We start from the raw sequence: 72,089 nt of genomic DNA on the forward strand, positions 1-72,089 counted from the left end.
GACCTACAAGAATCTTTTCAAAAGATTAAGGATGCTATCTCTATCTCACAACAAAGGCAAAAGGCTGCTGCTGACAAGCACAGAAGAGCCCAAGCCTTTAAAGAAAGTGATTGGGTCTTATTAAAGTTTCCCAAGGCTCAATTAAGGCACACGATGGGCAAGAATCCTACGGGACACCAAAAGTACTATGCTAAACTAGCAAAAAGGTACTATGGTCCCTTCCAGATTCTTAAGCCAATCAATGAGATGGCCTATCAACTCAAGTTTCCCAATCATTGGCTCATACACAATGCTTTCCATGTGAGACTATTAAAGCCTTACAAAGGAGAGCCACCTCAAGAATCAACTAGACCCACCGGAGATCGAGGACCAAGAGGAGGTGCTGCAGCCCGAGTCCATTCTCCGACATGAAGACAAGGTACTAAGAGGCGGTAAGACTATCCGACGATATCTTATTAAGTTTAAGAATTATCCTTTTGAAGATGCTAGATGGATGCAAGGCATACAATTAAAGGATAACCTAAACCTTGTCAATGCTTACAATGCTTCCCAAGAGTAAGCAAATGTACAAAATGTTAAAAATGAACAAAGTTTTTGTCTTATAAGACTCTCTTTTTCTTTATTGTGCACAAAAATGAAGTAGTATGCATGCTTAGATCAAGTTTGCGGAGACGACGTCTCCCAAACACCAAGTAGAGCTTGTCACTCTACTATGGAAGATTGATAGGACTAGTGTGCAGACATGCTTGCGGCAACCTCAAGCTCTCAAGCACCAATTAATGGACTAGTCATCCATTGTGGAATGATGTCGTAGGGTAACATAGGGATCCTCTACCCGCTAAGAAAAGGACTCATGAATATGCTTTATCTTCTCTACACCATAGTCGAGGACGACTATGATTTCAAGAGAGAGGTAATGTCATAATAATCAATATCTAATTCTCCTAAATGATTTTCTCACGTTAAACTGATCATTTAATATGGGGAAGTGCCAGGGGAGAAAAAGCTAGATTATTGGTTAAGCTAGCAGGCCGGCCACAATAGGGATCCAAAGGAGGGAAAATAGGGATCCAAAGGGGGGGCCATCTGCAAAAGATCCATGTGCAACAATGGGCTAATAAGACCCTAAGGTTCAGCCCATTAAGACTTCCAAAATGCTAAGGTTCCAAAATTCAAAGGTTGTGTCCAAAGGTCAACCATGGGAGGAATTGGATGCTTTGTGTGTGACCCAAAAAGTCTTTACAAATCCCTACATAGGAGGGGACGAGCCTTGGGAGTAGGGGATGAGAGAGAAAGTCACACACACACACACACACACACACACACACACACACAAGCTCCCTTTACACAAAGGGAATGAGGGACACATGTAAGCTCCCTAGCCCAGATGTCCACAAGGTGTACCCAATTCCTATTGGATGGCCTTGGAGGTGGACCAATGAGAATTAGGCTAGAGTAAATCTAGTTTAATTAATTTAAAAACACTTAATAAAAGAACCAATGAGAATTAAGTCCTCTAGAAGGCTATTGGACAGTCTCCTAAGGGGTCCAATGAGCACTCAACAACCCAATGGCTTGCCTGATTCCTATTGGCCAGGAGGCAAAGGGGTCCAATGAGAGTTTAGTTGAATTATTAAATTACCTAAAGCTCTCACAAAAGGGGAAAGGGGGACACATGTCAAAAGGCTATCACTTATGCTGCTTAATTGTCATTGGCTAGCCCTAGGGAGGTCCAATGAGAGGATAGCAAGAGCAAATAGCAAGATGGGTCGCCCAAGAGAGAGAGGGGGGCTGATTTTTGCAAGGCATTATCACACACACACTCACACAATCTCATGTGTGAAGTAAAGAAGACTCTCTCTCCTTCTCAAGCTTTAATGGAAAGCTTATCACCTACTCCAAGCTTGTGAGAAGGGAGGCCTACACCAACAACTCTTGGCTTTGTGATGCAAATCCAACCAAGAGCCAAGCTTCAATGCATACTCATCTCCTCTACCATGCTAATTACTAAGCTAAGCTATGCTAATATGAGTGATTATGTGAGGAGATGTACATCTTTCTCGTAAGAATACTCCTACTTCCTCTCAATCTACTCTCATACCCTGCTAGCTCTCACCATCTTCGAAGGTGTGTGAGGTCTTGGGTCTGAGACCGGGGATAAGTGATGTTGTGTTTGCTAAGTGTTTTGCTTAGTGCATGAAGCTTTCATCTTCATTGCACTAGCTAGTCTTGAAGGAACACAAAGAATTGTATTGTACAATGTCTCTCTTGATGGGAGAAACCATAATACAAAGCCTTTTGGAGGGGGGACCGGCTCCATGCAAATCCGGTCCTCAACTCTTGTCAATAGCTTAATTTCTCTCTCTTTTGAAAGTATTGTTCATGCTATCTAACTAGGTGTTATGCTTTTTGTTGCTCTCTCCACCCAAGCACTCTTGTAATTCTCATTAGGAATCTATTCTAATGAAATGCCCACTATGTTCATGCTAATTTCCGCTACACACAAGTTTTTAGGCCATTAAATGTTACATATAGTCAAAGATTATGGAAGCCTCTCTTAGCTCTATGATGTGGGTTTGTTGAGGTTGGTTGTTATTATGACACCGAACTTTGTGCTGGGGCAACATTTGCGCATTGAAATTTATTTCATTTAGCTCAGTTAGTACCTTTATGCAATCATAGGATGCAATCAAAGTGCAAATTGCAGATTCTGCCCCCATGGTTGGGTTATCAATTGGTTTTTTCAAAATCTCTTGGAAGCTAGCAAAGAAAGGCATTGTGGTGGAACAAAGTGCAATGTTGCAGGTGCGCAAATGTTAGTAATCATGATTTTGGATGAATCAGATACATTTTAAGATCAACATTCCAGATTGATCGATGTAGTCAAGGATCAAGTCTGAGAGGGTTGTGTTTGGGGGGCGAAGGGCCTAACGTACTCATGATAATTTGGAATTTGTTTTGCAATGTGTTGAAGAACTTCCGACACGATACAATGGTTATATTGATTTTGAGTTCCCCCATGTAGGGACAAGCTAGAAATGGTTGACACGGAATAGTGGAAAGACTGTCATACTTGGGTTGAATACTTTAATTGTAGTAGTGACTATTTTACAAGGATCATCAAATTTAGTAGATGTATGATGCACAAACTTGGAGTGCCCATATAATAAAAAAACATTATTAAAACAATAATTGATGAGTGAATTAACAAATTAACACTTAAAATGAGTGAGAGATTAGCATGTACTTAGTGTGTGAATGGGAACTTAGTGCATTTGTGGTTAGTTGATCAATGAATCACTAAGTTAACACTCAAAATGAGTGAGAGTGCATTCGTGGTTAAATTATTGAAAGTTCTTGCCACATTAGCAAGAGATCAGTAAATGTATATCAAAACTAAACCACTCAAAGGAATCGAACTCATATTGGAGACAACTACCTACAATCGGTAGAGATAAAGCCACGTTAACTCCACCGCCGGAATCGAACTCTCACATTGCCAGACAACTACCTATGATCGGTAAAGGTAAAGCCACGTTTACTCTCCTCTCCTGCGCGGTGATTCGCGATGCTCTCCCTTCGATCGCGCAGCAGGCAGCTATGGAGCGCTTCCAATCTCGCCCTTGCCAGAAATCGGCCCCACCACAAGGTCCTTTCAACTGCGGCTTTCTGCTGATTCTCTTTCCCTGCATTGTTTGTTTTTTTTTGAACGCGCGGTGACGATGCTCTTGTGATGTGGGATGCCGTGGAATAAATTCTGAGTTATGTGGAACCCTTTAAAATAGAAAAAGCGCAATTGAGGACGATTTCTGAGTTTTACAGAAAAGAAATGTCTCTTAAACTGGCTTGTGAGCTAGTGCATCATTACTTGCTAAAGTATCCTGTTTGAAGTATTACCATGTTTTCACCAATCACTAAGAGTGCTCCATTATGATGCTGTTAAGAGACTCACCGAAAGTGAGATTCATTTGCAGGCGACCGAGTCCAGAAGGTTGTTGAGCACATCGTATCCAGTGGTTGATCACACATATGATGCTGTTGTGGTAGGAGCTGGCGGTGCTGGTCTACGGGCAGCCATTGGTCTCTCTGAATATGGTTTTAATACTGCTTGTATCACAAAATTGTTCCCCACGCGGTCTCACACAGTTGCTGCCCAGGTATTCTACAGTGCTTACTATCCCCTGGCTTTGATGGCTCTTCATTGTCAAACTCCTGGACTGTCATATCTTACGTTACTCTTGATGTAGGGTGGCATTAATGCAGCATTGGGAAACATGACAGAGGATGACTGGAGGTGGCACATGTATGACACGGTCAAAGGAAGTGATTGGTTAGGTAAGCTGTGACATTGGATAAGTAAGATCTTGGTGTGTTTGGATGGCCATTTTTATTAACTGGTATACGTATCCAATACCTTTTCAAGCAGTGGTGGTGAAGATGATGCGCTATACTATTTGCAAGGAAGGAACTCAACATTTTAATTATATTGCACTCCCTGCCGAAGATGTAGGTCGTGTTGAGGACATCATCTTCTTGGGACGAGGGGCCTTCATTGCTATTCTCTCATTAGAGGAGCTCGGTTAAGCCCTTGTTGCTAACTGTGCTCTCTATCCTGCTGCATGCATAGCTCTATTGCTAAGCAAAACACGCCTTGGTCTGATGTGGTTGAGAGGATCGGGCTCTCCTTCAGCCTTTGTGGGTGCCTGAACATTGACATACATGGCCTTTGCATTGCTCACATTCCAATCAACGCATCATTGAAGACATTAGTCATCCTAAAGGTGAGTCCACCTATTGTTACCGGACTGTGTGGATCTTGTCTCCAAGCAGTTGACAATGTCCCGCAAGCCTTTGCATAGAAACCACAACGGCATGATCAATTTCCAATGAGCATATATGTCTCTAGTAAGTTTGTTGGTGGTGGCGGGGAGCCATTTTGAGGTTGAGATTTCGGGAGGAAACTCTGAGTTGTGAAAAAGAATTTGGAAATCGGATCCGAAGAGAACTAAGTGTTGGGTTAAAGGCCTAAATAACCCCTTTTTGTACATTTTTATACATATTGAACCTGGACACATTTTTTAAAGGTCACTTATAATAAACATGGGAAAACCCAAAACTCACTTATTGAGTTTTCCCCAAAAACGTGAGCTCTCTCTCTTCCTCTTCGTTCTGCTAGCGCTTCCTCTCTTGTCGGCATTCGCCACCCCTCTTTGCACACACACTGCACATCTTCGCGTGCTCTATCACTTGCACACACCGCCGTGCGCTCATCAATTGGTATCAGAGCCAGATTAGGGTTTCAGAAGCTTTGCGCAGGAGTCTGGACAGCAGGCGAAAGGCTTCTCTCGCGTCAAATTTTCGCTTTCATCGCGAAGCCCCTTGCTTCCGATGTCACCTAGGGTGATTAGGGTTTCCAAAATAGCCTAAAACAGGCTGAAATTAGGTCAAAACAGGTAAAAACCAGAAAATTACAGGTCAAAACAGCAAAACGCAGGTGTTCTAAATCGATTTCCGTGAATGCCCCTTGCTTTTCCCACTCAAAACAGGTTCATTTGATGCAAATTGATGCGCCAAAACAGTAAATTTGCAGAAAATTCAGAATTGGATTGTTCTTATGTACACAAATTGAGGTTTATGTAGGCCTTTTGTGGGTTTATGCAAGTACGCATTGGGGATACATGTTAATTGTTGAAATTTTCAGCACATTGTATGCAACGTGCGGTACATTGTGATCACTGAAAATTTTCAGATTTTGTGTAGACACTTTCTGCCGCATTTTTATCCATGCAAATGGCCTCTACTTCCTCGTCGTCTGATGCCAAGAGCTTGATGGAAATCAAGTGATTTGACGGTACAAGTTTCGACCTATGGCAGGACAGGATGCAGGGGATTTTGTTTCTCAAGGATTGTGAGGACGCCCTTTTGGTTGTAAAGCCTGAGGATATGCCGGATGAGGATTGGGTCAAGCTCAACAAGAGGGCAAAGGCCTATATCAAAATGGCTGTGACCGATGACATTTTGGTGGACATAAAGGGCTTGGACATTGCACATGCAATTTGGCATAAGTTGAAGGCCACTTATGAGAATGTCACCCCTCTAAATCAGGTGCATTTGATGTGCAAATTGGTGAACATGATGCTTGACGAAGCCAAGTCGGCTTCTGAGCACTTAAGTGCTTTCACCAGTGTTATGAGTGAGCTACAGGATACTGGGCTTCAACCTTTTGATGACAAGTTGAAAGCCATATTTTTGTTGATGACTTTGCCAGACTCTTAGGAAACGCTTGTGGTTTCTTTGAGTAATAGTCCCAACCTCACATATGATGGAGTGCGAGGCTCCATCTTAAATGAGGAAATTAGACGCAAGTCTAGTGGTGGGGAAGGTGGCAGTTCTGCTTACAATGCGAGAGGCAAAAGTCAGAAGCAAAGTACAGGTACCAAGACTCAAAACAAGAGCAAAAGCAAGTCTAGGGATAAGGATGTGACTTGTTACCAGTGTGGCAGAAAAGGCCATAAGAAGCCAGATTGCAGGTATTTTAAGAAAGAGCAGGAAAGAAAGAAGGAATCACAGGAGAAGAAGAAGACAAAGGATAAGAAAGGGGAAAAATCAATAGGTACCTACTCCAAGGATTCGGAGACTGTCAATGTATCCTCTAGTGTGGTTATCACAGAGTTATCCGACAGTGAGGAGATCTTGGTTGCAGCTTCATGCCCCTCAAATTTTGTTGTAGCAAATGCAGAAGACATGCTTATCTCACGTAGAGATGTCATTGATGCATTGCTAAGTGCAAATGATGGCCTTACACAGTCTTGGATAGTAGACTCGGGTGCCTCATTTCATGTGACTCCATCTGTGGAGTGTTTTGCTTCTTATCATGCAGACAAGTATGGCAAGGTTTACCTTGGGGATAACCATGCTTGTGACATTGAAGGAATGGACACTGTGCGCTTGGCATTAAACAATGGCCAAGAGTTTATGCTTAAAGATGTAAGGTATGTACCAGGCATCAAGAAGAGTCTATTGTTTGTTGGCCAGATGGATGCACAGGGTTATACAACCATTTTTGCTGGGGGTTCATGGAAGTTGCTTAAGGGATCAATGCTCATTGTCAAGGGATGCAAGAGTGGTACATTGTACTATTTACATGGCAAAGCTTTGCCTGACAAGTTTCTTGCAGTGGCCGAAGTTGCTTCTCATTTGGAGTTGTGGCACAAAAGACTTGGCCATATGAGCCAGAAGGGACTTGATGTGCTCTCCTCTTTGAAGAGGGTTGATGTAAAGGGCGCCAAGTTAGATTTTTGTAATGACGGTTTGTATGGTAAACAAAAGAAGTCTTCTTATTATTCTGGTGTCTGGCGCAAAGCTAATGCTCTTGATTTAATTCACTTCGATGTATGTTCAATGCCTGTTAAGTCTTTTGGTGGTGCATCATACTTTGTTACATTCATTGATGATTGCACTAGGAAAGGCTGGGCATATTTCTTAAAGAATAAGAGTGAGACATTTAATGCATTTAAGAGGTTTCATGCTTTTGTGACCACGCAAAAGAGTAGTAAGCCTAAATGTCTGAGATCTGACAATGGGGGGGAGTACACGTCTGCTGAATTTCAGCGTTATTGCGAAGAATATGGGATTAAAAGGGAGTTGACAGCCCCTTTTAATCCACCTTCTAATGGTGCGGTTGAGAGGTATAACCGTACTTTATGTGAGAGAGTGTGTTGCATGTTGTCCACGGCTAATCTCCCTCATGGGTTTTGGGAAGAGGCTTTGAAAACTGCAGTTCATGTATGCAATCGCTCTCCTAACAGTACGCTAAAAAATGACATACCAGAGGAGGTTTGGTCTGGCAAACCTGCCTCTTATGATCATTTGAGAGTGTTTGGCTGCGAGGCTTTTGTCTATGTTCGTAATGACTTGAGGACAAAGCTAGATGCCAAGTCCATCCAAGGACTCTTCCTAGGTTATGGGGAAGAGGGTGAAATGGGCTACAGGATATGGTTGCCTCAGTTTAAGAGGGTAGTACGCAGCCAAGATGTAGTGTTCAATGAGGCTAAATTGCTGAAAAATGCTACATCTTCTGAAATTGACAAGAAATCAGTCAAATTTCAGCCTTTCTTTTTTTACCCTATTGATGTTGAAAAAGAGCCTCAAGATGCATTACCGCAAGCTGAAATTGATAATCAGCCGGTTAACCTTGAGCCAGAAGAGGTAGGACATGATTTAGATGCTCCAAATGAGGATGGACAGCCACCTGTCACGGCTGAAAATGATTTTCAGCAACATGAGCATGCTGAAAATGAGTTACCTCCTGATGTAGAACCTGTGCCTGAGAATGTAGATCATTGGGTACGCAAGTCTACTCGTGTCAGAAGGTTGATACAGCGCTTTGACCCCTCTTTGCATCATGTTATGTTGACAGATGAGGGAGAGCCTCTTACATATAAAGAGGCAAAATCATGTGAGTTAAGCAGTAAGTGGGAGCTTGCGATGCAAGAGGAAATCAAATCTTTGCATGCAAACAATACTTGGGATCTTGTGCCATTGCCTAAAGGAAGAAAGGCTCTTCCTAACAAATGGGTTTACAAGGTCAAATGTGTTGATGGAAAGCCCAAGTATAAAGCAAGGTTAGTTGCCAAAGGGTATGCACAGAAAGAGGGGATTGACTTTCAAGAGATCTTTTCTCCTGTTGTAAAGCTTACGACATTGCGTGTCCTTTTTGCTCTCGCTGCAGTGCTTGACTTAGAATTGAATCAAATGGATGTAAAAACAGCTTTTCTTCATGGTGACATTGATGAAAATATCTACATGAAGCAACCTGAGAGTTTTGTAGTTCCTGATAGAAAGGAACTTGTATGCAAACTAAGAAGGGCACTGTATGGTTTGAGGCAGTCATCACGTCAGTGGTACAAAAAGTTTGATACTTTTATGCTGTCTCAATGCTTTAAACGTAGCCATTCAGACCATTGTTTGTATACAAAGAAGGATAATGATGGAAGTCCTATAATCCTTGTGCTATATGTAGATGATATGTTGATTACTGGGAAGCATAAGTCTACCATTGATGCTCTTAAACGTCAGCTGAATTCAGCTTTTGCAATGAAGGATTTAGGTGATGCTGAGCACATCTTGGACATGAGAATCAAGAGACATAGAAAGTTGAAATTGCTCTTCTTATCTCAAGAAAAGTACATTGCTAAAGTACTTGACAGGTTTAACATGGCTGAAGCTAAGTCACTTGGAGTACCTTTACCTCCACACACAAAACTTAGCAAAGCCGATTGTCCAAAGGATGACGTGGCAGTGAATGCTATGAAGGGAATCCCTTATGCATCATCTTGTGGTTCTCTTATGTATGCTATGGTTGCCACTCGTCCTGACATTGCCCATGCGGTGGGAGTTGTTAGTAGATACATGTCCAATCCGGCAAAGCACATTGGGAAGCTGTGAAATGCATTCTGAGATACTTGTCAGGTACACAATCTAGGTGTATATGCTATGGCAAAAGTGACCTGAAGTTGCAGGGCTATTGTGATGCAGATAGGGCAGGTGACTTGGATACCAGGAAGTCCACTAGTGGCTATGTGTTTGCTATTGCTGGTGGTGCTGTCTCTTGGTGTTCGCGACTGCAGAAAATTGTGGCATTGAGTACTACTGAGGCTGAATATATTTCAGCCACTGAGGCTTCTAAAGAGGCCATATGGTTGGGCAGACTTGTCAAAGATGCCTGCTAGTACTCCTGTCTTGGGATGTGATAGCCAAAGTGCTGTCTATTTGGCCAAGAATGCCATGTTTCATGCACGGACAAAGCACATTGATGTGCTATACCACTTCATACGACAGGTATTGGAGGATGGTCTAGTCACTTTGACTAAGATTCACACACAGGATAACCCTGCAGATGTTCCCACCAAGAGTTTTGCTAAGGCTCAACATGAGCATTGCATACAGCTGGTGGGAGTTGGTTAACTTAAAGGCGTCATTTATGCCTTTAAGTGGGAGGTTGTTCGGTTAAAGGCCTAAATAACCCCTTTTTGTACATTTTTATACTTTGTCCAGGTTCATATTAAACCTGGACACATTTTTTAAAGGTCACTTATAGTAAAAGTGGGAAAACCCAAAACTCACTTATTGAGTTTTCCCTAGAAACGTGAGCTCTCTCTCTTCCTCTTCGTTCTGCTAGCGCTTCCTCTCCTGCTAGCTTTCGCCACCCCTCTCTGCACACTGCACATCTTCGCGTGTTCTATCACTTGCACACACCGCCGTGCGCTCATCACTAAGTTCAATTTGGAATAAACTTGTAGTAGGAACAACCCCTTAGAGGCTTGTATTAATGGGGCCAAAGAAGTTATGTCATAGACTGCTAACGTGTCAAACCGCTAAAGAACTAGCCAACCTGTAGATCACGGCTGAGGGGCCTAAACCCTAGAAGCAGTAGAAGAAGTAGAAGTTCCCACCAACTTAGAGTTCCTCGCCGAGTGGGCCAAGCATTTGAAAAAAGGTTCTAAATTATAAAAGAAGTTTTACAAACTTATGGATCCCGTCCGACAGGGTCCTAGTGCCTAGGGACATAGTAATAAAAATAAAGCAGCACACACACACACCCTAAAACTCTTGCGTGGAGAACTAATGACGTGGCAGCAACTGTACGGACTTTTTGCAAATCGCGCTGACATGCCATGTGGCAGCAGTACAGATCTCTGCGTTTTGCGTCGCAGGCTGATCACACGGTAGACTGTATGGATTTCAGCGCTGTCAGCTTTTGGACTTAACGCTTTTGGACCAAATGCTTTTTACTTGATGCTTTTCATGTTTATTGCCTTTCAAGGCCAAGGGGCTTCAAATATGTGCTTAGGGCCCATTCTTTGGTAGTTTTTTTGTATGGAAGTGTAGAGCAAAGCGTTTCCTAAATTGTATTGAGTTGAAGCATATAAAGAAATACCTAAAGGGGCGCCAGGGTTTGGGGCAAGTGCTCCTTTGGGGTGAAAGTGTCACAGACTTGGACACCCCAAGTCGGGAATTTGGAACGACACACGAGAGAATCACTTTTAAACACTTCACAAACTTATCACAATTCAATAGAGTCGACACGGCCCGACGTAGTTCCGTACCCCAAATACTACTAGCACATCAGTATCCCTAAAATCAATGACTTTTTTCCATCCGAGTAATGTGTGACAAAGAAGCGGAGTAACTCCCCTCTTGTGTAGTCCCATCTGCACCAGATTCAACCCTATTGATATGCGGGATCTCTCGGAATAGACGGAGCTAGACTGAAAACCTCAAGGTAAAGTTCAATATCTGAGGAGTATCCGCTAGGTCCTCCACCTCCATTGACTTCGTCTCCAATGCGCATAATTCTTGAATTTCACTAAGAACCGTCATATCACGTTGTTTAGGAATGAGTATCTCCTCGCTCTCTTCAACTTCAGGCTCAGGCTCCTTGTCGATTGCCACCTCACCCTTGAAAGGCTTCAAGAGACTTACATGAAACCTAGTATCTAACAACTTCAGTCTCAAGGATACATCATTTATCTTTTCTTGAATCTGGAAAGGGCCATAATATCGCATACTTAGCTTTGGAAAAAACCGCTCCTTCCCCTTTCTTTTCCACAGGTGCGCCTTCTCAAATCGTAAGAGCACCCAATCATCTTCTTTCAATTGCTAGGTTCACGAGGCTCTTGAGAAATCTCAAGCACGGCATAAGAAGGCTGACAAAAGCGGTGTCCAAATTTTTCGTGTATTGATCCGCTTCAAAAATCTTGTTTTGGTGCTCAGAAATGGAGGAACCTTCTTAGCACCCTCAAATAGCGCCTTCCCCGTTGATTAATGAACCGTGTTGTTGTAGGCAGCAGAAGCGTGGTGGGCCCATAACCCACAGGTTCTTAGATCGAAACCTGACTCTGATACTAGTTAACAAACTTGGACACCCCAAGTCGGGAATTTGGCACGACACGAGAGAATCACTCAAAAACACTCTGCAAACTTTATCACAATTTAATAGAGTCGACACGGCCCGTCGTAGTTCCGTGCCCAAAGGTATTGGCCCCAAAGTCTAGCGCCCCTCTTTCGGTATTTGTTTTTATATTAGTGTTTGAGCAAAAGTACAAAGTTTGAGGGTCCTCTCTGCTCAGTGTTCGTCAACAAATCTGAGTGCAAGAGGCCCTCTAGGTACATCTTTATAGGCCCTTGCACTCTCAAAAGCAATACATGAAAAGCTTCAACTCTTAAAAGCTTCCTGGCCCAAAAGCTGGTGCTCCACATTGCCAGCGCAATTCACGGAATCCCGTACGCTGCTATGGCAGCAGTCAGTGTAAAAAGCGGGCTGTTTATTTTATCTGCTAGGTATCTATCCGGGTAGTCATGCCACATCAACACTTTGTGACAGAAACTTCGCCACTCCCCGTCTCGTGTGTCCTGCATCTCTTTCAATTCAATGTTGTTCGAAGTGATTAAAGTTTGTTCAGTTCCTTCTTTTTTGGTGGCAGGTAATGCCTTTCCGTTACAGTGGTATCGGAGCTTCAGGCGTGTCCTTTTTTGAAAGCATACCAGTCCTTCAAGGGCAGACAAAGCAAGACGACGCTTCCGTATTCTATAGATTTTTTTTTTCCGAGAAAAGTCTACAACTTTGTTCATGGGCACGGATTTGACAATTTTATAGCCCGCAACTCTCCGTTTTGCAATTCCCTTAAGTTTTCTTAATCTAGGAGTGCTTTTAGAAGCACCACCACTTGATCATCTTTGTCTATAGCACATTGGATGTAGGTGATTTGTGTGCATATGCTCTTTAGACTGTCGATAATGATGCAATGTCTTCATTAGGCTCCATGCTCAGACTATAGAGTTCCATTTTTAGAGAAATTTTTGGATGTTTGGTTTTTGCTCCAAAAATTTTCTCTTAAGATATTCCAAACATCAAATGTAGTGGTGCAAGAATCCAAGAAGTGCACATAGCTATCATCTATGATCATTGCTAGTCAGCATATTGAAAAGGATGTGGAAGACTTGGTGCATTTGCATGTAGGACAGGTACATAAAAGTTACAATTTGCAAGCCCAGAAAGAGTTGAGGGAAGCTGAGTACTCGTCCAAGCTCCCTTAGTGTCAACTACTATTGCCAGCCCGTAAGAAAAAGCACTTGGCATGTGTATCCTAGTAAAAAAGAACATATTGTTGATCAGTCTTTGTAACAGACTTGGACACTCCAAGTCAAGAATTAACCGCGACAACACCAAATAACCACTTCAAAACAATTCACAGATCACAATAGATTTGCACTGGCCCGACGGAGTTCCGTGCCTAGAGATATTGGCCCCAAAGACTGGCGCCCCTTTCGGTATTTCTTTTTATATTAATCAATCATCAAAGTACAAGAGAGCGGTTAGGGTTTCACTCTCAGACTCTGCGTCCAGATGCTCTGAGAAGTGAGGCCCTCACCACTAATTTAAAGGTTACAAGGGATGCCCAAAAGCAGAGCCCCAAAAGCTTCAAATCAAAAGCAATTGCTCTCTCTCTCTCTCTCACAGAGAGTCAAAACATGAAAGCAAAAGCATTCTCTCTCTCTTTCTCATTTAAGTAGAGAAAAAGCGAAATTTGCGTCGCTCATCATTTTCCAAAAAAAAAAAAAAATTTATTTATTTTTTAATAATCCGCCTCCGCGATTTACAGAAATTAGGGTTTTTGGCAAAAATTAGGGTTTGCAGGAATTTTAGGGTTTCTGGCAGAAATTAGGGTTTCTGCTGTCCGCCACGTCATCACTTTGTGACATACCCCCCTCTTGAAAGCATTGTAATCGACCGCGATTACGCCTGCAAAACCGACAAAAGCCATAAACCGTCTTAGCAGACACTGACTGTTAGTACCTACGTACTAGGAACACACATCTAGCACATGTACAAAATCGACAGTCACATCACACGACATCACAAGACATCACCAGACATCACAGGACATCACATGACGTTCAACATTCATTCGGATCTTAGACCATGATTTATCGGCAATGTAGCTAGCAATCACATCTAGGTCCAATCGGGACCTCATCGATGTCCGATTGACTAACCCCTATTGCAACCATGTCTATTCGAGATCAATCAGACCAAAATGCTGCAGTCATTTCGGCTATCAGTTCCTGCACTCACAAGAAGTCAAGAACAAATCAGTATCATAATCAGGAATTCCATTTCATAAAGTCATCCAGCAGAATAGTGTCAGCTCTCAGTATCCCTGAAGCTCAAAGAGACATCAGTGACTTTAGTATCAAAATCGAGGCATCTGTTGACAAAGGAGTGGAGTGACTCCCCTCTTGTGCATCCCACTGCACCAGATCTCCGGCCAAGCTGAATTCTGGGTTCCGTTTGGAGTAGACTATGCTAAACCAAAACATCGAGGTAAAGTTTCACAATCCGAGGAGTATGTGCTAGGTCCTCCTCCTCCATCCACTTCGCATCAAATGCAGGAAAGTTCTTGAACTTAACCAAGAACCGCCTTCGGACTTTACCTTTCTTCGTATCATTATGTGCCAAAATCTGTTCAGGAACAAGGATCTCCTCGTTTTCTTCCACTTTGGGTTGCTCATCAAGCTCCCCATCATCAGGCACATCACCCTTAACAGGTTTCAAGAGACTCACATGCAATGCATTGTGAATCCTCCAAGTATCTGGCAGTTTCAATCGGAAGGAGACGTCATTTATCTTGTCAGTAATCTGGAAAGGTCCGTAGTATCACATACTAAGCTTCGGAAAAAGCCTCTCCTTTCCCTTTTTCTTTCTTAGGCGTGCCTTCTCAAAAGTAAGAGCACCCAATCATCCTCCTTCAGTTTCCAGTCGCGACGATGGCGATCCGCTGCCTTTTTCTGTCGTTCTTGAGACTCCTGCAAAGTCTCGCGAACCTTGGCAAAAGCCGTATCCAAATCTCGCGAATATTCATCCGCTTCAAATTTCTAATCTTTCGTGCTCAGGAAGGATGGAACCTTCGCAGCAGTTTCAACAATCTCACATGGCGTCTTCCCCGTCGAAGACTGTATCGTGTTATTGTAGGCAAATTCCACCAAAGGTAAGTTCTTTTCCCATTGAGTCTTCTGATGCGAGATACAAGACTTCAATAAATCTAAAATCACTGAATTGGCAATCTCAGATTGCCCGTCAGTCTGCAAGTGGAACGATGACGAGAACTGCAACCGCGTGCCAATGTTCTCCCAAATTGCCTTCCAAAACAAACTCATAAATCTGGGGTCTCTGTCGGAGACAATCGTCTCAGGCGTGCCATGTAATCGGAAAATCATCGTGATCATTCTGTATTCTCGGGAGATAAAAAAAAATGAAATCCATTTCAATATTTTCCCAGGGATGGGTGGGTATGGGTAAAGGCTCTAACAATCCCTGTGCCTTATGCCTGTCAAACTTGACCTTCTGGCATACCAAGCAACTGCGCACAAACTCTTCCACATCCTTCTTCAGTCTCCGCCAAAAGAAATCTCTCTCTACCCCTTTCATGGTGGTAGCAATGCCGCGGTGACCCGTAAAAGGGGGACAGTGGCAATCAGTCATAACCTTTTCCCTCAACGGCTGTGTAACGCACAACAGTCTTTTTCATCAAGTAGCCTTCCCGAAGGGAGTATCCAGCTACTGTCTCCCCATCCCGTATCCGTGTGAAAATATCTGCAAAATCTGTATCTGTGGCATACTGATCGACCATATCCTCGAAGCTCCTATGATGTATCACGGAAATAGCCAGAACCAACGGTTTTCGAGACAAAGCATCTGCCACCACATTCTTCTGTCCCTGCACATGGACAATCTGGAAGTGGAACTGTGACAAGATGTTCACCCACCGCATCTGCTTTTCCGAAAGCTGCTTCTGTGACAAGAAGTAGCGCAAACTCTGATGGTCTGTAAAGACAGTAAAATCCGCTCCGAGTAGGTAATGCCGCCACTGAGTAAGAGCGTGGATAACCGCCAAAAGCTCTTTCCCATAGATCTGTGCTGTCATCTCCGGCCTAGAGAACAAACGGCTCTCGTAAGCTATGACATGGCCTTCTTGCATCAAGACCGTACCCAGACTACGACCACAAGCATCACAATATACTTCAAATGACTTCTGCAAGTCCGACAAAGTCAAAATAGGTCTCGTAGTCAATTTCTCTTTCAATGTCCGAAAGGCAATCACCTCTGTGGGTCCCCACGAAAAAAGTACCCCTTTCTGTGTCAAGGTATGCAAAGGGGAAGCAACCTCTGCAAACTTTCGTATGAACCGCCTGTAGTACGAACACAGTCCCAAGAAGCTTCTAACTTCATGGACATTCCTCAAATCGGGCCAATCACGGATAGTCTCTATCTTGGCCGGGTCCATTTGCACTCCTGCTGTGCTGCTGACACAATGTGTCCCAAAAAGTGTATCTCTGGTAGGAAAAATTCACTTTTCTTAGCATTAATCACTAATGTGTGATCTCGTAATGCCTGAAAGACTTGAAGCAGATGATCTCTGTGTTCTGCCTCATTCTTGGAGAAAACAATGATGTCGTCAAAGAAAGTGCCAACAAATAGCCTGTACTCTCGAATCCTGTCCATCATCCGGTTAAATGTCGCAGGAGCATTGGTTAAGCCAAAAGGCATCACCAAAAACTCAAATAACCCAAAAGTCGTACGAAAAGCTGTCTTGTAGACATCTCCTAGTGCTATCCTGATCTGATGATATCCACTCTTTAAGTCAATCCTGCTAAAGCACGAGGATCCCTGTAACCTGTCGAGTATATCATCGATCCTAGGAATCGGAAATCTGTTCTTGATGGTGATTTCGTTGAGAGTGCTATAATCGATGCACATTCTCCAAGATCCGTCTTTCTTCAAAACCAACAACACTGGAGAGCAATACGGTGAAGTACTAGGCTGGACAAGACCCTTTTCCAAGAGGTCTTTCACTGAGTTCATAATCTTTTCATTCTGTACTCGGCTCACACGATAAGGTGGCCGATTCGGTGGCGTGCTTCTAGATATCAGATCAATGGTATGATCTTCAGGCCCTCTCAAAAGCAATCGGCATGAGCGTGGAGAAAAAAAATCTTGGCGTTCTTTTCTTCAGGTCAAAACATATTCAACCTTTTTCTTGCCCTTTCCAAAGCGTTGCTTCTTGCTTCGCTTTTTACCTTTTCTGTCTTCTTCGCTCGAATCCGAGGAGCTAGAAGAACTGTCAGAAGAAGAAGAAGAAGAACTGGGTAGGTCTTCAAACTTGACGCCCTTCTTCAATTTCTTTGCCTTGTCAAATGTCGACCGACGACCCAAATATCCCGGGAAGTCAGTGCCTTTCTTCTGCTTTTTGCCGTGCTTTTTGCCTTTCTTTTGCACGTCGAAAAGCTGAGCAATCCGTGCATCAACCACGTTCTCCAGTTCCTTCTCCGTATATTCCTTGGAGGCAGAAGGTTTCTTGAGAGTGGGTTTTGGGAGTGGTTGTGGTTCTCTGCCACTCCATCTGTACCTCTTCCAAAGAGGTCTGGTTCATATATTTTGCCATCTTCGGGTCCTTGGCAAAATTGAGCATCATCTTTGTTGCATCGCCGATCAACAGGCGGCGCTCTATCTCTCGCCGCTCCGCCTAAGTAGGCCAAGGCGGGCCATACTCTCTGAAACCGGCCTGTTCAATCCAAAAAGGGCGGTAGACTTTACTTTAAACCTTGATTTAGCTTTCACCCATTATTAGTCGTCTATTTTACCTGTACTTTCAAGACACAACAAAGGGGAGAGGGATACAGGCTGCTAGATTGCACCTGTATGAGTAGACAGACACCAGATTGGCCCCTAACTTAGGCGCCCCTTTCGGTATTTCTTTATTGTTCAAAAGAGGGAATAAACGCTGTGGTTCCTACAAGCTGCCCCGCACAAACTCGGCTGAATTTCCACTGTTCCAGCCCGATTTCGGCAGCATAACTGTACTAGAACCTTTCACGGTCAGTATTCCCACGCATTGACTGACTTTCCCGACGCATACGGGCACTTTGCAAAACCTGGCGAGAATCTGCAGCACGCTGAATTCTCTGTTTTCAGCCCTGAAAATACGCCAGATCGCCTGTACAGCGGTCCCCTTGCGTCCCCGAACCTCTTGGGGGTATTAGGGTCCGTTTAGGGCCAAAACCCTAAACCTGCAAAAATACACAGCAGGCTGTAATTCACTGTTTCGGGCTCCGTTTCGCGTGCCGGTCGCATCCCTAGCAAGTCCTCGAGCTCCCGCACCTGTAGGGCTACTTGCCCTTTGAATCGGACGAGATTTCTGGCGTGAAACCTCTCCGAATTCACCTGTACCTGCGGGGGGATTAGCCGCTAGCTAATCCAGTACCTGTGCAAGAGGCTCTTGCCTCGGCAATCGCGCATGAACCCACACAATTGTACATTGGTCAAATGAAGAGCCCACTAGAGGGGCATAACATACTGCCAAAGGGGAGAGAGAGGGCAGTGCGTAGCGTGCAGGGCATCACTCCTGGCACCGCACTGTGCATAAGAGGGAAAGCAAGCACTCCATAGCTCTTAACCTGTGACAGAGACTTGCAAAATGAGCCTCCCAGCTATAAATCACGTTTTTGCCTTCTCTATAAGTAGTAAACTGGCCTCAGAGTGCCAAGTGTCACTCATTTGTGCATTTTCCCGCTTTAGACCCTCGGGTCTAAAAATATCTCACCTGCAGCCTCTGTTGACTTGGCCACAGAGTAACAAAATGATCCCCATGTCAAACTGCACGTAATGACGCGAAGACATTTTCAGGTCCCAAAATAGCAGTTCCCTAAATTTTAGGAGATGCTGCCATTATATCTTTCTAGGTCATCCGACCCTCTTTGTACACTGCGGCCACATCCAGAACTGAAATGTAGCCTCTGTAGCAAAGGATTCCACTTTGGCTAGTCAATGACCCCACTTGGCTAACCATAGTCCTTGTCCAACCTTAGTGCTCTCTTGCCCTCGGGCCTGGACTCCCTCTGGACAGTTCCACACTAGCTATGCAATGCAGGGCAGTTAGATTTCCCGAGGGGTGTTTCCAAAAAGTGAAAGTAAATAGATAATAAGAAAGAAATCAACAAAAAGGATAGATAGTAGTCACACGCTGGTGACATACCCCCCTCTTGAAATCTCAAACGTCCTCGTTTGCATCTATGTCGTCCATGCTTACTGTCAACACTGATGTATTCAACACATGTCGACACATATACGACACATACATGCTCATTGTCAACCCTGGTGTATTCAACACCTCGTCGACTCATGTATTGCCTGCGTGTGAACCCTGTCCCAATGACATAGTGGTAGCTTCGCACTCTGCCATTGCTTTGAGTCACTAACGTTCCAATGACAAAATGGTAGCTGCACATTTTGCCAGTGTCTTATAGTACACGTTGGATCCCGTAACACTTTCGAGCATACCCAAACCGACAGTTTAAGAATGCAGTTACACATGTACTCTTTAATAGAAGCAATCACTGTATCCTTGACAGACTGACAAGAAATACTCACTTCTATAGCACTAACCAAACTTTTGGACATTCCATAAGAGCAATTGCCAAACTGACAATCTGTACAGCTCTAACATTCATGTAACAGGTATTTCATTTGAGCTCACTTTAAATACCATGTACATCATTTGTTTCAGAAACCATTGTCACACTGACAATCCATGTAGCTTTGAAACTCAAGGGGTCAAGGTAGGTTGCAAATCGAAGGCTTCCAGGTAAAGTGATAACACAGTTGGTGACTCTGCAAGTTCACCTTCTTCCATCCACTTAGCATCCATTGGTGGATAGTTTTTGAACTTTACCAAGTAACGCCTAGCAACCTTGCCTTTCACTTTCCTTTCTTTGTGTGCCAAAATCTGTTCAGGGACCAAGATCTCGTCAAGTTCCTCGACTTCCGGCTGATCTTCAGCTGGCATATCTTCTGGCACATCACCCACATAGGGTCTGAGAAGACTCACATGAAACGCATTGTGAATCTTCCAACTGTCAGGCAATTTCAGCCTATATGCAACATCACTAATTATGTCGCATACTTGAAAAGGCCCATAGTAACGCATGCTGAGCTTTGGAAACAGTCTTTCCTTGCCCTTCATCTTCTTTAACCTTGCCTTTTCAAAGCGTAAAAGCACCCAATCACCAAGTGAATATACCACTTCACGACGGTGACGATCAGCTGCTTTCTTTTGCTTTGCCTGAGTCCTTTCTAAGGCCACTTTGACCTTCTTGTACATTTCATCCATGTCCTGAACATACTTATCTGCTTCAAATATCTTGTCCTTTGTATGCAGTATGGGAGGAACTTTCTTGCCACCTTCAACTATCTCAAAGGGTGCCTTGCCAGTCGATGAATGCACTGTATTATTGTATGCATACTCCACCAATGGCAAATACTGCTCCCACCTTCCTTTATGCTCTGACACATAGCACTTCAGCAGATCTAGGACAGTAGAATTTGCCTCTTCTGACTGCCCATCTGTTTGAGGATGAAATGACGAAGAGAATTTGAGCGTGGTACCCATATTCTCAAACAAGCCTTTCCAGAACAAACTAGTCATGCGTGGATCACGGTCGCTAATAATCGACTGTGGCATGCCATGATACTTGAAAATATTGCTCATAAACAAGCGTGCCATCTGATCTGGCTTTATCTTCTTCCTGACAGGAATAAAATGAGCCTGTTTGCTGAATCTGCAAATAATGGTCCAAATACCATCATTTCCTGTCTGCGTTCTTGGAAGATCAAAGATAAAATCCATAGCAATACTTTCCCATGGTTTATCTGGAATAGGTAGTGGTTGCAATAACCCTGGTGCCTTTTGCCTGTCAAACTTGACCTTTTGGCATATTAGGCATTCTCGCACAAAGGCATCCACATCCTTTCTCAATGTAGGCCAATAGAAGAATGTCTCTACCGCTTTAACTGTAGCATCGATACCACGATGCCCTGCATACGGTGGGACATGACTCTCTTCCATAACTTTGCGTCGCAATGGCTTTGTGACACACAATCTGCCATGCATCATCATGAACCCATCTTTAAGAAGATAGTGTTCATGATGTTGTCCATCCATTAGTTGCTCGAAGACCCTTGCAAAATCTTCATCATTTGCATACTGTTCTCTCATATCATCAAGTTCATGATGATAAGGAATCGACACAGCTGAAATTTGTGGCTTCCTTGACAAGGCATCAGCCACAACATTCTTCTTGCCTTCCACATGCACAATCTGAAAATGGAACATGGACAAGATATTTGCCCATCGCATATGCTTCTCAGATAACTTTGTCTGTGTCAAGAAGTACCGCAAGGTCTGGTGGTCCGTTTGGACAACAAAGTCTGCACCTAGCAGGTAGTGTTTCCAACTTAAGAGCGCATGAATCACAGCCAGTAACTCTTTCTCATAGACCTGCATGGTCATCTCTGGCCCTTGCAAAATTCTGCTCTCATAGGCTACTACCCTGCCATCTTGCATTAGCACAGCACCAATGCTACTACCGCAGGCATCACATTGGACCACAAATGACTTCCTAAGATCAGGCAAGACAATGACTGGATCGGAAGTCATCTTTTCCTTTAAGAGATTAAAAGCTGAAATCTCTTTCTGTGTCCATCTAAAGGTGACTGCCTTCTTTTGAAGAGCATGTAAAGGTGAAGCAATCTCAGCGAAATTTCGGATAAACCGTCTATAATAGGAGCATAGTCCCAAGAAGCTTCGGACATCATGCACCGTCTTCAAATTTGGCCATGACTTGATCGCTTCAACTTTTGCAGGATCCATTTTGACACCATCCTTTGAGACAATGTGTCCCAGAAAGTGAATCTCTTCCAGAAAAAAACTCACTTTTCTTTGCATTGATGAGCAACCTATGACTGCGTAGCTCTTTGAACACAATGGCCAAGTGATGCCTATGCTCCTCTTCATTCTTTGAGTAGACTATCATGTCATCAAAGAACGTACCAACAAACTGCTGGTGTGGACGGAAAATTCTGTCCATCATCCTATTAAACGTAGCAGGAGCATTTGTGAGACCAAAGGGCATCACTAAAAATTCGTAAAGGCCAAACGTTGTTCTAAAAGCAGTCTTGTGCACATCCTCTGATCTAATGCGGATCTGATGATTCCCTGTACACGAAACAACCAAGGAATACCTAACAACACATCACATCCGTCCAGTGGCATGATGTAAAATTCTTCAGCATCTACATAGGACTGGATATGTAGACGCAACTTTCCAATGATGGGTGTCACAGCCTCTGTATGGCCAGGACATGCCAAACCTGCCTCTGCTGTATACCCCATCTCTTCAGGTCTGATTCCCAACTTTGAAGCCAATTCTGGGGAAATAAAGTTGGCTTTGGCACCTGGATCAAAGAAGATAAGCACTGTTTGATCCCTAACCTTTCCCCATGCTCTGCAAAGCTCACTTGCATCTGAATTTGGCTTGTCGCCCACCATATCTGGCACTAGACCAGCCATGGGCTTCTTTCCTTTCTTGTCTTCCTTGTCTTCAGAATCAGCTGGCCTTTTCTTTGTAGGACAGTTGTAAGCAATGTGGCCAGGCTGCTCACATATAAAGCATTTGTTCTCTGTCCTCAGGACCTTCTTTTGCTCTTCTGACTTGCGAGGAAAACGTCTTTTCCATTTCTTTGCTGGTCCTTTTTCTGATTCAGCCGTAGCTTTGTCTTTCCCTGCGTTGGCTGACTCCTGAGTCCCTTTAGGAGCCTCATTGGGAACGTGCTTCTTGGCTGAATTTTTCTTGCCTGATCCTGCCTTGACGCCAGTGTTAAATTCACAATCTTCTCCCTTGAGCAAACCATTGCCAGTGTTTGCTACCTCGATGAGCTGCGTCAAAGTAGTGACTTTTGTCTTCGTACAGTACTTTCTCAATCCTTTAGGTAGGCCACAACAGTATTTTTCAATCTGTTCTGTCAATGGCACAAACCTATAGGAAGTTACTGGAAGTAGAGCTTTCCAAAACTTCCGATTGTAATCATCCAGATTTCTGCAAGTGGCAGCATTTAGCTGGTGCCATTCTGTCATGACATCTGCTTCGAAATCATCAGATAACCATGCTGCTGCAAAAATCTGCTTGAAGTAAATCCATGTGGACGGAGCTTGCCCTTGAAGCAATAAAGTTGTCCACCATTGTCCCGCATTCCCTGTCAAGAAAGTGGCTGCCTTGCGGACCTTTGAAGCCTCTGTAAAGTTTCCCCCTGCATAGGCCTTATCAAACTGCTGGAGGAATGAAAGAGCCTTCTTCCTGTCATCAAACCCTGTAAAGGTCGTGAATGACACACCTTTGCCACCTTCTTTGTACGGAGTTGGCCTCTCCAGCGGCGTTAAATTGTCATATGGAAGTGACTGAAACATGGGAACACTATTAAGGTTCATCTGTGTTCCTTGGCCGCTATTAACTTGACCTGGAAATGCCGTATTTGGCTGCTGATTTGTAATTCCAGCCATACCAAAATTTACTTGTGGCATCCCAAATTGTCCCTGAGTGCTTTGAAACCCTGGTTGCATACCCATGACACTGTACATGGGGTTAGGCATCATCGTTTGAGCACCCGCAAACACTGTTCCTGGCGTATAAAACTGATTTCCAGGTGCATGACCAGCCATGCTCTGAAATACCGATCCACCTCCAAAATAGCCAGGGTGTACTGAAGGTGGTGGGAAGACCTGTTGCATAGCCTGTAAGTTGCTTCCCTGCCCATTAGAACCAGCTATAGGCTGCTGAAAGGTGGCGGGCTGAATTGGTACAGCTTGAAAAACTGGCATCTCAGCCACCTGTTCTTGCACCTTAGGCATACGTTGTGGAGACTGCATGTTCTCCGTCAAGTGTACAGGTGTTTCCATTGACTGTGCGGTATGAATCACCTGTGTTCGAGCCTTAACAGGCTTTTGAATATGATCCAGTGACCCAACTTGCTGAGACGGAACCGGAGGTTGCAGAAAGGCTAAAAACCTCGGATTCTGCATTACTTGTGTGAACATAGCCACAGCAGTAGCCAACTGGGTCCTGAATATATCGTCATCTGTCTGTGGTGGTCTTGACGACTCACCCACTTCATGTGTCTGTTGACCCTGTGAAGAGGAAACCTCTTCAGTCACATCATCTGGTCTGTCAGCCATAATTGCAATTCCCTGTGTCTGGTCTATGATCCCCTGTGTGTTCAAGTCCAAAACTGACCAAGGCTCACTTCTATGGGAAAAAGTGATTTTATCCCGTCGATGGAACCATGAAACCGGCCTGTTCAATCCAAAAAGGGCGGTAGACTTTACTTTAAACCTTGATTTAGCTTTCACCCATTATTAGTCGTCTATTTTACCTGTACTTTCAAGACACAACAAAGGGGAGAGGGATACAGGCTGCTAGATTGCACCTGTATGAGTAGACAGACACCAGATTGGCCCCTAACTTAGGCGCCCCTTTCGGTATTTCTTTATTGTTCAAAAGAGGGAATAAACGCTGTGGTTCCTACAAGCTGCCCCGCACAAACTCGGCTGAATTTCCACTGTTCCAGCCCGATTTCGGCAGCATAACTGTACTAGAACCTTTCACGGTCAGTATTCCCACGCATTGACTGACTTTCCCGACGCATACGGGCACTTTGCAAAACCTGGCGAGAATCTGCAGCACGCTGAATTCTCTGTTTTCAGCCCTGAAAATACGCCAGATCGCCTGTACAGCGGTCCCCTTGCGTCCCCGAACCTCTTGGGGGTATTAGGGTCCGTTTAGGGCCAAAACCCTAAACCTGCAAAAATACACAGCAGGCTGTAATTCACTGTTTCGGGCTCCGTTTCGCGTGCCGGTCGCATCCCTAGCAAGTCCTCGAGCTCCCGCACCTGTAGGGCTACTTGCCCTTTGAATCGGACGAGATTTCTGGCGTGAAACCTCTCCGAATTCACCTGTACCTGCGGGGGGATTAGCCGCTAGCTAATCCAGTACCTGTGCAAGAGGCTCTTGCCTCGGCAATCGCGCATGAACCCACACAATTGTACATTGGTCAAATGAAGAGCCCACTAGAGGGGCATAACATACTGCCAAAGGGGAGAGAGAGGGCAGTGCGTAGCGTGCAGGGCATCACTCCTGGCACCGCACTGTGCATAAGAGGGAAAGCAAGCACTCCATAGCTCTTAACCTGTGACAGAGACTTGCAAAATGAGCCTCCCAGCTATAAATCACGTTTTTGCCTTCTCTATAAGTAGTAAACTGGCCTCAGAGTGCCAAGTGTCACTCATTTGTGCATTTTCCCGCTTTAGACCCTCGGGTCTAAAAATATCTCACCTGCAGCCTCTGTTGACTTGGCCACAGAGTAACAAAATGATCCCCATGTCAAACTGCACGTAATGACGCGAAGACATTTTCAGGTCCCAAAATAGCAGTTCCCTAAATTTTAGGAGATGCTGCCATTATATCTTTCTAGGTCATCCGACCCTCTTTGTACACTGCGGCCACATCCAGAACTGAAATGTAGCCTCTGTAGCAAAGGATTCCACTTTGGCTAGTCAATGACCCCACTTGGCTAACCATAGTCCTTGTCCAACCTTAGTGCTCTCTTGCCCTCAGGCCTGGACTCCCTCTGGACAGTTCCACACTAGCTATGCAATGCAGGGCAGTTAGATTTCCCGAGGGGTGTTTCCAAAAAGTGAAAGTAAATAGATAATAAGAAAGAAATCAACAAAAAGGATAGATAGTAGTCACACGCTGGTGACACTCTCTGCTTGAATCTTCGTTGTGATCCCAGCCCGCATCTCCAGATGCAGAAGGAGTCGACTGATCATTGCCTGAAGCCATAGGTGCCGCGGAAAAAAAATTCGGGGATCGGATTTCCCGTAAAAGAGAAATCGGCCGTGCTCTGATACCACTGTAACAGACTTGGACACTCCAAGTCAAGAATCAACCGCGACAGCACCAAATAACCACTTCAAAACAATTCACAGATCACAATAGATTTGCACTGGCCCGACGGAGTTCCGTGCCTAGAGATATTGGCCCCAAAGACTGGCGCCCCTTTCGGTATTTCTTTTTATATTAATCAATCATCAAAGTACAAGAGAGCGGTTAGGGTTTCACTCTCAGACTCTGCGTCCAGATGCTCTGAGAAGTGAGGCCCTCACCACTAATTTAAAGGTTACAAGGGATGCCCAAAAGCAGAGCCCCAAAAGCTTCAAATCAAAAGCAATTGCTCTCTCTCTCTCACAGAGAGTCAAAACATGAAAGCAAAAGCATTCTCTCTCTCTTTCTCATTTAAGTAGAGAAAAAGCGAAATTTGCGTCGCTCATCATTTTCCAATTTTATTTTATTATTATTATTTTTTAAATAATCCGCGTCCGCGATTTCCAAAAATTAGGGTTTTTGGCAAAAATTAGGGTTTGCAGGAATTTTAGGGTTTTTGGCAGAAATTAGGGTTTTTGCTGTCCGCCACGTCATCACTTTGTGACAGTCTTTATATGGACGGACCTAGATGGATCTACAGATGGAAGCTATGGAGTTAAATGAAGAAGAAATGAAACTCAAGAAAGAATCTAAAGAACCTGTCTCAGTTATCAAAGAATCTTCGTGCCCCTGCCCCGAACTTACTAGCCACTCCTAGGGGTATAAGCCATAAAAAACCTAAAACCACTTGCAAAAGGAGGAGGAGATAAAGAAGAAGGAGTTCATCTTAGCGAACCCTACGCATTCACGCGAGCGGATTTTGATTCCGACAATTTTGAAAAATTAAGCTTTTGGCAGAGTCGGGTATCGTCATGGAAACCCTAGCAGATTACAACTTGAAATTTTTGGACATCTCGCAACAGTGTCTCTTCTTGAGCGGATAACCTTGGAGGCCCATTGTGATTGCTATGTCTTGGGACTACCATCATCGCTGGGAACATTGTCTGTCCAAGCCACTTTCGACCATTCAAGAGCTTCTGGACCATGTTGCGGTCAACTACAACCTTATGGAAGGAATCTGACCCTAATTTTGGTGTTGTTTCCAGATGGAAGGCCAATTGTGAATTCTTTTTGAGATTAATTAAGACACTTTTTGACTGTTGTTTGAGAAATTGTTTAGAGAGCCTGTTTGGAATTTGTTTGAAATGGATGGTATCTATTTTAAACGTGTCTAAACTTGCTTCATATGACCATTTGAGTGTGTGTTGTTGTGATGCCTTTGTGCATGTACTTGTAGAACTGAGGACCCAACTTGATATGAAATCCATCAAGGGAATGTTCATGTGATATGTAGATGAGGGAGAGATGTGTGATACAATTTGGTCACCTCAAAACAGGAAAATTGTAGGGAGCCGAGGTGTAGTGTTTAATGAGGCAAAGTTGCCAAACAATGCTGGTGACTTTGATAAAAAGGTCAAATTTCAGCATGAACAGCCAGCCATTAAGCAACCATTAGTTGAAGATTTTGTCCTTAATGAACACTAGCCCATTGTGCTAGAGCCAAGAAATAATGGACAGCAAATAGATGCACAGGATGGGATAGGACAAGAAGAGCATGCTGAAAATGGATTACAGCAGCAAGGAAATGTTGAAAATCAGCCATCTAATGATGGTGTGCACGTTCTGAGGATGTAGGCACATGGATCCAAAATATGATCATTGTGTAAGGTCTACACGTGTCAGAAGGCAACCACAAAGGTTTCAGCCATCTTTGGATTGCATTTTGTTTTTGGATTGCATTTTGTTGACTGATGAAAATGAGCCTTTGACATTTAAAGAGGCACAATCATGTGAAAACAAGGGAATGTGGGAGCTTGCTATGATGCAAAACGAGATGAATTCTCTGTATGCAAATGACACATGGGAGCTTGTACCTTTGCCTACAAGAAAGCTGTAACTAGAATGGGCACCACGTGCCAATAAAAAAAGAACACACTGAACAACTTAAAGCACTTCAAATAACAGCTGAACTGAAAGAGATGCACGACACACAAGGTAGGGAGCAACGGAGTTCCATCCCAAGAGAGCACTAGCCCCAAACCTTCGCGCCCCTTTCAATATTTCTTTATATTGCTTCAACTCGATACAAGCCAGTACTCTGTCCTCTGCGCTCCCACGTAGAGACATATCAGAGTGTCACAGGCTTGGACACTCCAACCGAGAAATTAATAAAACACATGATATATATATATATATATATATATATATATAGAGAGAGAGAGAGAGAGAGAGAGAGAGAGAGAGAGAGAGAGAGAGAGAGTCAACATTTATTGATCACTGCAAAGTACAACTCCCGAGGGTTCTCTGCTCTCAGACTCTATGTCCAGATGCTCTACAGAGTGAGGGCCCAAGGGCTCTTATAAATTTACAAGGGATGCCCAAAAGCAAAGCCCCAAAAGCAGAGCCCCAAAAGCAATCGGTTCAAAAGCACTTTATCCCAAAAGCATCTGCTCCCAAAAGCTAGCATTGAGACCAACCCAAAACAGCTAGCGCTTTTTGTGAGAATCAAACGAATCCACCTGACAACTGCAGGAGGTGAAAGAACGGAAAATTGAAATGGACAATCAGATCAAGAGTACGGGCCTCCACGGCCTACAAAGTATCAATGAATGGAGTCAACAACAGGTTGATCCCTATGCCAAGCAGATGCTGCAGTACTTGAAGGATCCCTAGTACGCTATTTTGACCTGGCACCCGAATGATGAGATGCACTTCCGATGGCGTACGTCACAAACTGATGACGTAGCATGCTCAGACACACACACTGGCTAACAACAAGGTATAGGCCCGCAAAAAAGCACTGACAAGCTTTATTTTTACAAGCTTTTAAAGTTGACAGCTTTTGGGGCTCTGCTTTTGGGCATCCCTTGTAACCAATAAATAAGTGGGCAGGGCCTCACTTCTCAGAGCATCTCGACGCAGAGTCTGAGAGTGAGCACCTACCCACTCTCTTATACTTTGAACACAGATTAATACAAAAGAAATACGGAAAGGGGTGCCAGTCTTTGGGGTCAATATCGCTATGCACGGAACTCCGCTGGGCCGTGTCGAATCAAGTGTGAATTGTGAACTGTTTTGGAATTGAATCTCTGCTGTGTCACGGTAGAATCTTGACTTGGAGTGTCCAAGTTTGTTACAATGGTATCGGAGCGCGGCTGATTTCTCTTCCATCGGGAAATCCGATCCTTTTCTCGCGACGCTTATGAATTTCAACAAAGAACAGTCGACTTCTTCTGCGTCTGGGGATGCGGGAAGAGATTACGAAGAAGATTCTCATGAAGAGTATGGCCCACCTCGGCCTACTCAAGCAGAGATTGAAGAGATGGAACGTCGACAATTGGTTGACGATGCGACAAAGATGATGACCAACATTGCAAAGGATTCCAAATTTGCAAAATTTTTGACTCAGACATCCTTCGAAGAGGTGCACACTCAGTGGCAGAAGGCCACAAAACCACCCATCAAACCGGCACTCAAGAAACCTCCTGCTCCGAGGATGTTTACTGAACAAGAATTGGAAGAGGTGGTTGATGCACGGATTAGTCAGCTTTTTGATGCCAACAACAAAGCCAAAAAGCACGACAAAAAGCAAAAGACAGGAATCGACTTCCCGGGTTATTTGGGTCATCCATCTACTTTTGCCTCGGCAAGAAAACAGAAGAAGCGTGTGCGATTTGAAGGACTACCTAGTTCTTCTTCTTCTTCTTCTTCTTCTTCTATAGACAGTTCTTCTAGCTCTTCTGACTCGAGCGAAGAAGACAGAAAAGGAAAAAAGTGAAGCAAAAAGCAAAGCTTTGAAAGGGCAAGAAAAAGGCAAAGAAGCCTAAGTTTCGCCCAGTTTCTAACAGTTCTACAGAGGACACTCGTCCTCAGATAGTTCGGACTCCGACGACCACAGATTTTATGCAAAGAAGAAGCATTTCTATAAAGCCAACCAGTATGACTTCCTCGAAGATAAAAGCAAGAAACTTAGAGAATTTAAAGAAGGTGGACAGTCAATTAGGTTTGACACTTTTTCTGGATTCCGAGATGCTTCGAGGGCTTTGGCCTTCATACAACAGCTTGACATAGCTTTCTCTGGAGGGCATTACTCGGAACACTCCAAGATTCGGAGGGCTACCTCTTTCTTCAAGGGAAATGCTCGAACATGGTGGTCCACCCTCCTACTGAACCAGGAAGCTCCGGTTAAATGGTTGATATTCAAAAGGCTTTTTATTTCTTCTTGGCTGACTCGGGAGTACGAACGAGATATACGAACTGCTTGGAATAATCTTCGGACAACGAGAGATTCTCTGGACGCGTATTGCGAGAGATTTTGGAGCTCTTTCACGAGCTTCTTCATTTAAGAAGATCTCGTTTAAAGAACAGATTGAGCGGTTTTGCTGCGGACTTCCTACAGAGATCCGAGATCATTGCTTAGAACAAAAGTCATATTCTATTCAAGAATTGATGGGTCATGCGAAATTTGGTTTTGCCATACATTTAGGCAATTTGACTTACCTCATAGATGAGATCTTGACTCAGAGAACCGAACGGACTTCTAATAATGAAAGTAGAAAGAAAAAGAGCCCCCAAGAAAAGAAAGATAAGGATTCATGACCCTAGCTCACTCTTCGAGAGAGGGCCAACTACATCAAAGAGGGGAAGTGTTTTGGATGCGGCGAACATGGGCACATCTCCGCGAGGTGCCCTAAAAAGGCACAACAAGAATAGAATGAATACAGGCCAGAGAGTTCGAAAGCAGCTGAGGAACGTGGACGAAAAGGCAAGATGAAAGCAGGACTAGTTCCAGATTGCATGGGTATTGACCCAAGCACGATTGATGAAAGTATAAAACTTGCCGAGCTTGGGGCAAAGTGAAAGATCAAGATGCCCTAATTTTCTTTGATGGAGGAGCCAATGTCACAAAGTGATGACGTGGTTGCCCGAAACCCTAATTTTGCTGAAACCCTAACCCTAAATAAAAAACACTAATTTTGCCCAAAACCCTAATTCTGCTAAAACCCTAACCCTAAAATTAGGACCCCTAGTTCTACCCTAACCCTAACCCTAACCCTCACCCTAACCCCAACCCTAACCCTGCTGACGTGGCGTGCTGACACGTGGCAGAGCTGTACGGATCCCCATGTTTCACGGAAAAAGCAACTAGGCTTTTTGCTTTATTCTACATTGGGAAAAGCAGAGAGAGAGAGAGAGAGAGAGAGAGAGAGAGCTTTATTTTAATATAGAAAGCCTCTTTGCTTTATTGGATTAAACAAGAGAGAGCTTTTCTGCTTTATTTTTACAAGCAAGAGAGAGAAAGAGCCTTGGCTTTATTTTTTGAGCTTTTGATTTTCAGCTTTTGGGGCTCTGCTTTTGGCATCCCTTATACCTTTAAATATGTGAGCAGGCCTCTCATAACTCAGAGCATATGGACGCAGAGTCTGAGTGTGAGCGCCTGCCCGCACTCTTGTACTTTGAACACAGATTAATACAAAAAGAAGTATCGAAAGGGGCGCCAGTCTTTGGGGCCAATATCTCTAGGCACGGAACTCCGTCGGGCCACTGTCGAATCAATTGTGAATTGTGAACTGTTTTGAAGTGGTTATTTGGTGCTGTCGTGGTAGATTCTTGACTTGGAGTGTCCAAATCTGCTACAGTGGTATCAGAGCATGGCCGATTTCTCTTCTGCAGGAAATCCGATCCCTATTTTTTTTTTTCCGTGGCACCTATGGCTTCAGGCAAGGATCAATCGACTCCCTCTGCATCCCGAGATACTGGAAGGGATCACAACGAAGATTCACACGATGAGTATGGCCCGCCTCGGCCTACTCAGGCTGAGCGTCAAGAGAGGAAGTAAGTGCACACGCAGTGGCAGAAAACCACAGAATTACCCCCAAAACCCGCTCTTAAGAAACCTCCTGTTCCCAGTATGTATACAGAGAAGGAATTAGAAGAGGTGGTGGATGCACAACTTGCTCAGATTTTTGACGTGCAAAACAAAGCTGAAAAGCACGGCAAAAAGCAGAAGAAAGGCACTGACTTCCCAGGCTATTTGGGTCGTCAGATTACTTTTGAAAAGGCAAAGAAACAAAAGAAGCGTGTTCAATTCGAAGGAGTACCTAGTTCTTCTTCTTCTTCTTCTTCTGACAGTTCTTCTAGCTCATCTGACTCGAGCGAAAAAGACCGAAAAAAAAAGCGAAGCAAGAAACAACGCTTCGGAAAGGGCAGAAAAAGGCAAAGAAGTCTAATCTCGCCCCGTGAGTGACAGTTCTATTGAGGACTCGTCTACAGACAGTTCAGACTCTGATGAGAGCAACTTTTATGCAAAGAAGAAGAATTTCTACAAAGCCAACCAGTATGACTTTCTGGAAGACAAAAGCAAGAAGTCCGAGAGTTTAAGGAAGGTGGACAGTCAATTACATTTGACACGTTTTCTGGTTATAGAGATGCTTCGAAGGCTTTGTCTTCTGTACAGCAGTTTGACATCACTTTCGCGGGAGGACGTTACTTAGAGCACTCTAAGATTTGGAGAGCTGCCTCTTACTTTAAGGGGAATGCTCGAACTTAGTGGTCCACGCTTCTATTAAGCAAGACTGCGCCAGTTAAAAGATTGAAATTCAAGAGGCTTTTTATTTCTTCTTGGCTGACTCGAGAGTATGAACGTGATATACGAACTGCTTGGAACCATCTTTGGACGACCAAGAAGGATACAATGGACGCTTATTGCGAGAGATTCTGGAGCTCTTTTCTACCCGCCTCTTCATTTAAGAAGATCTCATTCAAGGAATAGATTGAGCAGTTCACCTTGGGTCTACCTACAGAGATCCGAGATCACTGCTTGGAACAGAAGTCAGCTTCTATTCAGGAGTTGATGAGTCATGCGGAACGAGGTTTCGCCATCCACTCTGGCAGTCTGACTTACCCCACCGATGAGATCATGACACAAAGAGCTGAACAAACTTTGACAAATGAAAGTAGAAAGAGAGAGAGAGCAACTCAGCAAAGAAAGATGCATGACCCAAGCTTACTCTTGAGGAGAGAGCTCGCTTCATCAGGGAGGGGAAGTGCTTTGGATACGAGGAAAGTGGACATATCTCCGCGAAGTGCCCTAAAAAGGCACCGAAAGGATAGAATGACAAGGACGACGAAAGACCAGAGAGTTTGAGAGCAGCTGAGGAACATGGCAGAAAAGGCTAATAACAAGCAAGATTGGTACCACATTGCGTGGCACCTGAACCGAATCAAATGAATGAAAGTACAAACTTTGCCGCTTTTGGGGCAAGGTGAAAGATCAGGAAGCTCTTTTGAAGGAGCCAAGGCCAACTTCTTTTCACTTGGAATTGGCGGCTCGATTTGGAATTACGCCTGATAGGCTGAGGCCACAGGCGGAGGTAGTTCGAGTGGCACGTGGACGGGATGTTGCCATTACACCGAGCATTGGCAAACTTTGTTTGCAATGACGGGTATTTAGGGCACGAGGAGTTTTACGTATTTTCCTTGCAAGGTTGTGACGTTCTACTTGAAATCCCTTGGTACCACAACAACAACGCCGTGGTTGACTACTGGGCCGAGAAAGCGACTTAGACAAATGAAGGGCTCAGAGATTGTACTTGATGAACTTCAGCTTCTTTACTTACTTTTTTTTTTGGGAGAACTGAACAATGGATGAAGATCGAATATGTTTTGACCTGAACAAAAGAACGCCAAGATTTTCTCCACTCTCATGCCGATTGCTTCTCAGAGGGCGTGCCAGGCGAGTTACCACGTGCACGTCCTGAAGATCATACCATTGATCTGATACTTGGAAGCACACCACCGAACCGGTCACCTTATCGTGTGAGCCGAGCACAGAATGAAGAGATTATGAACCAAGTGAAAGACCTCTTGGAAAAGGGTCTTGTCCAACCTAGTACTTCACCGTATTGCTCTGTAGTGTTGTTGGTTTTTTGAGGGAAAAAAAAAAGATGGATCTTGGAGAATGTGCATCGATTAGAGAGCTCTCAACAAAATCACCATCAAGAACAGATTTCCGATTTCTAGGATCGATGATATACTCGACAGATTACAGGGATCCTCGTGTTTTAGCAAGATTGATTCGAAGAGCGGATATCATTAGGATGGACAGGATTTTTCGAGAGTACAGGCTATTTGTTGGCACTTTCTTTGAGGATATCTTTGTTTTCTCCAAGAATGAGGCAGAGCATAGAGATCATTTGCTTCAGGTCTTTCAAGTATTACGAGATCACAAGTTAGTGATTAATGCAAAGAAAAGTGAATTTCTCCTACCAGAGATACACTTTTGGGGACACTTTGTCTTAGCAGCAGGAGTGCAAATGGATCTGGCCCAGATAGAGACTATCCGTGATTGGCCCCATTTGAAGAATGTCCAAGAAGTTGGAAGCTTCTTGGGATTGTGTTCGTACTACAGGCGGTTCATTCGAAAGTTTGCAGAGGTTGCTTCCTCTTTGCATATCTTGACACAAAAAGGAGTCCCTTTCTCGTGGGGACCCACAGTAGTGACTGCCTTTCAGGAATTGAAACAAAATTTGACTACAGAACCAGTTTTTGACTTTGCCGGATTTGCAGAAGTCGTTTGAAGTATATTGTGACACTTGTGGTCGTAGTTTGGATGCTGTCTTAATCCAAAAGGCCAATGTCATTGCCTATGAAAGCCGATTGTTTTCAAGGCCGAAATTGATAGTACAGATATGTGAGAAAGAGCTTTTGGTGGCTATCCAAGCTCTTGTTCAGTGGCGACATTACCTACTCGGAGCCGATTTTATGGTTTTTCACAGATGATGGGAGTTTATGCTACTTCTTGTCATGGAAGCAGCTATTCGAAAAAGAAGATGCAGTGGGCAAACATCTTTTCACAGTTTACTTCCGGATTGTCCATGTGCAGGGACATAAGAAATTGGTGGCAAATACTTTGTCCCGAAAGCCGTTGGTTCTGGCTATTTCCGCGATACATTATAGGAACTTTGATATAGTCGGTCAGTACGCCACAGAACAGATTTTGCAGATGTATCTAGTTGAATAAAGAAAGGGGAGATAGTAGTGGACTATTCCATTCGGGATGGCTACTTGATGAAGAAAACCATGTTGTGCGTTACACATGCGTTGAGGGAAAAGGTTATGACCGAATGCCATTGTCCGCCTTTTACGGGTCACCGCGGCATTGCTACCACCTTGAAAGGGGTAGAGAGATACTTCTTTGGCCGAGACTCAAGAAAGATGTGGACGAGGTTGTGCGTAGTTGCTTGGTATGCCAGAAGGTCAAGTTTGACAGGCATAAAGCACAGGGATTGTTACAGCTTTTAGCCATACCTACCCGCCCCTGGAAAGTATTGCAATGGATTTCATCTCCGAAGAACACAGCATGGGCACGACTGTTTATTGTCCAGGTCTTTAGATTACATGGCATGCCTGAGACGATTGTCTCTGATAGGGACCCCAGGTTCACGAGTTTGTTTTCAGACGGCTATTTGGGGAGAACATAGGCATGCGGTTGCAGTTCTCTTCATCGTTCCACCCGTAGACTGACGGGCAATCAGAGATTGCTAATTCAGTGAACGTTTGACTCTTTGATGGGAAAGATGCAATTTGAGATTTTTGAATTTGCTACGAAGGTTCTACCCTTCCTTAGCGCGAAAGATAAGATTTTTCTTTGAAGCCGACCAGCTCCTGAGGGACTTGGTCCGGAAGGATTTGCAAAAATTTCAGGAAAGACAGAAAAAGGCAGCAGGTCGCAATTTGAAATTGAAGGAGAAGGATTGGGTGCTCTTACATTATGGGAAGGCACGCTCGAGAAAGGAAAAAAAGGGAAAGGAGCGGCGGGGCCCCAAGTGACAAAGGATTAAAATAAAGCAGGACTCTCACACACACACACACATAAAAGAGACTTGCGGCAGATTTCCGAAAATTGCATTGGCATGATGACGTGGCAGGCTGTACGGATTTTCGCGTTTTGCGTTGGCTGATGATGTGGCAGGCTGTATGGATTTCCATGATTTACATTGGCAGCTTTTTGGCATTGCTTTTGGATCAGAAGCTTTTGAGTTTGAAGGCTTCTCATGTAAAATTGTTGTTGGGGTCTAGGGCCTTACGCTATGGCTCATTCTCTGGTATGCTTCCTGGAGAAGGTGTAGAGTCTGGAGTACCGGCTTGTACTGTGTTGATGCAATATAAAGAAATACCGAAAGGGGCGCCAAGGTTTGGGGCCAATACTCTCTGGGGTGGAATTCCGCCACTCCGTGTCGCGTGTCGTCTCTCTCTTTCAGTTCAGTTGTTATTGAAGTGCTAAAAGTCTGTTCAGTCTGTTCTTTTCTAGTGGCACGTGGTGCCCGTCTTGTGATAGTAGTATCAGAGCAGCAGGCATGTGCTTTTCTGAAAGCATACTGGGCCTACCAAAGAGCAGACAGAGCAAGATCGCACTTCCAAAGTTCATTGGAAATTTTGGCTCCGTGCTCCGAACCCGAAATTACTAGCCACTCCCACCCTTACTACATCGCGCATTGGGCGCGCTCCCGTCTTCACCACTCATGTCTTACAGGGTATAAGCCATTAAGGTCACTTGCAAGAGAAGGATCCAAGATTTGTTTCAAGACACTATTTTTCTCAAAAGTAGTGCCATGCAGATGTTGATGTCTACAGCTACCAAGCCGCACACTCCAAGGACTTGGCAAGCTTTCAAGAAAATTTTTGCCAAAAGTTATAAGGTTTCTGACATCTTCCTTTGGAGTGCAACTTCTAGCAAAGTGGGGTATCCTGAAATGCTTGCCGTGGAAACCCTAGCAGATTATAACTTGAAATTTCTCGACATCTCTCAGTAGATGTCTCTTCACGAGCAGATGACCTAGGAGGTCCAGTGCGATTGCTACGGGACTACCATCGCCGCCAAAGAAACATTGTCTATCCAAGAGCCGATGGACCATGCTGTGCTTGGCTACGACCTTATGGAATGTACCTAATCCTAATTTTTGGTGCAGGTTTTCAGGATAGAAAGTCAGTCGACTTTTTGAGCTCGACGGATGTCGAGATTGCTTTTTAAGTTTGAAATCTGTTTGAGAACTTGTTTGGTGATCCTGTTTGGAATTTGTTTGAAATGGTTGGTATCTGTTTTGAACGTGTCTTGGTGCCGATTTGAATTGTTTGACTTTGGTTTTAATACTGGTTTCAATGATTGGTGATTTTACTCTCGGGTGGAGTAGTGAGAAATGATGTTTGAGATTGCTTATTCATACTCATGGCCCGGATCCTTGTGGTTCTTTGTCACAAACGGGAGCGCATAACAATATAAAATACATTCGGATAAATAGGATTTATCACTTATTACTGAATCCAGAGGATATAGAGAGAAATAGATAGAGAGAGAGAGAGAGACCGAGTGAGAAGATCGACACAGTAGTGGGGACCAGAAGATGGGATGGTCCCCCCCCCTCGTAATAGTATCTTTATTACTGAGGAGAAGTCTATACAAGCACTTGAACCGAACGTATTACCACGTTCGTTCTAGAATAAGACTTGATGGTTCTCGGAAGCCTCAGCTTCCGATTCCTAGGGCAAAACCCTATTCCAAGGAACTTCCGTTCCTTATTCCAAATCCTTGAGAACCAAGGTTCTCGCCTCTGGATCTCACCTTCCAGACTGAGGGCATGACATCCCTGCAACTCTCTTTTCCAACTGTGTTTCCAGCGTCCTCTTCCCGCAGAACAACTCTGCTTTCCCGGACACGAAGTCCTTACTTGGGAATCCCAACTTCGGATCACAACTTGAGAGACTACCTCTCTCCGATCCGTGGATCTACTTCCCAAACTCAGGTACGAAACCCTTGGGGTGATCTGGCTCTAGTTCCTCATAGCGCTTTTCTCCTGTAGAGGCTCATGCCTTCCTCTGCTCCTACTCCCTCACGAAGAGGAAGTACACTTGCAATAAAATACTCAGAGATCATAAGATGAAAATCATTACCTTCAAAGTCTCGACGCTCGAAACGCAACTCGGTTCTCGAAAAGCAATTCCCCGGAAGAGATCTCTATGTAGAAAATCCTCTCTTTCAATCCTACACACAAAAGAGGTGTGTTCTCGGGTTCCTTCTCGTAAATAAGCCCCGTCTACGATGTTTATGGGATGAAAACAGAGAAAAACAGCAGCTTGTCGCGATGGAAACACGCTCCGTAGGTACTTCTTCGCGAGGGAACTCGCGCATTGGGTCTTGGCGACATCGGGTACACTTGGAACAGTCATAGGCATCACCGGCAAACGTCTTCTTTGCGGGTGAACTCTGCACCAGCATCTCCTTCTTGCAAAAATTGATCCTCTCCTCTGAGTGAGGGCATGTGATGCTTTTCGAGCTCTTGGCCACGACACGAATAGCACGGGATTCGCTGCTCGCGTAGAGATCACGGCCGTTTTTTTCGTTTTTTTTTTTAATGTTCCGCCAGAAAAAGAGAGAGAAAAAAAACACTGGCTGATCTGTTGCCTTACTTATCAGATGGCTGTCCACTTATTAAGTGGGCGGCCGACATATTTTAAAAGTAGTATGAATCTGCACAAAAACTCAATAAAACCTTATAGGTTAAAACAATGCTTTCACAACACTTCCCAGGTGTCCTTGGATGCAATCAAATGCACATTTGCAATGCAGACATAGACTTTCTCGACTTCTTCGCGGGAAAGCATTTGCTTTCCTGAAAAGCAAACCCGCTTTCTCAAAAAGCACTTGTTTTTCCTCAAAGTTTCCTCTGAACCCATCTTCATTCAAGTGCTTGCTTTTCCTTGTGCACAATACCAACACAGTTCGGAATTTCCTCCCAACTATGGATATTCCCTTTCCGATGCACTCATCACCCACCTTGTGACGCATCAGGAATACCCATCACCTAGTCTTTTCTACCGAACTTACGGTACAATCTCCTTCACGATGCTCTATGTCATCCATCCTATGACGCATCAGAGATCCGTTCCCGGATGGTCAGATACTTCTTTCCGATGCTCCCTGTCACCCATCCGATGTGACGCATCAGAAGCACCCGTTCCTGGTGGCCTTACAGATATTCCCTTTCACAGTGCTCCCGTCATTACTTTGAATGACGCACTAGGAATACTCTGTACTCGGATGTCTCCAGTGAGAAAAACCCTCTCACTTAAAATTCCAATAATTCATTTAGAATTATTTTTCCTTGGTGTTCCAAGCGAGAAAACCCTCTCACTTATAAATCCAATAATTCATTTAGAATTATTTTTCTGTCAGATAAAGCCAATTTAGCAACATTATTTGGGGGGGGAGTATTGAATGATTGAAAAGTGTTGTTTTTACTCATGGCCCCGACCCTTGTGGTTATTTACGGGGGGAGTATTGTTGTTGTGACTCCCGACCCGGACCTGGATGGTTATGCGGGAGGAGTATTAAGAAGTCTGAGTAGTGGTTACTCACAACACCTCCAAAGGATGCAGGCTGCAGTCTGGGGGGCGTTTGGTTGTAAAAGGCCTCTATATCTCATGGCCTGGACCTTTTTAGGTTATTTGTGGGAGGAGTGATGAGGGAGTCGTTGAACAGCTAATGGCCCGGATCTGGATGGTTATTTGCAGGGGAAGTGTTCATCGGCGGCTTTATGTTTCTATGCCTTGTAACATGCATATGTGAGCATTTGTGTTGCATTGTGATGTGCCAATTCGATGAGATTGCCTCGGTATGTAATTTTAGTGCATCAAGAGACTCGTGGAAGATCAGTACGGTCTAGGTGTGATGGCTAATTTTACTACGCCGGAATATCAAGAGTTCCGATCTGGACGAAAGGAGAAGCTAACTCCTTAAACAAAAAGAGCAAACTGATTGTCCCTCGGAATGTCCCTCGGAAATTTTTTAGCTAACTTGAGTTGTTTTGCAGATATGCTGTAATCGCGGACGATTACTCTTTTTCAAGAAGGGAAGATGTCACAAACCGCTGAGGTGTCACAAACTGCTGACGTGTCAAAACCTTGGCCGAGGGGCTTAAACCCTAAGAAGAACAAGTAACAAAAGAAGAAGTCTACCAACTTATGGGGACCCCGTCCGATGGGGCCCCAAGTGACAGAAAGGATTAAAATAAAGCAGGACTCTCACACACACACACAAAAGAGACTTGCGGCAGATTTCTTAAAATTGCACTTGCGTGATGACGTGGCAGGTTGTACGGATTTTCGCAAATTTGCTCCGGCCGATGACGTGGCAGGCTGTACGGATTTCTGTGATTTATGCTGGCAGCTTTTTGGCATTGCTTTTGGACCAGAAGCTTTTGAGTTTAAAGGCTTTTCATGTAAAACTACTTTTGGGGTCTAGGGCCTTTCAATGTGACTCTAGGGCTCATTCTCTGGTATGCTTCTTGGAGAAGGTGCAGAGTCTGGAGTACCGGCTTGTACTGTGTTGATGCAATATAAAGAAATACCGAAAGGGGCGCCAAGGTTTAGGGCCAATACTCTCTGAGTGGAATTCCACCACTTCGTGTCGCTAGTCGTCTCTCTCTTTCAGTTCAATTGTTATTGAAGTGCTAAAAGTCTGTTTAGTCTGTTCTTTTCTATTGGCACGTGGTGCGTGTCTTGTGACATAGTCTACTTCGATAGAACCCCGATTTCAGCATGGGCGAATCTAGTGTAACGGGTATTCACAAGAGGGGAGTCACTCCGCTCCTTTGTCGACAGATTGCCCCGATACTTTGATTTGATATAGAGTCACCAATGTCCCTTTGGGTTTCAGGGAAACTGCTGAGCTGATAGTATTCTACTGTATGACTTTATGAATTGGAATTCCCGATAATGTAAATGATACTGATTGATTTGTACTTTGACTTGTTTAAGTCCAGGAACTGATAGACGAAATGACTGCAGCATTTTGGTCATAAATCTCTATAGACATGATTGCAATATGGATTAGTTAATCGGGCATCTGTGAGGTCCCGACTTGATCTAAATGCAATTGCCAAATACATTGCCGATTAATCACGGTCTGAGATTGGAATGAATTTTTGAATGTGATTTGTCATGTGATGTCTTGTGACATCAAGTGATGTCCTGTGATGTGATTGTCGATTGGTGCATGTGCTAGATGTGTTGTTTGGTACTAACAGTCTGTGTCTGCTAAGATAGTTTATGGTCTCTGTATGTTTTATAGGCGTAATCGAGGGGGATTACAATACTTTCAAGAGGGGGGTATGTCACAAATTGATGACGTGGCATGCCCGGACACACTCACACTGGCTAGATTGGCTAATAGCAGGGTATAGACCCGCAAAAAGCGTTGACAGGCTGCCGTACAGATTTCCGAAAAACCCGGAGCTGTTGACGTGGCACTGTACGGAAATTGCTGCTTTTGCGCTGGCTGAAACCTACGTTGGCTGAATTGAGAAGCTTTTGGATTAATTGGTTTATTTTTACAAGCTTTTAAAGTTGACAGCTTTTGGGACTCTGCTTTTGGGTATCCCTTGCAACCAATAAATAAGTGGGCAAGGCCTCACTTCTCAGAGCATCTGGACGCAGAGTCTGAGAGTGAGCACCTACCCACTCTCTTGTACTTTGAACACAGATTAATACAAAAAGAAATACTGAAAGGGGCGCGAGTCTTTGGGGCCAATATCTCTAGGCGCGGAATTGCGTTGGGCCGTGTCGAATCAAGTGTGAATTGTGAACTGTTTTGGAAGTCTTGGAGTGTCCAAGTTTGTTACAGCACGAACATCAATTCACCATAAAGCCCGCATTGAAAAAACCACTTGTCCTGCGGATGTACACTGAAGATGAACTTGATGATGTGATCAAACGACGAGTTAACCAAACATTAAAGACCACGAAGTCTTCAAGAGATGCAGCAAGGGAACATACTACCTTGGTTAGTTGGGTCGACAGTCTTCGTTTGCAAATGCACGAAAAGCCAAGAAGCGTGTACGCTTCGAGGGTGTGTCCAATTCGTCCTCATCCTCTTCTGACAATTCCGACAGCTCATCCTCTTCTAATTCCATTGATGAGGACAAAAAGGGCAAGAAATGACAGAAGAACCAAAGATATGGAAAGAACAAGAAGGCGGCCAAGAAAAGCAAATCTCACCACAGATCTTGGAAACTTTCTGACAGTTTTGAGGAGGATTCATCGTCTTCTGAGAGTTCGGACTCTAATGACTAGATGTTTTATTCTAAGAGGAAGCAATTTTATAGAGGCAATCAATACAACTTTCTCAAAGGTAAGAGCAAGAAGATCAAAGTATTCAAGGAGGGTGGGCAAGAGATTTTTAAGTTTTCGAGATGCACACAAGGCCCTCGCTTTTATTCAACAATTTGACATAGCTTTTTCTGGAGGGCGCTATTCAGAGCACCCCAAGTTTAGAAGGGCAGCATCCTACTTGAAAGGAAATGCACGGACATGGTGGTCCACTTTTCTGTTATGAAAAGAAGCACCGACAGAGTGGCTAAAGGTTAAAAGACTTTTCATTTCCTTGTGGCTCACTGAAGAATACGAACGTGACATGATTACCGCTTGGAATCATCTGCGGATGGCCAAGGCAGATACTTTGGATACTTAATGCGAGAGATTTTGGGATGTTTTTCTACCTACTTCATCTTTTAAAAAGATCAGTTTTGAGCAACAAATTGAACGATTTTGTTGTGGACTTCCCAAAGAGACGAGATTACTGCTTGTTACAGATGTATGAGTCCATACAACAATTGATGGGATGTCACAAATTGTTGACATGTCAAGCCACTGAAGAACGGAGCCAACCTTCACATCCCGGCCAAGGGCCAAAACCCTACGAAGAAGCAGCAACAGAAGAAGAAGAAGAAGCTTTACAGACTTACAAAGCCTTGATGAGTGGCTTTTTTTTAAAGAAGTGTTCCCACCACTTTATTGGATCCCATCCCTGGGGTCCAAGTGACATAAAGGCTTCAAAAATAGAGCAGAACACACTCGGAAGACTTTACACAACAAAATATGATGACGTGGCACTTGTACGGACGTTCCGCAAATTCGTGGTGGATTTTTAGGAAAATCCCGAAATTTTAGGGAAGCTTTTTTTTTGGAATCATCTTTTCATATTTGATACTTTTAGGCTTTGGGCCTTTAAATATGAGCCTTGGGGGCCCTCTCTGGCACCCTTCAGCACGCAGATTGTAGAGGAGGTGCTCCCTGGCTGTTGTAGTTTGCGAATCAATAATAAAAAAGAAATACCGAGACGGGTGCCAACGTTTGGGGCCAGTGCTCTCTTAACTTCGCCACTCCCCAGCTCGTGGCATGCATCTCTTTGAGTTCAGTTGTTATTTGAAGTGCTTAAAGTTGTTCAGTATGTTCTTTTGTACTGGCATATGGTGCCCGTCTTGTGACAGTGGTATCAGAGCATCAGGCGTGTGCTTTTTTGCAAGTACACCGATCCTACAAATGAGCAGACAGAGCAAACCGGCGCTTCCAAAGTCTATTGGAAACTTATTTGAAGTATCTTTGGGTCTCGACCCCGGAGTTATTAGCCACTCCCACCATTACTTTATCGCGCATCGGGTGCGCTCCCATCTTCACTGCTCAAGTCCTACAAGGCATAAGTCATTAAGAATACTTGCAATAGAAGGATCAAGATTGGTTTCGAGCTACTATTTTTCTCAAATGCAGTGGTGGATGTCTATAGCTACCAAGTCGCTCACTCCAAGGACTTGACAAGCTTTCAAGAAAATTTTTGCTCGAAGTTATATGGTTTCTGGCAGCATCTGACAGAGCGGGGTATCGTGAAATGCTTGCCACAGAAACCCTAGCAGATTACGACTTTAAATTTTTGAACATCTCCCACGAGGTGTCTCTTCTGAAGCTGATAACCTTGGAGGTCCAGTGTGATTGGTATATCTTGCGGCTACCATCACCACCACAGGAACACTGTTTGTCGAGGCTTGTTTCGACTATTCAAGCGCTTGTGGACCATGCTGTGGTCGCTACGACCTCATGGAAGGAACTTAACCCTAAGTTTTGTGCATGTTTCAAGATGGAAAGTCAATCGACTTTTTGAGCTTGACTGATGTCGAGATTGCTTTTCAAGTTTGAATTTGTTTGAGAATATGTTTGAGATAGTATTGTTTGAAATGGATGCTATCTGTTTTGAACCTGTCTTGGTGCCGATTTGAACTATTTGACTTTGGTTTTAATATTGGTGTCATTAATTGGTGATTTACTCCCGGGTGGAGTAGTGAGAAATGTTGTTTTGGTATTGTTTGAGCCTCGGAACGACGTAGACGGGATGTCTAGGGAGCGTTTTGTTGTATGCTAGAAAACCTCCAAACGACGCAGATGGGATGTTTGGGGAGCACTTGGTGTATACTTGAAAAATATTGTTGTTGTTATTCCCGGCCCGAGCCCTAGATGGTTATGTGGGAGGAGTATTAAGAAGTTTGAGCAGTGGTTACTCTCAGCACCTCCAAATGACGCAAACTGTGGTTTGGGGGGCGTTTGGTTGTAAAAGGCCTCTATATCTCCCGGCCCGGACCTTTTTAGGCTATGCGGGAGGAGTGATGAGGGAGTCGTTGAATATCTCCCAGACCGGATCTTGTTAGGTTATGCGGGAGGAGTGTTCATCGGCGACTTTATGTTTATATGTCTTGTAACATGCATATGTGAGCATTTGAACCATTGAGTATTCTTAATTGGATGAGATTGCCTGGGTATGTAATTTTAGTGCATCAAGACACCCATGGAATATCAGTGCGGTCTGGGTGTGATAGCTAATTTTACTACACCGGAATATCAAGACTTTCGGTATGGAAGCCAACTCCTTAACAAAAGAGCCGAAAGGAGAAGCCAACTTCTTAACAAAAAAAAGAGCAAACTGATTGTCCCTCGGAAAATTGACCTAACTTGAGTTGGTTTACAGATATATTGTAATCACGGACAATTACTTTCTTTCAAGAAGGGGGGATGTCACAAATTGCTGACGTGTCAAGCCATTGAAGAACGGAGCCAACCTCTAGATCCCTGCCAAGGGGCCAAAACCCTAAGAAGAAGTAGCAGAAAAAGAAGAAGTTTTACAGACTTACAAATTCTTGACGAGTGGCCTATTTTTAAAGAAGAGTTCTGACCAATTTATGGAATCCTGTCCTATGGGGCCCAAGTGACATAAAGGGATAACAAATAAAGTAGAACACACTCAAAATACTTTACACAAAATATGATGACGTGGCGCTTGTACGGACGTTCCGCAATTCGCGCAGATTTTTAGGAAAATCCCAAAGTTTTAGGAAAGCGTTTTTTTTAAGGTCAACTTTTCATATTTGATGCTTTTAGGCTTTGGGCCTTTAAATATGAGCCTTGGGGCCCTCTCTGGCACTCTTCAGCGTGCAAATTGTAGAGGAGGTGCTCCCCGGCTGTTGTACTTTGCAAATCAGTAATAAAAAAGAAATACCGAAAGGGGCGGCAGCGTTTGGGGCCAATGCTCTCTTGGGGCGGAACTTCGCCACTCCCCATCTCATGTCGTACATCTCTTTCAGTTCAGTTGTTATTTGAAGTGCTTAGAGTTGTTTAGTTTGTTTTTTTCTACTGCATGTGGTGCCCGTCTTGTGACATGGGACATACTAAGCAAGGGTTTGCTATGCATTCATGAAACTTAACTTATCCAACAGATCAACCTTCGACAAATGACGATAGAAGAAGAGGAGAGAAAGATGCACGTCCCCAACTGACAAAGGAACATAGAGAAGAATACCTCAAAACGGGGAAGTGTTTTGACTGTGGAGAACAATTACATATATATGTGCGGTGCCCCAAAAAGGCACAAGAATGAGAATGACTAACAGACTGAAATAGAACTGGACGAGGAGATACTCGCTCCAGAACAGATACTGGATAGAAAATTAAAAAAGATACTAATGTGTTGATAGTATTTTTGCTGACTTTATGAATGAATAATTTTGAAATGGAAAATTATCGAAGATGAGTTTGATTTATGTATGAAATTAATGTCTTCTGGAAGATCTTGCTATTTGTGAACAGATAACAAGTGACATCGAGAATGAGATCCTGACAAGTTTGTATATGAATGCAATTGGGAGCAATGACAACTCCAAAATGAACCCGATCACGATTCGAGATAAAAATCATGCTTTTTAAATGATGATGTGACTGAGAATGAATGATTATGTGGTGAGCGCATCAAGAATTTCCCAGGGATGAGATTGCCGCAAAACAAAAAGATGACTAGACTGAATGATTGAAACACTCTGTTTAGTATGACCTCAGTGTCTAATTGATGATCTGGAATTCCCGGAAATGATTACTCACACATGTGATTGTGTTTTGAGTGCAGGATTGAAAGTTGGGATGACTGATGAAATGATTGCAACATTCCGGTCTTGAGAAATCTATGGACATGATCGCAATAAGAATTAGCTAATCCGAATGTGGATCAAGGATTTAGATGCGATTGCTAAATACGTTGCCAAGAATCATGGTTTTGATTTGAATGAACAGTGACTGTCGTCTTTGTCTAAGTGCTAGATTTGTGTCGTCTAGTGCGTCGCTACTTAGAGTCAGTGTCTATTGAGTTGGTTTATGGCTTATGTCTAATTTCGCAGGCGTAATCGAGGGTGATTACAATTCTTTCAAGACGGAGTATGTCACAAATTGATGACGTAGCAGAATTGTATGGACCAGCTGATGACGTGGCAGAATTGTATAGACGACTGGGAATTGCACTGGCATGCCGATGTGCCAGCAATACGAATCTCCGCGTTTTGCACTGACATGCGACGTGGCAGGCTTCCGCAATTTCCGATGGCTGCTTTTGGCCCAATGCTTTTGAGTTTGGAGCTTTTCATGTACTTGCTTTTGATTATGAGGCCAAGGGCCTTCAAATAAGAACCCAAGGCCCCTCTTTTACTCAGTGTGTGTTGACGAGCATCTGAGCACAGAGGGCCCGCGGGAGTTGTACTTTGCTATTAATATAAAAATAAATACTGAAAGGGACGCGAGATTTTGGGGCCAATACCTCTAGGCTCAGAACTACGTCGGGCTCTGTCGACTCTATTTCTAAAAATATGATAAAATTGTGAAGTATTTTAAGTGATTCTCTCATGTGTTGTGTCCGATTTCCGACTTGGGGTATCCAAGTCTGTAACAGCTAAGCCTCTTTGTGTGCCTTTACCGCCACATACAAAGCTTAACAAAGGTGATTGTCCCAAAGATGATGTAGCTGCAAATGCTATGAAGGGTATACCTTATGCATCAACTTGCGGATCTTTGATGTATGCCATGGTTGCCACACGGCCTGACATTTCTTAGGCAGTGGGAGTTGTCAGTAGATTTATGTCTAATCCTAGCAAGCCACATTGGGAAGCAATGAAATGCATCTTTCGGTACTTAAAAGGTACACAAGAGAAATGTATATGCTATGGACAGGGTACACTAGAATTGCGGGGGTTGTGTGATTTAGACATGGCAATAATAAGACAGGTGGAAACAAGAAATAATTAAAGCTTAAGGAAATAGGTTCCCTCTGAACTTTCACATCAAGTAGGTATGTATTCGTGTGTGGACTGAGCCTAAAGAAACTTTTGATTCATTGCAAGGGCCTCTTGTCAACGGTTGAGGTCTTTGAAGTGTCTCATAAATGATCGTAGTGTATTTCCTTCTGCTCAAAGGAGGCCTTATGTTGGGAGTGGTCAATGTTTAGATGAATGCTTACCTATTTTTTCTTAGAAATCACGAAAAAGTGTAACTGACCAGGCTTGTGATTTGTAGGCATATGTCAACGGCAACTCAAAATTTTTGTCGTATTTATCTGTATATTGATTGTTTTCAGTGTTGGTTAGGCATTAATTTGATTCTAAACTCTTTGGGGAAGTTGGGAACTGTCATTTATTGCACTCAAATCATTTTGGCAGGTGATCAGGATGCTATACAGTACATGTGTAGGGAAGCTCCCAAGGCTGTAATAGAGTTAGAGAATTATGGTCTTCCGTTTTCTCGTACTGAAGAAGGAAAAATTTATCAACGAGCTTTTGGTGGTCAAAGCCTGAATTACGGAAAAGGTTTTTTGTTGTTATTCAAAAATATTTTGATGTCGCATGACGGTATCTCACATCTTTTATTGGGGACTCAATTTACCTCATTGTTCATTGTAGGTGGTCAAGCCTATAGATGCGCTTGTGCTGCCGATCGAACTGGGCACGCGCTCTTGCATACATTATATGGGCAAGCCATGAAACACAATACCCAGTTCTTTGTGGAGTATTTTGCTCTTGACTTGTTGATGAATGAGCAAGGTAAGCATCGAGTGTTACTGTTTTTTCTGAATTGAGAGGTTCTTGGGTTTTGCTTCCCCCCCCCCCTGGCACTGTAGTAGTATCTAAAACAGCAGAGGTTTGTATTAAAAGCTGTCTGTATTTAGTGACATCTTTGTGTACAGGGCCTGGCTTTTTTTTTTCAGATTATAATTAAATACTTGTCAATGTTGTTTAATTGCTCACACTTCTATGTTTCTCAGAAAAGATCATACCATCAGAAATTAAGAGTTCTCCATGGCACAAGAGGTCACAATAATTACTTCGGAAAATATATCATCATCTTTTCAACAATGAAAGCATTTGGCTCAGAAACTTAGGGTGTTGGTTCATCTCTTTTTGGCAACTCAGTGGCTCTTAATTTTAGAGTTGTCCATATGCTTATTGGGGGGCCTTCCTCCCCTAAGCTCTTTGTGGAGGTTGTGTGTGAGATGTTTCTAATCTTAAGTCCATTCGAAAAAAAGAGGTCGTCAAGGATTTCCCTGGCTTTATGTTAACTTAGCAAGGAGATTAAAACATGGGGTCTACTGGGTCATATGATAAACTTGCAAGAAGTATATTTAGAGATATAATATCTTGGGCACATTGTATCAAAAGACAAGGTACAAAAAATATTACATTATGTCTTCTTTAAGTAGTGCTTTTTTTATTGTTTCTTAAAAGTTCGTTACAGGTGAATGCCAGGGAGTCATTGCACTCAACTTGGATGATGGGTCACTCCACCGTTTTCGGGCAAAATCTACTGTTTTAGCTACTGGTGTAAGCTTGTAAACTTTTTCAATTTTTTCAAGTGAATTCTGATTTGCTTGGTCCTTATGCTCGACACTTTATGTCCAGGGCTATGGCAGAGCTTATTTTTCTGCAACATCAGCTCACACCTGTACAGGTGATGGTAATGCCATGGCTGCCCGTGCAGGCATACCTCTTGAGGTTTGATTTGGATTGTCTGATGCTGGTAAATTCAGACTGAATGGGCTGAATATGGATGTGATTTTCACTTGTTTAATGAAACAGGATCTGGAGTTTGTGCAATTTCATCCCACTGGAATTTATGGTGCAGGGTGCTTGATCACAGAGGGTACGTTCAGTGTATTATTACTCAATGAGATGCTTGTACAATTGTTTGCTTGACTGGGTTTACTAAGGGCGAGGGGTCAATAATGATTTCAGGGTCACGTGGTGAAGGAGGTATATTGCGCAATAGTGAGGGTGAACGATTTATGGAAAGATACGCTCCTACAGCTAAAGATTTGGCATCTAGAGATGTTGTATCACGTTCGATGACCATGGAAATCCGTGAAGGACGAGGGGTAGGTCAGTATTTGCGCCAATCTGCAATATTTCTCCACCTTGCAACACCCTGTGTAGCAAAAGAAAAAAGACCCACCCTCAGCAGGAACAACACTCCCCCCCCCTTCAGAAAAAAGATTAATTTTCTTCTCCTCGTGTCTGTTATGTGCTTTTTGTGACCATCTGGAGTCATCAATTCTGCCTTTTACAGGTCCATTAAAAGATCACATTTATTTGCATTTGAATCACCTTCCACCGGAAGTCTTGAAAGAGCGGCTTCCAGGGATTTCAGAAACTGCAGCTATCTTTGCTGGAGTAAATGTCACAAAAGAACCAATTCCTGTCTTGCCTACTGTTCACTATAACATGGGTGGCATTCCTACAAATTGCTATGGAGAGGTACACCTTTGAAATCAGCTTCGAAAATGTTTACATCCTGATTGGATGTCTTTTTATCACGAGTCGGGATGAATTGCAAACTATAGAGAAGTGGTGTTCAATGCGTGCTATTCAGGTTTCCGGGTTTCATCTTAGTGTTTTGCCCTATGCATAATACAAAGAATTCCTGAAATAAAGGACAATCACTTTATGCATTTTTCCTGACTTTATAAATTTCTGTTTAGGTAGCATTGTTTCAGTTTTGGAAGTTCCTGTTTATGGGAGTTGTCATCGTAGCAATATCATGAGGCTTAGCCATTGGATGCCAACCAGTTTGGCCAGTTTTTAGTCCTAGACGTCACGGTGCTCTCATTTATGTTACTGACAGGTATTGCTCAATTATGTATGTGCAGGTGGTTCATATCAAAGATGGTGATCCAGATGCTGTTGTGCCAGGTCTATTTGCTGCTGGAGAAGCTGCTTGTGCATCAGTACATGGGGCAAATAGATTGGGAGCAAATTCTTTACTCGATATTGTGGTCTTTGGCCGTGCATGTGCCAATAAAATAGCAGAAATTCAAAAGCCTGGTAAGTTATGGTAAGGTCAAAAATTTCCGGGTGGGCCTTTTTGTTTGTTTGATTATTTGTAAGTCATTGCTTTGTTCTGGGTGGGGCAGGGGAGCCACAAAAAGAATTGCCCAAGAATGCTGGAGAGAAGACAATTTCCTGGCTAGATAAGCTTCGGTATGCAGATGGTGATCTACCTACTTCAAAGATTAGATTGAACATGCAGAGAGTGATGCAGAATAATGCAGCTGTCTTTCGCACAGAGGAAACTCTTAAAGAAGGTTGGACAAGAGAAGCATTTCGTGGAATGTTCTTTGTGATGCTATTTTAGAGTTTAAGGACTCCCTTAACATTATTAAATATCACGATTTATTGCAGGGTGCCAACTCATTGATGAGACCTGGAAGAGCTTTGAACGAGCGAAAGTACAAGATCGAAGCATGGTTTGGTGGGAACTAGCTTTATCTGGTGAATTAGAGCATGGATTCGCTCATTTGGAAGGCTAAGTTATAGCTTGTTTTCGGTTTCACAGGAACTCTGATCTTATTGAGACTATGGAGCTTGAGAACTTGTTGATAAATGCTTGCATCACAATGTATTCAGCTGAAGCCAGAAAAGAAAGCAGAGGTGCACATGCACGCGAGGACTATAAGGTATTTGGCCTTCTTTACAATTGATAATTGATTGTGTCGTATTTATGACACTAACAATAAGTGAGTGAATCCTGCTGCTCAGGAACGAGATGACAAGAATTGGATGAAACATACAGTCGGGTAAGTTGTCTTTAAAATCTTTTATGTCCGGTCAGTGGCTTATATTAAACTGTTTTATGGAGTCCCACAATCTTGGCAGGTATTGGGAGAATGGAAAAGTTCAACTTGATTACCGACCAGTACACATGAACACACTGGATGATGAAGTGCAAAGCTTTCCTCCCAAAGCCCGTGTATATTGAAGTGGGTACGCATAAAAAGTAGATAGGCATTTAAACAGGGAGCTGAATAATATTGGAAATGCCCTTCACGTTGTCGTAGCTCATTTTTCCAACACAACGTCATAGTGGGTAATTTTTTATTGCCTTCTTGCAAGGAGAGTACATTTGGGCAATTCTGAAAGACAGCAAATGTTTGCTATTGGCATTACTGCAGTTGAACTTGGAAACTCCACATCTCTGCAGCAGAGCTGATCCTAAATAAGGTGTAATGCTATTCGATTTAAGTATATGCACGTTTGCTGGCCCTGAGCATTGGGGTGCCACCTATATTTGAGTATACTTTTGTTGCATAATCTTGTGTGTCGCAATTTGTGGAGTGGTAACTTGGTTGATACCACCATGAGAACATTTCAAGGATTCCTGTTGGAAGAATTTGAGGTTCTTGAGTTTTAGCTCCATTTTGAGTGCCTATTGGTCTGGTATTTGAATCATTTGACTAAATGAAGCAGAAGCTGTGAAATAGAGGAAATACTGCAGCTCTAGTGTTTGTTCAGAACTTCATTTACTAATTCGGAAAAGTATTTCAAATGGCTTTTTGGTCTAGAATCTGATTACCTATGGGCTAAATGAAGTTGCGTGGAAGAGGTAGTAATGTTGCCAGCGTCTGTAACCACTATTTAACGAAATCAGAATGTAGTTGCCTCGTCAATGTGCAAGGTTTCTTCTCCCAGTTTGAGAAGTGTGTCATACATGTACAGAAGAGGTTCATTCCGAGTAGCAATGGGTCAAATAGATCAAAATAAACATGGGACAACACACTGTGCATGTAGAGAAGAGGTTCATTTCGAGTAGCAATGTCGACCTATTGACGACATCTGAATGCTCAAGAAGGCTAAACCTTGGGTGCTAGTTAGTGGTGCCTCCCTTCATATGACTAATATTTGCACTTTCAAGGAACTCATCACATCACAATGTTTACGAAAGACGAAGTAAAGAAATTTGGTGAGTTCAAAGATCCATTCTACGAGATCAGAGGGATCAAGCAACAATACGCAAGACACCTCAAAAAAACGGCATTCTTAGATTCGAAAACTGGACCATTGTTGAGATGCCTAGGTGCGTGCTAAAGGTAAGGGATGACCAAATCGTTATTAGTATTGAAGCTGCTAGTAGCTCTAAATTAAAACTACACCAAGGTAGTGAGGACAAATCCTACAAGAGTCTTACAATATTAAGAGCTCATTTAATTCCCACTTGAAAACAGTTTTAATAGGTTTTGAAAGAAAAGAGGAATATGGTATAAAAAGCCCCAAACCTATCTTGTTGGGACATACCAAATATATGGCCCAACACCTAAGACTACCATACACAACATTGGTGTGTATTTAGGGAGAAACTTCATGCAATGGTTAAAGTACAACCTTCTCACCTTTTATAGGATGGAGAAGTACTTAGTATGACTTGGGAAAAAATCTCCCTCTACTCTCACAAAGTAGGAAACATGTCTTTGATGCGCTTATGGCCTCATGGTTCATGTCTTTATAAAGGTTATGCACTTTTGATGTGGCTTTGTGCATTGGCTTATGGCTATGCCACCATTTATGCTCTTATGGAAGAAATGATGCATTGATGCTATTTTGATGTGCATGTAGGGTAAGGGATGGTCATATATGACGCTTATCTCAATGAAACTACAAGAAAATGCCATCTTTATGTGTATGCTCGATTGCATTGGGCTATTTTTTGGCCAAGTTTTTGCGTACACAAGGCAATCTCGTTGGTTTGTGGTATGTGTATGGCTATGTTTTTTGATGCATCTATGCTTTATGACCGACTTTATGCACATTGATATTCCTTGATGTTCTTTTCATGTGACTTATGCGTTTTGGAATAGAGTTTCTTGAGGTGGAAGGTCCCCTCAATCTTGGAATTTATCAATAGCTCTATGGACATTTTATGTCGCTTAAGGAACGATTGAGGTTGATTTTTTGGCAAGTGGGACTTTCGACAATTGCTTGCTCTATCTTGGTGCTTGTTTTGTGTGCATTGCCTACTTCTTTTAGCAACTTGTCTTCCTAGTATCCCATTTATTGTACAATTTGAGGATATTGTCCACGTACTTTAGTGTGGCCTGCTACTATAGCTTATTGAGGATAGAAAGAGCTTTAAAGCCCAATAATCAATTTGATTTTTCAGAATCTCTTTATTGCATAGTAATCAACAAGAAGAATAATGAAGGGTTTTGGACAATGCAATATTTATGAAGTATGTTCATGTTCTCGCCATGCATCTTATGTATTAGATTGTTACGCTTTGATTGTGTCTAGCTTATGTGATGTATAGAAAATGACACGTGGACTTTATGTGATTTTCCTCATGGCAAAAAGGCCATTGGTACGAAGTGGGTTTACAAGCTGAAACGTAAGCCGGATGGTGAGATTGATCGCCATAAGGCTTGACTTGTTGCACTTGACTTGTTGCAAAGGGTTATGCACAACAAAAAGGCATAGATTATGAAGAGACTTTTGCTCCCACTTGTCGTATGACTACTGTGTGTTTTCTATGTGCATTTACAGATCATTTTGGTTGGGATGTACATCAATCAAACATTGTTACTGTTTTCTTGAATGGTGACATATTTGAGAAAGTTTATGTAACGCAGCCTCACGGTTTTGTCATTAAAGGGTAGGAAGATAAAGTGTGCAAATGTAAGAAAACTTTGCATGGGTTGAAGCAATCTCCTCGTACTTGGTATGAGAAGGCTGACACTCATTTGGTCAAACGAGGCTTTCGTAACAGTCGAATAGAAAGCACATTGAATGTGAAGCGTGAGGGTGATATACTTCTCATTGTTGTTCTCTATGTGGATGATTTGTTGTTCACGGAACCAAATGAGATACATGTTGTTGAATTTAAGGCTTTGCAATACTTATGAAGTATGTACCCCTTCTAACAAATTTTATCTTTTGAGGAAGATATTTCATTTCATAATGAAAGAACATAGCTATATTGCATCGCATTTCAATGCATTCAAGATAATCTTTGCCATGCATATGTCCAAAAATTGAACGTGGAGGTATAATGAAAGTTGCATTGAAACATAATCTTTAGGTCCAAAAGTTGAATATGGAGGCATAATGAAAGTATCATGCTTAGTATACAAGTTAACTTCATGATGGACATATTTATGATTAGTATTAACACTGGTAGTACTTTCACAATGTAGTTGGTAACTTGCTCTTACAAAATATTAGATGCAAGTTTGTTGATCAAGAAAAGAACAGTGCGGCTCTATTGGTGACTAAGATGGAAACTAATTGATTGGAAATCCTTGTAAGAGAAGCAAGTCTCGCCAAAATCAAAATAAGTCTTGCAATAGGAAAGATATTGAATGTTATCATTGCAAAAGAAGAAACCACATCAAGAAAAAGTGAAAACGTGGCATAAGGAACACACAAATGCAAATGATGGTGCTTCTCTCAGGCTTTGTTCTTCTCCAATTCCTTGGCAACAATGACATTTAATCGTCAAATGTAGGTCCTTAGATCTTAAAGAAATCAAAATTCTCCCAAAACTTATCTTCATGCCTTTCACTGTTAGTTGGTAAACCTAGCAAACAATCGTGTTGCTTCATGTGGGAAAATGAAAAGTCAAGATGCATATAAACATCAAATTTGCATTGAGAAGATGAAAAGTCAAGAATATATAAGTAGACATTTTAGTGTCTCTCTCTCTCTCTCTCTCTCTCTCTCTCTCTCTCTCTCTCTCTCTCTCTCTGTGTGTGTGTGTGTGTGTGTGTGTGTGTGTGTGTGTGTGTGTGTGTGTGTGTGTTTTGCGGACACATAGTATAGTATTTGCAACAAACCAACCAAAATGTTAATCTAGCAAACAAGGAATTTAACCCTAGCTTAGATCACAAAAACACGCAAGCATGGAGAACATAGCATATGAGACTAAACACTTATATGAGGCTAAAAAGAGGAGTTCCTCGGTACATTTTGTTTGCGAATCAACTATAGTGCACAACCTAAACTCACTCGACCATTTGGAACAGAGTGGACTGATGGAAAAGGAAAGAACAAAAGAACCAAGTAGAACCCGAGGATGGCAAGGAAGAGTATAAAGATAAGACAAATATTAAACAAGTTAATGCAGCCACAAGAATGATGGTGATGTTTTGTTTGTCTATTAAGTCCCTACTTATCTTTTCACTAACAAAGATGACACATCTACCCAACTATGGTCCATCATTTAATGTGAGTGGTTCTCTACTTATGATAGTAATAGCAAGGACGCGTTCACTTAGACAATGATTTTGCGTGTGACATAGTGGGTGCATGAGATATTCCTCTCGGACTTACAATGATGTTATCTTTGATGAGAGGAGATAGAACAAAATCTTCCCAAAGGAGGTAAAGATGAGAAAGAATACTTTCTAGGATGTTATGCCACCAGTTCATGTACAAAAACAACATGCTATCCATGCACCATAGGGTGGAGAATGGTGCAAAGTGTTGCTTCTACTATTTGTGCTAGCCTAGACAAAATTATGCCGACAAATCACAATGCATTGATAACATGAACTAGAGTATCAATGCCACTTGAACTATTTATGCCATGTCTAGACTATGCTATGTTGACAAGTTACAAAAAGATTGCTTGTTATGATGGGACTATCTTATGGAATGAAAAGCTTTTGGGGGAGTATGTTATGGAAACCAATGTCTCCTTAGGCTTGCAGGGATGTGAAGCCTAAGTAATAGAAAACATTGGCTGCAACAAGTTTAAAGGAGAAGGTACAAATTTTGATGAGCTATTTTCTCTCGTAACTATTATATGGGAAATTATTGCTTTAGATGCCAGGGAGGCGTGTCCAAATGGATGTTAAGATAGCATTCTTAGATGGCGATCTTTTGAGAAAACTTACATACAACATCAAGAGGGTTCTGCTGACAAAGGAAAAGAGAAATTAGCATGTAAGCTCAATGGAAGCCCATATGGTTTGAAGGAAACATCAAGAGAATGGTATCACAAGTTTGATGCATTTGTAAAGTTTCAAGAATGTAGAAGGACCAAAATTGATCATTGCCTCTACGAGGAGAAAGTTACAAATAATAGCTTGTTTATCTTAAGATATGTTTATAGCAAGGAGGAACAACGTTGAGATAGATGCTTTGATGTCTAAGTTGCACAAGAGATTTGGGTGAAGCAAACCATATTCTTGGGTGAAGAAAATCATATTCTTGGCATGCAAATTATGCAAGAAATATTAAGAAGATTCTTCATTACAAAGTGCAAATTATGCAAGATGAGATCAAGAAGATTCTTAACTCAAAATGAGTACATATCCAAAGAGATCAAACGTTTCAATATATAGGGGTATAAGGGGAAGTTTATTAGTACTCTGTTTCTTTCATATGTTGAACTTAGCTAAGAAGATTGAGGAAATGGCTAAGCTAGCCAAGGTTCCTTATCAATTTACTACTGCTCTTCCGATGTGTCCTATGACTATGACCTCTATAGACATGTCATTGATGTGGGTGTTGTTAGCAAATTTATGGAGAAATATAGAAAGGAAACATTTCTGAGGCAATGGTAGCAGCATATTTGAATGATACATAGGAGTTGTGCATTTTCTTTGGAAAAGAATAATAATGTGTAGTTGGCTGAACATATGCAGATTAGGCAATGTGGGCAACAAGAAGTGGCATGTCTTTACATTCTCTCATGTGCACTTCCATGGTGGTCTCGTTTGCATGATTGTAGATCCCATTTTATTGCAAAAGCAAAGTATGTTGCTACGTCAATACCACCAAAGAAGCTATAAGGCTTACTTGTCTACTAGGAGATATGAATATCACTATAGATTTTGCAATGATAGTTAGGGTGCTCTCACACTAGCCAATGCATGATTGTAGATCCCATTTTATTGCAAAAGAAGAGTATGTTGCTACGTCAATACCACCAAAGAAGCTATAAGGCTTACTTGTCTACTAGGAGATATGAATATCACTATAGATTTTGCAATGATCGTTAGGGTGCTCTCACACTAGCCAATGCTTCACACAAACACAAAGCACATCATTGTGAAATATTACGTTATTCAAGGTGCTTGAGGAGAAACGTATCAAGCTTGTCAAGGTTCACTTAGGTGACAAGCCTACAACTCTCTCTCTCTCTCTCTCTCTCTCTCTCTCTCTCTCTCTCTCTCTCTCTCATATTTGTGCATGCGCGCACGTAGACTCACACACACACACACACACACACACATGCCGATATACACTCATTTACACAACTCATACCCATGAGAGCCTAAATGAGGACAATTCCCCCTCCCCCCCCTTAATCAGTTATGGAACACGATGAAAAATGGATGGAGGAGGTAGAGAAGATAGAGGGCAAGATTACTATAATAACCCAAAACAAGTAGAAGCTCGTGGAGGCCACATCACCAACATGAATTTGGAAATGTCAATGAAGTATGCCAATGTGGAGCAGGAATCAGAGAAATGGAAAACCGATAAGGAGTAGTGGAAAAAGGATAAGGAGAAATGGAAAATGTAGAAAGAGGAGCAGAAGGATTGATGGAATGAGGGTTTTAGGGATGCACACACATCTTAGAGAAGATGAAGAAGCTCAAGGCACACAATAAAGAGTATGTTGTTTAGTGCACAAATAGAAAGATAAGTTAGCCCTAGAGTCATGGGTGTATATACAATGCATACGGGAAAAAAACCTTTTAGTGAGGGAAAAAGTCCCCGACAGTCTTGAGTGTGTTCACACACATCACTACCTTATATATAGTAACAAATCCCCCATGAGTGATGCAGTGAACGAGGGCTAACACATACTATATGGGGAAGTATCATGCCCTAAGGACACGATCAATCCACAAAGGGAAGCAATCCAAATCTTTACAGCCTTCTCATGAGGCAAAGCCTTTGTGAACAAATATGCAAGGTTGTCATGTGTGGGCACATATGCAAGTTGATCTCTCTTGCTGAAAGTCTCTTCGTGACATAGTGATAATGCACCTCATGTGATTTGTGCGAAAATTTGGTTTCTTGCAAGTGCTTATGCACTTAAGAGTGTCAGTGTCTTGTCCAACATCCAAATCAATCATAGCGCATCTAATCCATACACACTCAATCGTAGCTATGAAAACTGCCCTATACTCGACCTCACAATTGGAAGTGGCCATAATAGGTTGCTTCTTGCTCCACCGTGATATGCATGAACTACCAAACATTAAGAAAAAACCACTTGTGGACACTTGTGTGTCATAACAACGAGCCCAATCTAATAACAATCTTGTGGACACTTGTGTGTCATAACAATCAACCCAATTTGAGTCCAAAAAAGCATGCAAACCTGGTGGCAATGTTCCCCCACCCCTTGGGATAAAACAACCCAAGATGTAAAGTGCCACTCAAGTAGTGAAAGATCCTTTTAACGTCCTACCAATGCTTAGACCCTGGGCTATGCATAAATTTACCGACCTGTGAAATTGCAAATTAAATATCCGGCCTCATAAATAACGCATCCAGCAGTAGTTTGTGATAAAGAGTGACATTTGCAAGATCTCTAGCATCATGAAGACTTAATTTCAAACCTTTTTTCGTTGGAGTAGCAATCGATTTGCACTCCTCAAGTCCAAACTTAATTAGTAAAGTCTCCATGTATCTTGCTTGACACAAAGCAATACCTCCATCACACTACTTAGATTGTACACTACTTAGATTGTACGTCCAAGTAATGATACAAAATCCCCAAGTCCATCTTGAAAGTTGCATTCAATTCAGCCTTGAATTTTTTATTTTCGGAGTCGGGTAGGGCACACCCCGCCGCTCTCCTTATACAATTCAGCCTTGAATTCAACAATGTGTATCTCATTCGGCAAATCATCTACATACAAAACAACGATGAGATATACATCACCCTCACATTTGACATACAAAGTGCTTTCAGTTGGACTGTTTCAAAAGCTTTGTTTAACCAATTGAAAGTCAACTTAGCACGAAAATACTACTTCAACCTCCCATGCAAAGCTTTATTGAATTTGCATACTTTTGTTTGTTGTCCTTTTTTACAAAACCGAGAGGTTGCGTTACATATACTTCCTTGAATATATCACCATTCAAGAAAGCAGTAACAATGTTTGATTGATGTGCATTCCATCCAAAATGAGCTGCCAATGCACATAGAAAACATAGTAGTCATACAACAAGTGGGAGCAAAAATATCTTCATAGTCAATGCCTTTTTGTTGTGCATAACCTTTTGCAACAAGTCTAGCCTTATGACGATCAATCTCACCATTCGGCTTACGTTTCAACTTGTAAACTCACTTCATACCAATGGCCTTTTTTCTAGGAGGCAAATCACATAATTCCATGCTTTATTCTCTATAAGTGCATCATATTATGCTTGCTTTGTAGCCATCCACTTTTTTGAATTGTTAGCTTCATCAAAACACAAAGGCTCCTCTTCATCTCACATAAATTAGAAATAGCTTAAGCATAATAATCTGATGCATATAGTGCATCATAAGAGTACGACTAGACATAGGTGCATCCAATTTACTATCATGCCAAGTATGCACCAACCATTTTGACATACCCCTAGCCTCTTGATTCTTAGCCCTTTCCACATCATCATGTACATCTACATCAATAATAGGTTAATCTCTAACATTTTTTTAAACTCCCAATATGCCATACATTTGCCTCATTGGAACTTACATAAAGTTTTCACCATTAAAAAGATGCAACAAAGTGTCATAAGTGTCCTATGAGCTTACATTACTATCTCTGGTACATGATAACAAAGGCTAAACAGAAATATAGTATCTCGTGAAACCAAAAGATATGTTTTGTTTGTGGATGGTATAACATGTAACCTATTCTTTAGCCAGCAAAAATGCATTTGGTAGCCTTATCATCCAATTTTCTATGCTACAAAGTGTAAAATAAACAACCAAAAACATACATGTGAGCAATAGATGGCTTCTTATCATGCCATGCTTCATAAGGAGTCATAGACTACAAGGCTCTTGTAGGACACCTCTTAAGTACATAAGTAGCATACATGATAGCATCGAGCCAAAATAAATGTGGTAAAGCTTCATTCTTGACCATATATTGTGCCATCTCCATAAGAAACCTACTTTTTCTTTTAGCAACACCTTTTTGCTACAATGTACACGGCACTACACATCGGTGTTTTATCCCACAACTAGCTAGAAATGCATTAAATTCATGAGACATATACTCCCCCCCTTGATTTGAATGGAGGGTGTATCCACATAAACCCTAGGCTTTTGGCAACTTTTCACTTGTAGCCCCTCTCAATTGGAGACTCCTTATGACACTCATCAATGAAGGAGAGAAGGAAGCACTCAAGACTAGAATACGACAAGTTTTTTTAGGATAGTGGGATGGTAATTCTTGAATCCTATTTATTTACATATCCTTTTATTATGAGTGATTTTGAAACACAATGCTGCAATGAAAAATTAGGTGCTTACTTGGTGTAAAAGGACTCATCTCTACCACAAGGAGAGATCCTACATACACAACAAATCTATGGAATATTCACAAGCCATTTATCAAATATGGTTGTGAGCAAATTGAAGAAGGGGATATTGCAAAGATGGCAATATAATGTGGTTTGACCGTGCCTCAAGGATGATTATGCATGACCTACATATCTTCTTACTATGGCCAACTCACTCAAGAAATCCATGTTGGCCTTCCTTAGATGGATCTCCATAGAGGCACACGAAGGGATCAAGGCCCTATTGTTACACTTGTATTACAAAGAACACCTCAAAAAATCCATATAAAGCATTATATTTTTTGGACAAGGAGCACCCTCCAATAGCAACACAACCATATCAAACATCACCCCTTATAGAGAGGTGATGCATGGAAAGAGGGTTCATAAACAAGGCCATGCAGACCTAGCCAACAGAGAAAATCATGGCGGCTAAGGGCGACACCCACAAATGAGAAGCAATACCTCCACACCTGGCACACCTTACTCCTAGCACCTTACATTTTTGGACAAGGAGCACCCTCCAATAGCAACACAACCATATCAAACATCACCCCTTATAGAGAGGTGATGCATGGAAAGAGGGTTCATAAACAAGGCCATGCAGACCTAGCCAACAGAGAAAATCATGGCGGCTAAGGGCGACACCCACAAATGAGAAGCAATACCTCCACACCTGGCACACCTTACTCCTAGCACCTTACATTTTAAGGTGAATAATCAGCCAGCTATCATATCGGTGACCCCAACCTTCCCTACCCACCTTGCACAAGTATCTAATACCAACTGCAGGAGAGTGACACAAGCCTTTACCACCTCATGTGACCCTAGTGCCAAATCTCTACTATACAACTGACCCAAATATGTTGCATGAAGATAGCCATCAATGTGATGGGCAGACTCATTTTGCCTTAGAAGGAGAACATAATGGGAAACTTCTTTTGCTTACACTATCAAAATGCCTACATGGGATGTTAACCATGATGAGTGCACGTGTGCGTGCGCGGTGCGGTGCGGTGCATGCGAGGAAGGGGGAAGAGCACAAGACATTGTGGGTGGAGTAGCCTCACAAGACTCGAGATGAGGAACTCCTTATTATCATATGTAATGAAGAATAAGGGTATGTACACATGTGGACGGGCGGTTGGACACATGATGTCTGGGTGGGCAAAAGGCGGAGCTTCTTTACCTCAACAATCTCCCTCTTAAAGGCGATGCACCAATAAGTGAGGCCTACTAGCTAAACTACTAGTATGTACAAGAAACTAGGTGAGAGACTCTCTCAACCTACACCCAGTGGCTCACTCTGTCGATCTACACGCAGTCGTATTGGCTCTGGTGGTAGGCTAGTGTGTGTACCCACGTTAGAGCCTGCATGTAAATCCACAGACAACTCTGTATGGTTTGCAAAGCTCCACGAAGCATCATGCTAGTCTCAACCATCATACGACTGACTATCCTGCTGCAAGTGCTCGCACTATAGCTGCTACGTCAGGCCTCTTGACAGTAAAGTCAAACATGAGATGCCCAAAGGCTGACAAAATCTACGCAAGTGTGGTTGTACTTGCTTCCCCTATGCTATCTGCAAACACTGCATCCTTAGGACTACCCATTGCGTATGGATGTGTCAACACTGACACTGGGGAAGCTACGTCCCTCTCACCCATAGGCAAAAATGTGCATCCTGGCATCAACTCATTAGCCTCTAACATGAGCATGTCAAAAAACTCCATATATGTCAGCTCTATCTGTGTCTCTGGGGAGCAGACCTGCTCTACCTCTACCTGCACAAAGTGTGAAAACGCCTACTGTGTCTCAAAAAAAGAGCACTGCCGCTCGATCTCTATCTCTACAGAGTTTACTAGCACGTCGTGCATAGCTAAATGCTCTGTCTCCTGAGCATGATGGAGATCATTGGCGAAAAAACATGCCTCATCTCTTGCTCAAAGCATGCTAGCAACAAAACCGAGACTACGCCTCTCGAACCTCAGACACGTGCATAGGATAAACCAAGCCGTTGCGGGCTCCTCTAAAAATCACTAGTGAACCGCATGTATCTGGAAAGAGTGTTCTCTAAGCAATACCTGACAACCAAAAATTGCCAACTGTCTCACTGATATCAAGCTATGTCTCAGCTGAGGAACATAGCGCACATGTTGTAGCGTGTATGACGCACCCATTGGGCAATGAGAAACAAACATTTCCTGCACCAAACGCCAAACCATCAGCCAAGTGCACACAACCAAGTCTCCCACTAGAAAATGTGCTAAACCACTCACGACATGGTGTGACGTGGAAAACTACATCTCTATCTAGTAACCACTGTGGAGAAAGTATGCTAACCATAGACAAATATGCAAGAGGTACATTGGAGGCAAGCGTCACATCACCGTCACTAGCATAGACTGCCCCACTGGAACTGCCTCTCTAACATCTGTCAAAGCCGTATCTGCATCTCGCATACATCTCCGCTGCTGTCTCATACATCTGAAACATCGGGTCTAATGTGCAATGTGTGACAGCAATGCCAACAACGCGTGTATCGGCAAGAACAAGACCGCCGTCTCTCAACGTCACACATGTTTGCTGCCATAAGTGAACGCCAAAATGGAAACAAAGTGGGAGATCGCTCGACCACTATGCTAATCAAGCATAAACCAACTAGTAGCTCAACAGGGAAAACCTGTAACCTGCATGCTGCTGTCCCACGCTCGGAATATGCGTTGATGTGAGAACATGAAGCAAAATTAAAGGAAACTTGTAACCACTACGAGCATACTATAAATGAATGGCTAAGAGCCAAAGTATGGCGAGAAATCTGACAGAATCTCCCCTTTAAACTGAGCAAAACCTCAAGTACAATCTCAACCATAAACCATGCCAAACTGGCAACAAAGTGGGAGGTAACTCGACCACTACACAATGCTCAAAGGCATGATCAATCGCATCAAATCTGACGCTAACATATGCCTAAAAGCAACTCCACAATCTCTAAATTCTACAAGCATAAACTAGGATAAACTGCTCAATTAGCATAAAGCGCATAACCGAATACACAAGTAAAGAACAAGCTACCTCAAAACGCATCCCACGAGAGAAGCTACCTACAAAATATCTGCAAAAACTTGTGAAACCTGTGACTGTCTATCATTAGCCACACAAGCATACACAATCCTCACTCCTGCGAGAGTGGGTACAAGAACACCAAATTGTGTCCAAACTGACAAAACCTATCAAAATTTGTCAAAGTGAGAGTAAGCATTAGATCACTGTTAAAGTGGGAATATATCGACCACTGTAGAAGATGGCATAACACTGCAAACTTTTATGGCGAGGAGACGAGGAAAACCAAAAAGAATTTCCTTTACAAAGTGAGTCAAAACTCAACGCAAACCGCAAGCCAAAAAACTGCAAATAACTGCCAGAGTGGGAGTCAACTCGAACACTACACCATCATCAGAGAGCAAACTATGAATACGTGCAAACCATGGCGAGAATCTGGGAGAAATCTGGTAGAGTTTCCCCTGGAAACTGAATAAAAACTCAAAAAAATCTCACCTAATCGCATGAAAACTAGACATAGAGTGTCTAAGTAAACAGATCCACAAATGGTCTACATACATTGCCAAAATCCTAGCAAACTGGCTCACTCTTGACCGAGTGGCTCTATGGACGTGTACTTGTTCAAAAAACACTTGTAAACCTGTAAATCTGCTACCTGCGAGGTGTACCCAGCTCAAGTATATCCACATAAGTATACATGGCCTGAAACTGCACCAAACTGTGCAAAAAACTGCTCTCTAGTGCTCCACACAAGCTGCACTGCAACCTGTGAGCAAAACCGTTGAGAAACTGGCAACTACTACCTCATCAATCAGTAACACGTCGATCGAAAAAGCCGTGTCAAGACTTGTGTGCGCTCAAGCGAGAAATACGCTCTGGAATGCTCCGTCAAAGCCGTATTTGTTGGTATGTGCCATTGAAGTCGAAACTAGAGATGACCGTCAAAGTCATAAAGGTGGGGCCGTCTTCTGCCGTCGGGCGGAAGTGCCAATGCTATGGCTGTCTGTGTTCGAAGTGGAGAAAACGCTTGATGTCGGCTTTTGCCGTCGTGCGAAAGCACGCTAGTCGAATAGCGCAAATCGGTGTCAAAACCGATGCACCAAGCCGAGCTGTCAATGCTCGAGGCCGTAGACGATGCTAGAAGACCGAACTCGGGCCAGGCTTACTCGCCCGCGCGTAGCCAGTATGTTCTCACACAGCTCGCTTTCTCTCAAGCTCTTCTCACTCTTCAAGCAGTTGTACACCAAACTGTCTTGAAAAACACAGTCTCTGTGTTTTGGATTTTCGACCCACCTGCACTCCGAATCAGAGAAGGATTTCTTGTACAAAGTTGTAAATCTTGAAGAGATCTACGTTTTGAATGAAAAAAGTTTTGAAATCGGAGCTTCCTCTAGCTAAAGTTATGGCCAAAATACTCAACAGTTGTCAAGCTGTCAAACCTAAGCTACCTGCTTCTCAGTGTCCCTAGCTCACAATAAATTTGATCTCTCTCTCTCTCCCCTTTTGCTTGGTGGAGTGTAAGCTCCTATTACCTTGATCTTTGAGATCTACTTTCCGAATCCGTGTCGAACCACCTCCGATTCGACGCTGCCAAGCACCATCACCACCAAGAGATCGCCGATGCCGCCTAGCCGTAGCTCTGATACCAATTGATGAGTGCACGTGTGCGCGGATGCATATGTGCGTGCGCGGTGCGGTGCGTGCGAGGAAGGAGGAAGAGAACAAGCCGATGTCGGTGGAGCATCCTCACAAGACGTAAGATGAGGAGCTCCTTATTCGCATATGTAATGAAGAATAAAGATATGTACACACGTGACAAGCGATCGAACACCGGACGTCCAAGCGATGCTACTCTAAAGCTCAATATTTGAAATACAAAATCTGTGTTTACCTTGGACTTAATTAATGAATGTGAGTCTACATCTATCAATAATGAACTCGTGAAAAATGTTTAGCATGTTATCCTTTATAATCACTTTGAAGTGCATGGAGGATTCATTACTCTGAACTCAAACGGGCTAAACCATATACCATCACAAAAAATGAGAGTGAGGCATTGCTATTGAAGAATATGTGAAGTTACTCATGACCCTCATGGTGGTTGGAGCTATAGTTCTCCATAGCTGTCTCTCTCTAGAGATCATATGTAATCATTTTAGATGCTAATGTTTGTAACACCCACCACAATAATATGGTTATACCCCAAACATAAGCATAGAATGCACTAGCCAAAAAAAATTCCTCATATGACATGTTTGGATAAGACGCCAAATAATTATGCACTCATATGTACAAAACTCAAAAAATTGTGCATTTATATGTACAAAATTCAAATAACTATGCACTTGTATGTACAAAACTCATTACTCAGGAGACCGTACAAGGACTATTGCGGGAAGAATTTGTATTGTGTGACACCCCTACTTGAATTGTGCTTCTTATTAAGAAAAAGATTGAAGAATTTTTTTGTGGGAATGACTAGCCCTACCATACCTTACGGCAGCATATAAGGCACACAAGAATGCCTTTAGATGGATAACGTGTGGAGCCTTAAGTTGTTACTCTGATATATCCCTTGGCAAGCCTACTAAAAAAATTTCCTCCCCAGGATTATGGGCTAGGAGACTCAACCAAAAATACCTCCTATACCATAACCTCCCATATATAAAACCAACCTTGTATGGATAATTATGGAGTCACATGGTATAAGCTTGCCAAAAAAAAAATCGATCTCATGGCCTACAAAATGTACAAAGGGAAAGAATCTACATTCATGTGGGTTTGACCCTGTGCGTCACCCTCCCTAGTATATCTCAAGCTCAAGAAGACACTACTCCATAACCACATATGCACAAAGCACCCCCTATGGTGGGCCACCATGAAACCATACACTAAAGATAGTTACTCTACAAGAGAACCCAAGATTGACCTACCTAACCCTAGATATCTCATAGATAATTACCTGATCTACCCCCTAGCCTTGTGAGGGAGCGTGTGTGCGGATGCATGCGTACACGGTGCGGTGCGGTGTAGTGCGTGCGGGGACGGAGTGGAGCACGAGAGTGTGGGTGGAGAAACCTCAAGAAGTAGAGCTCCTTGTTCATATGTATATAATGAATAAGGGTACGCACACACAATGGGCGAGTGGCTGGGGACACTGGACGTCCGGCCCCGAGCAAAGGTGCAGCGCCTTTACCCCAACAAAATCCCACTTAAAGGCGATGCGTCGATAAGTGAGACCTACTAGCTAAGCTACCAGTATGTACAAGAAACTAGGTGAGAGTCTCTTAACCTATGTCCACTGTCTCACTCAGTCGATCTACATGCAGTCGTATTGGCTCTAGTGGTAAGCAATCGTGCGTATCCACAAATGCATACATAGCATTAAATTGCACAAGATCATGCCAAAAAGCTCTCACACACTTTGCATGTGCCACAGCAGCTGTGCTTGAAAGAGCGTGCAACCTGTGGACACACACTACCTCATTGGTGGATAAACTTGCCGATGTGAAACACCGTCGAAGTGCTGAGCACGCTCGAGGGAAAACCCACTCTGGAATGGGCCATCGGAGTCGTATGTGTCAGTGTGTGTCGTCGAAGCCAAAAATTGGAGAATTGTTAAAGCCAAAATGTCCTGGAGAGTACGTCGGAGTTGGGCTGCTCTGGATGGGGGCTAGAGGAGAGCCAATGCCGCTCTCGCTCGTTAGTCTCCTACAATGTCGACGTCGGGAAGTCGGGAAGTCGGGATGCCGAGGATGTCCATTGGAGCCAAAACCACTCCAAAATGAGCGCATGTGAGGGAGACCGATGGCAAGGCTACACAGAAGGAGAGACAAACCGCTCTCATTAAGTCAAAGCCAAGGAAAACGCTAGATGTCACCTTCCACCACCAGACAAAAGGGCCGATGTCGTAGCCACATGTGGTCGAGGCCAAAGCCGAGAAGAAATCGCTAATGCAAAACCGAGAAGAATGCCAAAAATGATGAGGTCGAAGCCGTATATGAGGCTAAGCCGTTGTAGGGAGTCGAGTCGATGCCGGTGTGGACCCAGCCTTACTCGCCCATAATTTGGCCAAAAATGATGTCGTCTCGCTCTCTACAATCAAGAGAGGTCACAAACTCTCTCTTCTCAAGCTTTCTCACTACCTCTCAGAGCGGGGAGGTCGGGGGTATGGTGGGAGCGGGGCCCAAGTTGTTGGGTACTCGAGCCGATGGCTCTTGTGGGAGCGGCCCCTTGCACACATCAAGTGTATAAGGCAAAGTTTTTTTTTTTCATTTTATTCTCTGCAAGACTATCGAACTGCCTCCAGACAGAGTGTCGTCTCGGGAGGGGGGGTGTGTGTAGACTCCTTCTTCCCTTTTGACAAGCCTTGAAATGCTCTTGCTCAAACTCCTGCTTGGGTTCGATTCATTGCTCCCTGCTCGAATTCTCATACGCAATTACTTGCTTTTGAGTTTAGGACTGTGCTACAAAATGTCCCCCAAGTTCTACACTACTCTCTCACGGACTATTTGCCCCTGATTGCTCCCAGTGTTGCCGAGGTCTACCCAATTTTCTAACGTTTGTGTGTGTGTGTGTGTGTGTGTGTGTGTGTGTGTGTGCACGCGCGCACGCGTGTGTGTGTGTGTGTGTGTCTGCGCACACCACACCACACTTTTGCTAATGTTCACAATCGGCTCATTGTCCGTGTCCGCTGCCCGATTTGCCTCGATTTTGCATTGTTTATGGTAAGCCTTGCAAATTTCCCCGGTACACAAGCCTTCAAGGTTTCAACGATGCCTGCAAGCTTTGTCGTTGATGCCTCTGCTCTCGGTTCCTCCAATCTACGTTGAGCTGCTGACTGACTCTCTTGCAAGCCCCCAATTTTCCAAGCTCACAAGCTCGACCTGCTTTGCTTGCCTTAAGCTCGCAACTCTTGCTCTATTGATTCTCTACTGCAGCCCGTTGGCTATAGCTTGACTGAGCTCTCCAAAACTCTCAAGCTTGCACTTGCTCCCGATTCCGGCTCTGCACACTCGACTTTATTCTATGGATGCTTGGTCCGAGCTCAAACTTGAGCCTTAGCCCGATTCTATTTGTTGGGGAGCTCCCATACACCCTGTTGCTCTATTTCCCGAGCTTCTACTTGCAATCAATTGCCTTCGGACTCTTGCTCTCCGATTCTCTGCACTCGATGCCTTGAATCTCCCATCTCTGTTTTTTGAAGAGATCCCTAATTCTCTCAAAGATTCCCCACATGCTTGAGGGGCTGCATGCACCAGTTTGCCGAGATAGCAGCCAAAGCTCATCGGATCCGATGTTGTCAAGCATCATCCGAGCTCTATCACCATTGCGGATAGCCCCAACCACCAAGTCGTAACTCTGATAGCACTTTCGAGAGCGCATGTGCACGGATGCGTACGTGCGAGGAAGGGGAGGAACACGAAGTGTGGCGGAGCAACCTCAAGAAGTATTATGAGTTAAGAGCTCCTTATTCATATGTATATAATGAGTAAAGATACGTACACACAATGAGTGGGCGATCGAACACCGAACGTCTGACCCCGACAAAGGTGCAGCACCTTACCCCAACAAGCCTCACCCTACATCATGATTCTAGCGTGAACACCAAATTCCTTAGCACGAATCTATAAATAACAAAAGACATGCTTGAGAGGAATCTACGTCAAAAGGAAAACCTACTTTCCATCCCCACACTGTTAGTACATCCACAAAAGTTATAATAAGCCATCTGGATGGTCACATAAAGTTAACTTGTCACAATTAAAACCAATACTTTTTTTTTATCACTTTTTTGTTTGGGTCACTGTGAGCCCCATTGTGGTGGCAAAAGACATAAAACTCCTAGTGGCCAGATTCTATCACAATGGTTTTGAAAAGCCAGACTTTGGAGCATTATTCCCCATTATCTTGGTACATGTCAACCCATAAAACCTTCTCGTAGCCCAACTTACGTAAAAAATTCTCTTTCATGGTGGGCACGAGAAAATCCTCTTGCATGGTGGGCATGAGGACCCTAGTTGGGGGCCTAGTGTCGGAATGTTTGGAACCCTATATGGGATGGCTGGAGGGCCACACATTTTGGAGAGAACCCACACTTATGTAAAAGGTATGGTAACAACTTGATGTAAAACCAATCTTGAATGAATCATTATGGAGTAACATAGTATAAGCATGCACCAAACTTCTTTGATATCATTGATTTGCATGGCCTACCAAATGTAATGAGGAAAGGCTCTTCATGCATGCAGGTTCTGACCCTATGCGTTACCTTGCCCCACTATGTCTCCCCCCTCCGCCATCTCAAGTTCAAGAAGATTAAGATACTACCCATATTGCCACCACTCCACAACTGCCTATGCACAAAGCAGTCTCTGTGGAGGGCCACCATGCAACTATGCACTCTTTACTATATTTAGGTGGTGACTCTATTAGAGAATCTAGCTAAGGTTGGTGAATATCTACTTGGACCCTTCATCATCAACGACCAAGTGCAAGAGGAAGACCTGGACAACTAGTTGCCAAAGATTAAGTTTTTGTGAACATCAATAACACCTGCTTAGCTCTCATGTGTTATGGGGAACCATAACGAAAGGAAAAAAAGAAATAAAAACAATTAATTCTTCCATTGAATCCATAGGATTCTTCACCATTCAGTATTCAATAAACAAATAGGAAGTAGGAAAACTTCACACGATTGCATTATTGAATTATAATTGAAACTTGATTGTTGAGAAACAGAGTTTGTGGACTACACATGACCCACAAATTCCTTCCCCTTAATCTACACATTCCCAAATGTCACAAGCATCAATGTTCATGGCTCATCCCCTGATATGAAGAGGTGTGTCCTTTTCAGATTACGGATTTTGATCATGTACTGAAAGACTACAAATACTAAACTAAAAATATGAACCTACCATACTTTAGGTTTAACATATGGCATGCTCGATGGTGAAAAGTTTTAATTTCCTAAGCAAAAAACTTTTGACTTGAATCCCATACATTCCTTGAATAATCACAAATAGGTTTTAGAAAGCAAATACACATGGATTGTAATGCCCTACGACTGAATCCAAGGTGCATTCACATATGACACCTACCTCTTCTACCCTTTTCAAAATTTTGGTGCTCAAAAACATTGTATATTCAATCATGCCAAAGTCAATGCCTGACTTTCTGGCAACTCCCGTGAGTTCTGCATCACTAAAGCACTGCAGAACAGGAGTAAGAGGAGGATGCGCAAAAAGGAGGAGCACTAGAGAGTAAGAGGAGATGCGCAAAAAGGGTTGGGAGCACAAAAGAGATGGTTTGCTTGCCGCGTAGCGTCGACGGGGGCAGAGTTAAAACGCTAGGCAGTAGAGGATGCAAAAAGAGGCAGAAGAGCGCTCATCTGGGGCGAGGGTATAGTTAAAATGTTTGGCGGCGGTACTGCCTCTAAACTTAGAATGCTTACCTCGACAAGGGTGACAACTTCACTTATGCGCATGATTACACCCGAGATTGTGGTTGGTAGATCGTACTGCATGAGAATCTGAGCCCGTTTATTATTGGTTGTCCTTGTGAGCACAACCCACATGCCTTTTTCGAGTGACCGTTTAGAGTCAGACACCGATCACCGTTGCAGTCGCCATCTCCATCTCTAAGTAGAACAAACAGATCGCCCTTGCCTTCGCCTTTTCTGTGCTCTTCCCCTTGGCCACCTCTCGCGATCTTGGGTTGAGGGACCTCCACTGGTTTGAGTCCTTTGCTGCCACGTCGCCGTCGCCCCGGCCTTCGCCTTTTGTTCCTCTTCCTCCTTGCCACCTTCTGGTTCTTGCTCTTAGCGACCTGCGACATCACCATCCAGCTTGGTGCCATTGGATATTGCAGAGATAGGTTCTCTCTCTCTCTCTCTCTCTCTCTCTCTCTCTCTCTCTCTCTCTCTCTCTCTCTCTCTCTCTCTCTCTCCCCCATCCTGCCTGTGTGATGTTAACTGTGTGCGCACCGAAGCCACTGTATTACGGGGTTAGAGCACAAGGGAAACAACACTCCATGGGCCAAGAGTGGTCGTTAGGGTAAGATTAGAAGTCTCACACTGTATGGGTGGAGTAATTACTCCTTATGTGACCGTGCCTGAGT

At 43.1% G+C, this 72,089-nt stretch overlaps 1 protein-coding gene across 1 annotated transcript; it reads left to right on the plus strand.

The window, feature by feature from the left end:
* Positions 1-3,487: 3,487 nt before the first annotated feature.
* Positions 3,488-51,678, plus strand: LOC147424511 (succinate dehydrogenase [ubiquinone] flavoprotein subunit, mitochondrial-like). Its single transcript, XM_086499486.1, has 16 exons — positions 3,488-3,649; positions 3,975-4,157; positions 4,248-4,335; positions 47,784-47,930; positions 48,024-48,164; positions 48,856-48,941; positions 49,020-49,112; positions 49,197-49,260; positions 49,353-49,496; positions 49,684-49,871; positions 50,264-50,438; positions 50,528-50,698; positions 50,796-50,865; positions 50,950-51,070; positions 51,153-51,190; positions 51,270-51,678. Exons 1-16 carry the CDS (start codon positions 3,569-3,571, stop codon positions 51,370-51,372), a joined length of 1,893 nt encoding a protein of 630 aa, XP_086355612.1. The 5' UTR covers positions 3,488-3,568; the 3' UTR covers positions 51,373-51,678.
* Positions 51,679-72,089: the final 20,411 nt, after the last annotated feature.

Source organism: Adiantum capillus-veneris, chromosome 25 (genome assembly GCF_014529385.1).
Source record: "Adiantum capillus-veneris isolate H3 chromosome 25, ASM1452938v2, whole genome shotgun sequence".
Classification (NCBI taxonomy): domain Eukaryota; kingdom Viridiplantae; phylum Streptophyta; class Polypodiopsida; order Polypodiales; family Pteridaceae; genus Adiantum; species Adiantum capillus-veneris.

Coding starts and splice junctions, on each gene's coding strand:
- LOC147424511 (XM_086499486.1), top strand. CDS start 3,569: ATGCTCTCCCTTCGATCGCGCAGCAGGCAGCTATGGAGCGCTTCCAAT. Junction 48,942..49,019: donor CTACTGTTTTAGCTACTGGT/GTAAGCTTGTAA, acceptor CTTTATGTCCAG/GGCTATGGCAGAGCTTATTT. Junction 50,699..50,795: donor AGAGGAAACTCTTAAAGAAG/GTTGGACAAGAG, acceptor GATTTATTGCAG/GGTGCCAACTCATTGATGAG.